This window comes from Amblyomma mixtum, chromosome 10 (assembly GCF_055824585.1).
Source record: "Amblyomma mixtum isolate Tamu chromosome 10, ASM5582458v1, whole genome shotgun sequence".
Taxonomy (NCBI): Eukaryota; Metazoa; Arthropoda; class Arachnida; order Ixodida; family Ixodidae; genus Amblyomma; species Amblyomma mixtum.
Genome location: NC_143021.1, coordinates 128,233,640 through 128,305,493, shown reverse-complemented (window position 1 = coordinate 128,305,493; position 71,854 = coordinate 128,233,640). Strand labels below are relative to the sequence as shown.

At 47.3% G+C, this 71,854-nt stretch overlaps 1 protein-coding gene, 2 long non-coding RNA genes and 2 pseudogenes across 4 annotated transcripts; 4 read left to right on the top strand and 1 right to left on the bottom strand.

Annotated features, from left to right (window-relative positions):
- The first annotated feature begins 13,576 nt into the window (after positions 1-13,576).
- LOC149326917 (uncharacterized) lies at positions 13,577-15,303 on the top strand (annotated as a pseudogene).
- Positions 15,304-25,776: 10,473 nt separating this feature from the next.
- On the top strand, positions 25,777-32,458 carry LOC149326916 (retinaldehyde-binding protein 1-like; annotated as a pseudogene).
- Positions 32,459-35,888: 3,430 nt separating this feature from the next.
- Positions 35,889-38,037, top strand: LOC149326915 (uncharacterized). The gene is made up of 2 exons (XM_089564724.1): positions 35,889-37,057; positions 38,028-38,037. Exons 1-2 carry the CDS (start codon positions 35,889-35,891, stop codon positions 38,035-38,037), a joined length of 1,179 nt encoding a protein of 392 aa, XP_089420850.1.
- Positions 38,038-40,857: 2,820 nt separating this feature from the next.
- Positions 40,858-47,859, bottom strand: LOC149326914 (uncharacterized). Of its 2 annotated transcripts, XR_016286036.1 has the most exons (4): positions 47,796-47,859; positions 46,442-46,549; positions 43,167-43,214; positions 40,858-40,899 (listed from the first exon to the last, which is right to left on the bottom strand). It is a non-coding gene; the product is annotated as an uncharacterized LOC149326914 (long non-coding RNA). The 2 variants fall into 2 exon arrangements; XR_016286035.1 differs by lacking the exon at positions 40,858-40,899 and having other exon boundaries at positions 42,530-43,214.
- Positions 47,860-63,237: 15,378 nt separating this feature from the next.
- LOC149326913 (uncharacterized) lies at positions 63,238-71,379 on the top strand. The gene is made up of 3 exons (XR_016286459.1): positions 63,238-63,580; positions 64,665-64,738; positions 71,255-71,379. It is a non-coding gene; the product is annotated as an uncharacterized LOC149326913 (long non-coding RNA).
- The last annotated feature ends 475 nt before the right edge of the window (positions 71,380-71,854 follow it).

Here is a 71,854-nt window from a genome sequence, read left to right as displayed (position 1 = left end):
GAACAAACTGGATGCCTCGATTACTCATGCGCCGACCTTAACAACGTTCGCTACAAGGCTCGAGGCCGGTATTGCCGCAGAGTAACGCTCTCAGTGATGCACATGGGCCTCTGGGTATTGATAATCCGTTTCACTTCCGTTCCTTCTTGTCGTCTTAATCAGTGCATCACCCCTTGCGTAGTCATAGTTTGTCTTCCTGGGTTCGATTGTCCGCTATCATTCAGCATTATTATTGTTTCCATCATATACGTATCTTGTATTGAGCGCCAAGGTTTTTTTTCTTTCATTTTTTGTTTTCGCTTCTACGTGCATGTTGTTCACTGTTAGCCGTGTTTGATCACTTCATATGGTAACCTTGTCTGGAGCTGATTGTACATAGTTTGTCCGCAGGTAGACACTGTTCTACTAGATTTATCTTTGCATGTGTTCTTGCCGCATTTTGAAATTTCCTTGTGTTGTGTGATGTAGTTCTTGCCTCAGTGTAACTGTTGTGTATGCCCACCTGCTAGGGCCCCGTAAAGGGGCCTGCAGTATTGAAAATAAATAAATAATAAATAAATTTCGAAGGCCGGTGACATATAGGTTGGCACGCTCCCTGTTGCGTTATCATAGGAAAAAGTAACGTTTCTCGAAGATTTTGTGAATTACAGGAATGTTTTTTTCTTGCTGCCGCTTTCTAATGGTTCGATTGTTTTCGTATTTATCCTTTTACCCTTGACACTGCTTTTGGTATCAACGTTTTACTTTGCATTACCTATGGTCCTGGTTTTGGAATGTCATCCACTGTTTTGTTGTGCGCCGTGGCCTGCTTCTCTGTCTGCTATTGCCAGATAAAATTAGCGTGAACCGCCAAGTAGGAGCGCGACGACGAACTAGAAAAGGCGTTCTAGGTGCCGCCTCTCGAGCTTTCCGCGCATGCGCAAAATTTCGCCATCTGGCCACGCTGCAGCTCACAGAAGCGTGGGCCCCGCAATGCCGTGTTTTCTTTATGCATGACACATGCTACACGTCAAATATGATGGCGTTATCCACCTTGCCCCTTGATCCCCTCGAGCGCTGTTCGCTGGCAACATTCATCGGCAATATAGTCAAGTTTCTCTTTTACGTACACCGTTTCATCCGAACAATTGGAGTTTTGGAATATGATTGGTCGCGCGATTCGGCTGCGGCGCGAAGTACGCTGCTGACGAAACGAAATCAGAGCAGCAGAAGCTCTGGCAGTAGTAGAGAGGGCTACTCTAGCGCGCAGGCCTATTCAAGTTATCGTGCAACAAGGCAGGTCGGGGGTGTGTACTGCTACACAAGTTCCTCATTAGCGACCAGCTAGTGTGCAGCCGATCCAACTCACTGCTTTTTGTGGGGTGTCTCGGTGATTTTTTTTTTTCAGGCTGGGATCACGCACCTGACATTAGACAGTAAGGCAAAAAAAAATTATCGGCGGTTTCAACAGTTTGCAGAGAGCAAGAAACTGTACTCTCTTGTGTTATTTTAATAATATCACTCGAGCTACGACTGTTTGCTCAGTAGAGCAGTGCGCTTTCATGGAACGAGTCGGCAAACTCCAGGACAGTGGCAGCATGCCCACGAAGCACACGACTGGGTCACCGTCATCTCCATGTATGTTCCTTAAGCTCCGCACAGCCAGCGGTTGTTTTCTGCAGTTATCGCATTGTTTGGAATGTTCAGAGCGATCCACGTGACGTTAACTGCATGCAGCATGCTCAGCGTTTGCAGCGAATCTCGCAGTAAACATATTGCTTGTTCCTTTATTAGAGAGGCTGATAGTATCTGATGCTGCTCGTTTCAGAGCGCTCTGTGCGCTAAGAGGCACGCAGCACATTCGACCGGCTGAAACCAGACACCGTTACATCATTCGGCTGGCTCTTTCCAAGCGCTCGCCTCTGCTGAGGGCACCTCGGGGCGTTCCGAATTTCCTCTCATAGCGTTTGGATACCCTGGAAATTCAGCTCAACAAAGGGATGAGTACGAAGGAAGAAGACACAGACGAGCCGCACTCACCCACCTCAGGACAATCGTGGAAAGCAGAAGGGCGAACCAAGAACGAAAGAGAGACACAAGAACGCAGGACAAGGGCTGAACTACGAAAAGAATTTTAATTTTCAAACGGGCCATAATATATACAATCCAAAACGCCGAGAGCCCAGTGGCATGAGCAACCATGAAAGTGCAAGCAGCGCCGACGCAACACTCAAATTTATCACTGAAGGCCAGTTACCAGTAAAATCTCACTGTCGTGCAGCCAAACGCTGAAGGGAGGAACGAAGTTAATAAGCACAGAATGCGTCTTTAATTCACAGCAAAATTAGAGTCAACACGGCGAAGCGAAAGCAGAGTCAAGTGAAAACGCTACAGGAGAACAAAACAAAATACAGGCAACAACAACAACCTTTGTCTGTGGATAAAAAGAATTCCAAAATGCCATCAAATCCAGGAGGTCATGGGAAATCATAAGGCGGATGCACCAGCGTTGTCGGCCGCTACAGTCGGTCTCTGCGCTTGCCTCGGCCCCTAGCAGCTGTAGTAGCAGGCTGAAGCCGACGACGAATCCAGAGGACCTGCCACCGGCTCTCATCGCATCTGCGCAATAGTTCCACAAGAATCAGCGAGAGGCGTTCCGCGTTTTGGCGACGGCATGAAGTCATGTTCAGGCTGGATGTGGACCACTGTGTACATTTCTGAATTTTTTTAAAATTCCACATCAACATGTTCTACAGTGTCCCTAAAGAGTTCGTTAATAATTAACATTAAAATAATGTAACCATTATATTAAACCATAATGTATATTTTCTAAACATTAATATTATTTCATAGCTGAAAGGTTCTTGGGAAGAAAACAATCTAAATTATGTCGTACACTTGCCTTCTTCAATTGACGAGGTGACAACTTCCAGCGCACGCATCCGCCGTAGAATTACACGTTGCATGGAATCACAGGTGGAGGCCTGCCACATCGCACAGGGCAAGAGAGCCGTCGCTGTAGACGTTGTCAATGTTGTCGTCATCCACGCATACCAGGAACCGTGGATCGTATCCTAGCACTGCGCGTAGAGCTGTCAGCAATCGCTGCTGAATGGTGACCGGCAGGTAGTCGGCGGCCAGCAAAGGCTGCCCCGGCCACAGAGCTACATACACTTCGCAGTACGTCTCTATCGGGCAGTCCGGCTCTTTGATCAACAAGCAGGCGGTGCACACAGCCCTGTGCACTGTCCAGCCGATAGTTGCTTCGCATCCGCCAGCTGCCAAGGCAGCCGCAATGCGCCTCAGCAGAGCGGGACACTCATCAAAAGTAGGCGCAGCCGTAAGGCGGAAGACCCGCCACGCAACTAAGCGCTGGCGCTGCACCATCCAGCTGCGCAGGCATGCTATCCTCCGGAGACGGAATTCGTCGCTCTCAGCAGCTTGGACAGCTTCGCATAACGCACCGTGAACATCGGAGGGCGGCAGTTCCCGAAGTCGCGGCAACCACGGCAAGTTCTCTTCGTCCAAGCGCAACAGTTGCTCTGCACGGAATCCACGCAGCCGAAGTTGCAGGTTTGACATCTGCATATCCGCCATTGAGGAGCCGAGTTGTGGTACTGATGCGGCGATGGTTAGTCGGCGTTCGTCGGCGTAAGGAAGTGCACACCCCTCTCGATAAGTTAACAAACGCAATCACTTCCCCGGCACAGCTGTTTCCATTGCCCACAAGAAGATGTGCGGCTTAAAATTGCACTTCTGAGTGCTGCTGCTGATACATCTCGTTCTATTCAGGCCGTATTTATAGGTGGTTTGATCTAATTACTGGCGTCACGCCCTCTGCCGGGCGCAATGTACTCAAGGCGTCACTCAGAGGCACTCTATCATTCTAGGCTTTGTCATCCGGCATAGATTTTATGAAAGATGCGGAAGTATTTATCTCAGAAGAAGCACTGTCAAGCGCTCCCAAAATGAAAAAAAAAATGCGTAGAAAAAATATATAAGATAATATGAAACCAGGTGCCGCATTTTCCAGAATCATATGCGTTAAGGTCTTACCAGCGCTTCTATAACAAGTTACTGCCTGGTTGTCTTCATAACTCTTCGTTCTTTAACGCTCGCTGGCTAAGTACCCGCCCTTTCATGGGATTATTTTTCAGGCGGGGGGGGGGGGGAGGGGGGGGGGGCAAAAATAATCTTGTCGAGTGGTCTAGCTGAGAGAAACAAACGGCACGTGTTCACGACGGCAGCTGGAGGACAATGCCATTCTTCAAAACGGGAGCCTTACTGGCTTTATCGATTGACGCACACGTCTTAGTCTCTTAAGCAAGTCATTCTGGTAGCTGTTTTCGGGGAAGGTGAGATAAAGGTATAGAGAATCCGCGTGGAACATGCGGCACTGGAGTTGTTTTATTTGGCGACTAAAACTGGCGATCTCAGCCGCTTACTCGGCTACAAACGCTCGAGCACACTCTTAACGATTTGAGGCCCGCGTTCGGCAGATAGCATTTATTGCCTAGCTTCTCACGGCGCAGCTCAGATACCTCACCGAGTGCAACGAAATCTGCTTGCTTCTCTCGCTGGCTGTTTTTCACGGCGCTGAAATGGACGCGTCTCACTTCGGCGCGGGTTCCCCAGGTATATACTGGTAGCGTGCGTTTTATAGAAGCCCATATGTTCGAAACGTGCAAGCTTGGGGGTGGAAGACAGCAATCTGTGGCACGAATGCGAAAGCGTGGTCATCAATATCGTGACGAAGCAGGAGAATGGCAGCCATAGAGGTAGACGGAAACCTTTGAGCGGCCGAGTTCCTTCCCAAAAACCTAGCCCAGCCCAACCGCTTCTAATGCGACTGTGTCCTGTTAGTCGTCGTCTTGAATCAGCGCGAAGGTAGAGGTGGTGAGGCGAATGGCAGTAGTCGCTCCTCCGTAAAAAGAAAGCATCCTGTTGATGAGAAGCAAAGTATTTACAAATAAAGAGAAAAGCAAAAAAAAAAACAACAAATGTCGACAGGAAAACCACAGAGGAAAGTTGCAAAATACCGTCGATAAGGACGGGAAACAAAAGTTAAGAATAGCATGCAGAGAATGAGAGCGCAGTTTAATATACGGAGTGAAGAGCACTGCAGTCACGCGAGAGCTGCGATTTTAAACCACCCGAAGGAATAAAATATCAGTTCGTAGTCGCCGACGGGCGCACTTCCATCAGGAAGGACTTTATAATTCACGTTGCCGACGTGGCGGAAGACTTTGTACGGTCCTTAAAGGGAAGCTGAAACACTTTTTTGAGAATTAGAGATTATTCAAGAATTTGAATCTATCAAGCTTCTAGATAAAGCATGAAAAGTAATATTGCACTGGCATTTTAATTGACGTCATAATCGTCGATTAAAACCACGACGATGTTTAGGCTTCTCCTCACTACGTCGGAGGAGTGCGAGGAAACTCGGCAGTGACGTCATTGTTGCCGAAATTTCAGATGTCAGCTGCTTACGCCTGCATGCTGCTGTGTGTCGTCAGATGGCACCAAACAATGCATCGTGAGCTTCACCTTCTGTGGCGTCGGTTTCCTTCTGTGGAATAACCGTTTCTTCGCTGGAAACGTAGTGCCGTCATACGTGACGTCATTATCGGGGCCTCTGCCCGTCGCAGTGCACTTCTGAGAAGCCTGAACACCGACGACGACTTTATTCGGCGATTACGCCACCATTTCAAGTGCTAGAGCAAAACGATTTCGTAGGCTTTACCTGCACATTTTGCACATTCGGCAACCATAAAATCATCGAATTCTAAAACCGCTTCAGTTGCCCTTTAATAGCGGAGAAACTGTAATTCGGACAACCATTTTTGGCTTACAGGGGCCCACACCCACACGCCCTCACCTGTTTTTAGGGCACTTACCTAGGGCGGAGGTTGTAATTTCGGGAGCCCGTGTTTTCCTTTGTCTTGGTGCGCAAGCAAGCGAACTGACGGGCTTAATGGCTTTTTCGGCGAAGCTGCCCGCGTGTAGTGTGTGATGTCGTCACCAGCGCACAGAAGCATCGGATCGACGTCACGCGCTCTTCTGTAAAAGTACGGAACTGGATAAAGCGGGTTGTTCTCTCAATCACTTTGTTATAAGCAAAGGTAACGTAAGGAAGCATCTGGTGCAGCCATGCCCTTGGCGAGAGATGCTGTAACTCGCGAGCAAAATTTGCAAGGAGCAAACTGCCACAACAGTCTTGTAGTTGGACGAGCTAGCGAGTGACGGCTACTCCCTTCTCGAGTAGCAGGTGTACGTTGCTAGCAGCGTTGCCCTCGTAGCCGTGGAAACAATCATTCCTCACCAGAACGAGGACACTGGACCGGGGTGTCACAGTTGCATCGTTGTCAACAAGTCGCAGAGCATTATCATCAGCCTTACTACGCCCACTGTTGGGCAAAGACCTCTCCCATGTCTCTCCCATTAACCCTGTCCTTTCCCAGTTGCGGCCACCGTATCCCCGCAAACTTAATCTCATCCGTCCACCTAACTTCCTGCCGCCCCCTGCTACGTTTGCCTTCTCTTGCAATCCACTCCGTTACCCTTGAGGACCAGCGGTTATCTTGCCTTCGCACTACATGCCCTGCCCAAGCCCATTTTTTCCTATTGATTTCAATTAGGATGTCATTAACCCGCGTTTGTTCCCTCACCCACTCCGCCCGCTTCTGATCTATTAACGTTACACCTATCATTTTTCTTTCCACAGCTGGCTTCGTTGTCCTTAACTTAAGTTGAACCCTCTTTGTTAGCCTGTATGTTTCTGCCCCGTAGGTGAGTACCGGTAAAATACAGCTGTTGTATACTTTTCTCTTGAGGTATATTGGTAAACTGCCATTCATGATCTGAGAGAACCTGCCCTATAGGTTCCGCCTCAGTCTTATTCTTCTGATTACTTTCCTGTCATGCTCGCGACCAGCGGTCACTACCTGCCCTAAGTAGACACATTCTCTTAATACTTCCAGCGCCTCCCTACCAAATGCGAACTGCTATTCTCTTGCTAGGCGGTTGAACATTAGTTTGGTTTCCTGCATGTTAATTTTTAGCTGCACTGTTCTTCTCTGCCTGTCTAACTCATTTTTCATGCTTCTCTGCTCATGTCCTGGGTGACTTAGCAAGGCATAACCCATATACAAATCGCAAATTGCTTAGGAATGCTCCATTAACTCTTATCCTCAACTGTTCCCGTTTCAGGCCCCGAAATACCTGCTGTAACAAGGCGGCGAATAGCATTCGCGATACCTTTCTGATTAGAATCTTATTGCTAAATTTATGGAGGACTACAGTTTTAAGTATCTGCAATCGTTATATTTACCAATATTTTCAGATAACTCTTCTTCTATAGCCTGATTCCGCAATACCTGCATGACAGCTGGGGTTTCCACTGAGTCAAACACTTTTTCGCAATCAATGAAGGCTATATTTAGGGGTTGGATATATTTTGCGCATTTTTCTATCGCCCGATTGACAGCGTGAATATGGTCTAATGGCGAGTACCCTTTACGAAAGCCTGCCTGATAATTTTGTTGATTGGAGTCTAAGGTTGTCCTGACTCTATTAAGCGATTAGCTTAATAAATACCTTGCAAGCAACGGACAGTAAGCTGATCGGCCTGTAATTCTTGAAGTCTTTGACGTCTCCTTTGTTATGAATTAAGATAATGTTAGCGTTCTTCCAAGCTCGTGGTACGCTCGAGGTCACAAGGCATTGCGTATACAGGGGGCTACTTTTTCTCGCGCAATCTTTCCTCCGTCGTTCAACAAATCTGCTGTTACCTGATCCTCACCAGCTGCTTTCCCCCTTTCCATTGCTCCTAAGGCTTTCTTTACTTCACCCTTCGTTACAGGCGCGATGTCCCATTGCTGTGCTTGACTGCCTCTCTCAGTTACGTTCTGATTATATCCGTTACTGTATAGATTTTTGTAGAACTCTTCGGCTACTTTAACTATCTTATCCATGTTGCAAATGACATTCTCCATTGCCATCTTTGTCTCTTAGCGCATACATCTGGTTTTTGCCTATGCCTATTTTTGTCTTGACTGCTTTTAAGCTACCTCCGTTCTTGAGAGCATGCTCGATTTTATACATTTTAAACTTCCTTATGTCAGCAAGCATGCGCTTATTTATTAAATTATTTGGCGTTTTTTAATGAGATCTTTAGTTTCTTGCGGTAGCTTCCTGGTATTCTGTCGAATCATCCTATAACATTCTTCTGCGGCGCACTCCGTAACGATACCACTGAAACGTGAACCATCTGGTCAGTGCGCGCCAAGGCCCGTTTCATCGAGGACATGATCCGCCCTTCGTGCAGGCCAACGACAGCGCCGTTCCATTGCTGAAAGTCGCGACCGCAGATGAAGTCCCTGGAACACTCACCGAGCACTACAAGTTCGCCGACGTACTCAAAACCACGGATATCGACACGAGCTATGCACGTGCCGGCGGGGATTGTCAGGCGACCCCGAGCAGTGCGAATGCTAGGCCCCGAATACTGCGTCAAAATTTCTTCAGTTACAGAGCAAGGGCAAAGCACATGACGCAATAATCGGCACCTGTATCCATCAAAGCGGTCCCGTCGACTCCGTCAATTGTGACACACAAATCGGAGGTAGCTCGTTGGATGCTGTCGCTACTCGCTGCCTGAGAAACATCGTCGCATGGTAGTGGCGTAGGAGGATCTTCCCAAATCCTCGAATCCAGAGGCCGCTGGAATCAGTTTTGTCTGGCATGGACTGGGAGAACGCCGCCCGGAGTAGCTTGCAGCTTGACAGGGGCTTGGGGAGCGCTTGCACCTCAGCGACGGGGATGGAGCCCCTCGGTTGCCTGAAGTGACGTGGTTCTGGCGTGACGAGAGATGAGATGCTATCCCATGTGGTCGTTCCCCGCCCTGTGGGCACTGGTCGTCCGGCGCGAAACCACGCAGGCCCACGCGGCGGTATGGGGATGCCCTGTACAGGTGGCCCGCCTCGCCGCAGTGATAGCAGTGGGGCCGACGATCCAGGGCGCACCACACATCACTCTCTCGCGGTTGCTGGTAGGCTGGCATATCGTGACCGCGAAAGAAGCTGGGTGGGATCACTACTGGCATCGCGGCGGTGGCATCGTACCCAAAGGCCTCACGTCGCATGGACGCATACGTGGGTCTTGCATCAAGCCTGCGACCAACCTCAGAAATTTTGTGCTGTTGTGCTGCCAGGCGTAGTTCGTCCCGAATGACTCCACACAGTGGGGGGAAAGATGGCGTATCGGACGGCATCCGGAACGCCTGACCGAACGGACCGAACTGACCGAAGGCCCCCTCAACATTGCTCCACGTTCATATGGCATTATGATTTCACAGCGCAAGCGATGCCTGCCGGCGGTCAAGGACACGCAGCCGACACGTTACGCGAGCGACGCGGTCAGGAAAAGCGCAACTTGCAAAGTTGCGCTGCTGAGTTCATTATGCCGAATGGCCGCGGCAATTGCATCAATTTAGCGCGTGCCTTTCCTGAACATTTGCAAAGAATTTGCAAGGTCATCGTGCATTAACATTATTGCATTATTGGAAATTATTCCAATAATCCGGGTTCAATATATCTGGGTTCAACTCTCAACAGCATGTCCTGAATGATCGTATCCATATAATGCAGCGACCCATTCTTGCATCTCATTCTGACCATATAAGAGATATGAGCGCCGAAACAACAATAGGTTTTCTTTTCTTCAAGCTTTTGCGAGCGCACATTTCTAGCGAATCGCGAACTCACGAGGAGTGCTCAGCATCAACATACTTTTCAGATCGGGTTCGTTAAGTATGCTGCGTTCCTCAGGGCCTCTTGTGTTCGGATTAATTTCTAAAGTAAAAAGCACCCACAGGCCCAGCTGTTTCTCAAAATTCCCGAAAGGATGTCGCAACTCGCAGCCGTGATGTGATTCGCCATGACATTTGTGTGTCTCCTCGCACAGGGTTGGGCGGTGGACGCGCCAGCGCTCTAAAAACCACACCAGTAAAACCGCTGAGCCAGCGCTGGATGGGCGGCTGTGTGCAACAGAGCAGTGAAAAACGGATTTTTTGATCAATTTTTTGGCCTCTGGTATGTCTCTTTCTATACTACGCACGGAAAACAGCAGGCTACATTGCATTCGGACGCTCAGCACGGTGTTTGCCTCTTCCAGTCGGAACTGCAGAGGCTGATTTTCTTCCTAGTCATTTTTAGCCAGCATTCTGCACGCTTCAGTTAATGAGCAGTTCCTGGCTTTGTTTCTCCAGTTGCGGCGCTCATCATTCACTCGAAAAGTCACTGTATGATGCCGCCGGTATGCAGCTCCGGTCCGAGAAAGCGCTGGCTGAGAACAGCGAGCATGCAGTCACATGCCGCCGGCTGTCGAGACGTTGGACACGTTTGCGAGAAGACAGCAGAATAATTACAGTGCGGTGGTCCACGAGTCAGCCATAGGCGAAAACTGACTGGAGTTGGAGTGAAAAACAAGAATTGAAAAAAAAAAAATTAAATACAAGAGATTTGACTTGTAACAGAAATACAAAACTGAATTGTTCAGCGTTCTGGGTGAAATGGGACAAGAGATGGAAAGGAGGGGGGACGGTATTAAATGAGTGCCGCAAGTGTCACTCCTGTTATTCCCCGTCGCTGTCCTCCTCTGCACAGAACGCTGAATGTTTCGAAGATGACGCACCGTCAAGCCTCGGACGTTGCTGGCCTGAGCGATTTATGCGATATTCATCAAGAAAAATCATTTCTCCAAAGTATTTGTGTGTTTTGTCCGGCTAAATCTAAGCATATCCTACGCTTTTTCTCTTCGCCGTAATCAAAACGCAGGTTAGCTTTTTGGCGTGCACAAGCAAGCAGCTGCAGTTTAAATTTTCGATATTAACGACACACTAACGAATGTGGCATTTTGATGTTACGACATACATCTGTCTCTCCACCTGTCAGCTAATATTATTGCACTGATATTATTGTTACTAGTTTCAAAAGGCAGTTGGTGTTTTTGCAGGACAGTACATACGCCTAAATGAACGAAAAATGATCAATGAGTGGCCCTGGCAAAAAGCTTCCCCTTTCGCCTGTTTCCTAATAAAATTATTGAAGTAGTACAGTTGCTAGCAGCGTTTTTAAGATCATTATGAAAAACTCAGGCGCTAACAAAAACGACACAGAGGGGACAGAGCGTTTTGAAATGATACCTTTGCAGCACTTTCTGGCGACTGTCTTTGGTTTCAAAGAAAATTCTCTAATGACGACGAAGGGACGCAACACAAGGAAACGCGTTACTTGATCCGCGTTGTTAACCGTCGTGCCAAAGAGAGTGGGCCCACCGATGTACAGGCAGGACAATTAGGTTAAAGCGGCGTCCATCTTTCAGGGAGCCAGAAGCATCTCATCCGCGCTCGGGTGCACCTACATCGCTATCAAAGTTGGCGCCTGCTTTGACGGCCGCAGCAGCCGGTTTCCAAACAGTTCTGACCTGGCAACTCCGCGTTCCGCGGCGGCCATGGCGGCGGCCGTCGGCGCTCCTCCTCCTCTGAGAAATTACGCCGCTGGCTGCCGAGAGATGGCGACAGCGACGTTGGGGCACCCGCAGCAGCCCGGATAGCCACCTGTCACGTGCTGTTGCTCTGTCGATGTTATGTGGGCTTTTTTGCAGTGTGCAAGGTGTTCCTTGCGCTTTTCTGTGTTTTTGGATGCCGCAGGAATACAGCATTGCACGAAGTGATAAGTGCCAGCTTTGATTTATCCCTCCGGCGATCGCTGCGTAGTGTTGAGCTGCAATGGGGCTTGTGAAATATAGCGACGGCACAAAAAACTGCGTTTACCACGCGTCAATACTACAACAGTAATATGAGATGTGCACGCGTGCTTTCTGGACTGCAAATGCTCCTTTTTGTATTACTTTCAATAAAAAAAACCACTACCGCCAATACTAATTGTTTCCCTGCCTAGCTCGTCTGCGTAGTACGTTGGATGTGCTCCTGCGCAGTTTTTTTCGTTACAACACACACTAATTGTGGAATTTTGTGATAAAATAGAAACAGAAGCTTCACCTATTGGAATGATGGCTACTTTAAAGAGAGCTAAACCGAATGATACAAAGCCTATATTAGTTTCCATTGTTGTCAACTCAATCGTTGTGTCCCTCTCTTGCATCGGAAACCGCAAAACTCCTAATCAGCCGCATTGAGGCCTGTGAAAAATAACGACAGCACCAGAAACTGTTTATTACGCGTCATTAAGGCAATAATATTAAATGTGCGCGTGTATTTTTGGTCTGCGGTGCTAATTTCTTCCTTGGTTAGCTTGTCTGTGTGGTATGTTGCATGTGCTCCAGGCAAGTATTTTTTTTTGCAGTGTGTAGGATAATTGTGCAATTCTTTGATAACATAAAAACACAAGCTTTACCTATCGTGACCCTTACTTTGGAGTGAGCAAAACCGAAAGATACAACGCGTGTGTTTGTTTTCCTTGTTTTTCAAGTTAGAAAAAAAATTGTTTGCACGACGCGCTGAATCATTGAATGCAACCGCTGATACCGAAATTGTTCTCCTTACGGATCCCAATGGCATACTGCTGCGCACCATTGTGCCGGTTGGACAGTAAAAAGAAGGGAGCCCGGCGTTTCTTTTCATGAGATCCCCGTCGAGCTGCGCAGCGTGAGCAATGGCTGGAAGCAATTCGAAGAGATGACAGGGTACCTAATTGCACTTCCAACAATTCAAGGGCATGCAGCCAACATTTCAAAATCTCTGACTTCGCAGAGGGCAAAAGGCGCCGTCTGAAAAAGGGAGTTGTACCATCAGTGTTCAGTGACTACCCGTCGTTCTTGCAACTTCGAGTATTGAAGGAGAGGCACAGTGTAAGCGGAAGAAAAAGAGCAGCTTTTCAGGCCCACCATAGCCAAGATGAGCCAGCGAAAAAACTCATGAAGCATGACAAAAGCACAAACGTGGAAATGCCGGCGTCTGATGCTGACAGTGAGGTCTCTGAAGCCGCTCCAACTACAGGTGTCAACTATTTTGAAGTGACGCAACACCAATCAAGAGCCATGTGTACAAAGCAAGAACAAGAACTCGTCCGCGCCGACAAAACAACGCAAGCTGACATCAGATCTTCCAACTGGCTGGCAGTGGAAAGAATAAAGTGGAAGAGAAAGGAGAGTGACCTAAAAAAGCAAACAGAGAGGCTTTGCACCACGCTAGATAAATATAAAATGGAGCTGAAAAGGCTTAAAGAAGACAGTAATTTTGGGGATATAACATTTATCCGGGAACAAGCGGAAGAAAAAAAACATTGCTAAAGTTTTCCTGCTCAACCAAGTTGTCAATTTCAAGAGAAAAATGCCAACATAGTCGGAAGATGTAGTGCGACACTGCATTGTACTTGGGCATCTTTCTACAAAGGCCTATGAGCATGCCCGAAAGGAAAAGTTGTTGAAGCTTCCAAGCAGGAACACACTACAAAACTTCATTGGAAGTACCTCCGTAGAGACAGGATTAAGTGGCTTGGTACAAGCCCGGCTGAAATCAGAGCTTGAAAAGCTTGAATCTCAGCAGTCCAGAGTATGTTCTCTCATCGTCGACGAGATGCGAATAAAGCCAAGGTTACAGCACAACAAGCAGCAAGATAGCTTCGTAGGCCATGTGGACATGGATGTGGCCACCGATCTTGACAGTCTGCCGGTACTGGCAAATTCCTTGCTTTGTTTTGTAATTAACGGCCTGTCTACTTCATACAGAATACCAGCATCGTACTTTTTTACGAAAGGACTGAATGGCGCACAGCTGTCCAAATTGATGCGATATGTTCTCACTAAGGTCGAAGAGGCAGGTTTCAAGGTCGTGCACCTTGTGAGCGACAACCATAAAGTAAACGTGAGTGCCATGAAGGACCTCTGCGGCGGATTCCCTACGTACAGGATACAGCATCCGTGTAATCCCAATCGGCTGCTTTTTTTAACTTTGATTTTGCCACGTCTTAAACATCCGCTCTCAGTTCCTTGCACGTGACCTTGGAAAGAAAGGAGAGGTTTCGTCATCTCACTTGAAGAAACTCTACGAGATGCAGAAAGATTGGATTGTAAAACCTGTGAGGAGTCTAACCAGTAAACATGTTTTTCCGAGCAGTATTGAAAAAAATGAATGCCAAACGAGGTTTCGAAGTTTTTTCACCAGGCGTTACATCTGCTCTGGAGGTTTTGAAAGAGCACGCAGGACAGAGCTGCATACATCATTTGCCTATGCGGGACCAACAATACTGTTTATGAAGAACATCCATCGGTGGTTCCTACTGCACGACACCAGCAACAAGTACCAACATATTAAGCAAAATTTCCCTGACGTCAGGCAATTGGACGACAAAAATGATTCTAGGCTGGAATGGCTGGAATTACATTTCCGCTATATATCGACCAACTGAAGAAAGATGCAACTTATCCTCGTGCCTTTTTCACAGCCGAAACGTACGAGGCCCCCCTACTCACAACTTATTCGACTGCTTGCTGTATTCGCTATCTGTTAGCTGAGGAAAAGTTCTGTTTTGTACTAACGCGGAAATTCAGCAGTGACCCAATTGAAGCACTGTTTGGAACCCTGAGACGGTCACTGGGATGCAACGACCAACTTGACGGGCGGTCCGTACTCTCAGGACTAGAAAAAGTCTTGAAGACGGGAATTGCCGCGACATCTGAATACAGCAACGTGCTATATCACGAGAGCCACCACAGCACTGTACTTAGGACTGCAGGGCTATGTGCACTTGGGAGGAGCGATGAGCTTCCAGAGGCTGCTTTGGAAATCTTGGGATGCTTAGACGTGCAGCATGTCCCTGATACTCTACCTACACTGAAGCTGTCGGCCACGTTCTATGTAGGTGGCTACATCGCTCGTGTGATAAGTGAACAAATGTAATGTGACCAGTGCTGCTTACTCACAACCAAGCCACCCACTTGGAACCCACTCGAGCCGTTCACGCGAGAACAGGACCGTGGTGGCCTGCTTTACCCATCTGACGAATTACTCTATGTCTTAGACACACTGCGGCTGTTTGTCGAGACAAGCTTAAATGAAAACCCACGACTTCAAAATCCATTGAAAAACCTGGCCGATGCAGCTGTTTCAGCCATCTGTAAATCAAGGTTGCTGAAGTGCGCTGTCAGTGACAGCAGCACCGAGAACATTTTTCTCTACTTGTGCCAAGTGGATTCATCAGACCACTGCTGGTGAACTACGCCTCCTCGATAACAGACAAGAATGATTTGTATAAGCCGCTGTTTCGGCAGAAGCAACTCTCACGAAAAGTCATGAAGCTGTAAAAGTAGCTGCTCTTGTAGCACAGCTGCTGTTGTGAAATGTGTAAATAAATGTTGATGCCTTTCTTCTTAAATTTTGCTTTAGCGCAGCGTAGACTAGCATTGTAACTGTTCCATAACCATTTACGCTAGCGGAGCAGTCATGCAGTTTTTCGAGCCATGCCCACGTATCTTGGAACTGCCTCACATAACATGTCATAGCGTTGGTGTTACTAACAACTAACGTAATCACTATTTATGCTTAGAGAATGTCAGCTTTACGAACAAATATAACGAGTTTCTACGATTCATGCTTAGTAGCCGTTATCCCGCGAGCGATTAACAGCGCTCCCATCCTCGCGCCGGCATTCGCACCAGTGCGCCTCGACACCTACGTCAGTGGCGCCCTCACGGGCGGGAGCGGCAGCGCCGCGCAACTTTACACGACGGCGCCGCTGTATAGTTTGCGCAGCGCGTTGACAGCGACAGAAAGTATAAAGGAGGCTATGCTCTTTCTCGGCCATCCGGAGTGCCCCGAGCCGCTGTGGTGATTGTACTTCTGTCCACGTGGACCCGATCAAGCAGCAACCGTGAACAGTCTACAAGGTCGACAACCTCCAGACGGCGGCGGTGCAGTGTGGTGCTTGTGATGCCTCCCCCCCCCCCTCCTAGCTTAAGTGGATTAGTGCAGCGGACTTTGAGCCGAGGTGACCACGGCAGCGGCGGCGAAGGCCGGAGATGCGCAGGGGTCTTTGACAGGGGCAACCACAGCGGAAGCGGAGGCGACGTGGCGGCGCAAGTCAGGCCGAGTGTCGTCGAAGGACGGAGGGGTGCTACGCACAGTCACGCTGGCTGTTAATTGAAGACGGCTGTGTCCTCTACAAAGGTCTCGTGTTCTGGACATCCGGCGGGGAAGCAGGTTCGTTCACCTGCTGGTAGACTGCGGGAGATTCCGTACCAGCCGTGTTGGATTAGTCAGCATCTCCCCCTTCCCATCCACCGAGCTACGAGAGAGCGGGTGTCACAAAATTCGGCGCATTTTAGGAACAAACAAAGAAAAACCGCCGCGCGCACGGCGTCTCGCCGGCGCGAGCCCGACGGGGGAGAGGGAAAGGCCCCGCCGAGCGCGTGCCTCTCTCTCCACCGCCGCGGCGTGCGCCGAGGAAATGAGTCATCCCCGCCGATTATTCTCGAACATGCGAGTCGGTTCTACAGCTGACGGGGGGAAAGGGCGTAGCCTTGCGTGCACTAAGACACGTCCCCCTCGCCCGTCGGCGTCGGCGCCACTCAAGAACACGCTCGAAACTTCGAGATGCGACCCCCGACCTCTGGCCAATGGGGACGCGCGGCCGGTGAGAAGAGGAAAGGGAGACAGCACTGCCAATGCTGCGTGTATGTGCGCGCCTACTCGGGCGCAAACAACAAACAGACAGGAGAGCGAGCCTATAAAGAAGGACGTTGACCGCTATCAGTCAGTCCGGACCGCCGTTTAAGCTTCATCGAAGCGCGCCCGTTCGACTCCCGGGAAAACACCACTCGGCCAGCATTTGACCAACGAGGCAACGGTCGCCAGTCTGCGGGAAGGCATCGTCATGGAACTCTGGTGGTCGGACTGCCGCAGTGCCCGGTGAACAAATTGTGTTTTGTTTGTTACCTCTCTCTCTTGTGTTAGTGCATTTTAGGTGCAATATTGCATATATATTGTATTCTCTCTCGAGTTTAATTTTGCACGAGTTGCATTGCGCTGTTAATCACTTTGTATTTGTTTGTACTAGTGATTGTGAAATCCTCTGTATCGTCTCTTTGCTATATAAACCTTGTTTTGTTTTGTGAACCTTTGGCTCCGACCCATTGACTGGCTTGCGACCAGCGAAAGCTGGGCACCGAACGCCCAAAAACCTCTTGTCACTTGGTAGCTGGTCTCCGCTGAGCTTGCCACGCTGAGTCGAGGGCATCTCCTTTGAGTCCGAGACCGCTACCCCCACACGCTCTAAGGGTGTCTGGGAGCTTCCCACGTAAAAGTGCGCGAAGTCTGGGTGACAATATATTCTGGCGTCCGCGACAGGACGTTTGGTGTTTGCAAGCACAGGGAACGGAGAAAGAGTCGGAAGGAGTTTACGAAGAGGTCGGAAACGAGTGTTAGCAGCAGAGCGATATTGTGAGGTGCCGCGCAGAGGCGGTTGGATACGGTTCCCCGAGTTGAACTATGCTCGAGGCTTGAACAGCTGAGATTCCAAAATGGATCTAAGAGATATCGTGAAGTTGGGTCGTCAGCTGGGCCTGGAAGAATCCGAGATTGCGGATTGGGTGAACCAGGAAATAGAAGGAAGAGAGAGAGAACGAAAAGGGAACGAGAAGAGGCAAAGAGAGGTGGCTAGAGAAGCCGCCGAGAGAGAAAGAGAAATGGCGCGAACAGCCACTAAGAAAGCGCGAGAAGAAGCGCAGAGAGAAAGGAAAAGTGCCCGAAGAGAGGCAGAGAAATTTGAATGGAAACAAGAAGGAGAGGTTCATCTAGAGAACGAGATTCTCATGAGAGATGAAGTGAGGAATAAGAGCGAGCTTCCGCTCAGAGCTCTGAGCAAAAGAAGGGGCAAGCGTGGTAGATTGCCAGAGCCCCCGCCTAAATGCTACCGGTGCAAGAAGATAGGCCACAACGCCTCGGATTGCCGTAGCAACTTAGTGAGCAAGAGAAGGCTTGTTTGTTTCAAGTGTGGAGATAAGGGGCACAAAGCAGCGGCGTGCCCAAGTCTCGAAAAGCCAGTCCCACAGGTACCGCAACCCTGTGGCTCTTCGTACGACGGCGAGGAGGAAGACTTTAGGGCCGACTGCGTAGAACAGGCATACTGGGAGAAACCTCCAGTGTTTTGCACAGTTACTTGCGTCAGACCAGGGTCTCTAACTGAGGGAATGCCGGTTCTTCCCGGCAAAATTCGTGAAAAGTCGGTTTCAGTTCTCAGAAGCACAGGAAGCACCGGAGTCTTCATCAAAAGGGAATTGGTCTCCGATGAAGAACTTACTGGAGAAATGAGCCCTGTGTATTTCTTGGATGGTTCCGCACAGCTGTTACATGAAGCCAGAGTGCACGTGAACACTCCGTACTTCACCGGAGAAGTGACAGCGTTGTGCATGGAGCGCCTACTCTATGACGTCATCCTGGGTAACATCAAGGGCGCGAGATCGCTGAACGACCCAGAAATTTGGGCCACCGATGTGGCTGACGACACCGTCGCTCCCCATACGGAAGAAAGGTCGGCATGCGATAGGTCTACAGTAGAGACGGCGGCGCAAGCACAAGCGGAGGTTGAGGAAGCGGAGTGTCATTTGTTAGCCTCTGCTGAAAACATGTGCAGCAATAACGAGACTGATTCGTTGGCGACCACACAAGAGGTTGTGACTAGCTCCACAGATCAAAGCCTGGTTATGGAACAGCCCGTTCCTACAAGTGAGATTGAAGAGAACGAAGACAACACAGGAGAGTCAATTCCTCAGGAAAGTCAAAGTGTCGCTACTACCGAGGTAGTAGGCACTGAGAAGGTCTACCTGACGCTTCAGTCAGGGTGCACCTTAAGGAAGTCGCCTGATGACGACGATGAAGCAGTTCGGACCTCCATCGAGAATTCCGAGTGCAACGCGTCTGAGTCTTGCAGTGCAGACCGCCAGACAGAGGGGTTAAGGGACACTGAGTGTGAAAGCTCAGACGTTGTAATAGCTCAGGAGAGCGCACTCAGCGAATACACGGAAACCGTTCCGAGTGAACCCTCGAGCAGCGAGGAGGGCCTTCCCGATGAGGAAGGCGAGGAAATTTGTGCTTGCGAGGAAGGCCAGCAAATTTTTGCCTCTGACGAAGGAGGATGTGCAGTGGAAGGAAAAGAACAGACTGGGGAAAGGTCTGTATACGACTGCACGGAAAGTGACCAACTGAAGCAAGGAATTGGGAAAGGAGAATTCAGAAGTGAGGAGAATGATTCTCCAATGACTCCTGAGCCGAGTTCTGAGCATTACGCTCGAAGAGTAGTAAGGAATAAGAAAAGGAATGAGGACTTGAAAGAAGAAAGTGCAGTCCTCGATGAACAAAAAGGAGCTGAACCAGTGGATTCATCGCGAGAGAACAACTCGGATGACGCCATTGACAGTGAACCGGATGTGCCCCGCAGAAGAGCTTGGAAGGAAGTAAAAAGAAAGAGAAAAGAGTCGGACACCACCCAAGCAGGTGAAACCGAAAAGCAGAAGCCCTGGAGAAAATTCAGGAAGAAAATGAACAGAGGCAGAACCAAGCTGAAGACAGCCGAGCCGAATGCAAGCGAGCTGCACGAGCACCGCAGCAAGGTCAGAAAGAAGTTCAGAGAAACGAGCCCAGAGTTCAGCAACGACACCGTCTGGAGGCGAAAGCGCAAAGAAACGGGCGCACGCCAAGAAGGAAAGCACGAGAAGTGGAGCCGTCATGAGCGAACTGGCGTAAAATTTGTTCGCAACAGACGCGCTAGCCACAGGGAAAGAGCAAGAGCTCGAAGCATGAACCGATGCACAGAGAGCGGCACGAATAGGAAGCTGGGCCACAACAGCGTTCGCAAGAGAAGCCTCAGCATGAGGCGGAAGAAGACTAGAACGCACGACAGGAAGAAAAGTCAGAGTCGCGTGCGTAAGAGAATTGAAAGTGCGACTGAAAGATTGAAGGAAGCAATCCTGCTCCGAGCCCGCTGTGTCAGCCAAACTTGGAAGTATAGGCGAAAGTGTGTCTTGTACTTGCGTGCTCCATGTTTGTAGCCTTGTCTTAATGTATTGCCCGTATCGCGGCGTGCTTTGAAGTGCATTGGGAACACTGCATTTTGTTGTGTATGTGAAAACCATCATGGTATTGATGTGTATATTCTCACATCTAGTTTGTGAGCGCATGCATGTGCGCGTGAATTGTACCGCCGAAACGCGGCGTGTTTTGAAGTGTTGTGAAGTTTTGGAGTGCACTCTGTCTATTGCACTGTGTTATGTATGTGAAAGCATCAAGGTATTGATGTATGTTGGCATTCACCACTGACTTTGTGAGCGCATGCATGTGCGCGCGAATTTTGTGGTTTGTGAATATTGTTACACAATATTCTTAAATGAAGGGGCAGTGTCACAAAATTCGGCGCATTTTAGGAACAAACAAAGAAAAACCGCCGCGCGCACGGCGTCTCGCCGGCGCGAGCCCGACGGGGGAGAGGGAAAGGCCCCGCCGAGCGCGTGCCTCTCTCTCCACCGCCGCGGCGTGCGCCGAGGAAATGAGTCATCCCCGCCGATTATTCTCGAACATGCGAGTCGGTTCTACAGCTGACGGGGGGAAAGGGCGTAGCCTTGCGTGCACTAAGACACGTCCCCCTCGCCCGTCGGCGTCGGCGCCACTCAAGAACACGCTCGAAACTTCGAGATGCGACCCCCGACCTCTGGCCAATGGGGACGCGCGGCCGGTGAGAAGAGGAAAGGGAGACAGCACTGCCAATGCTGCGTGTATGTGCGCGCCTACTCGGGCGCAAACAACAAACAGACAGGAGAGCGAGCCTATAAAGAAGGACGTTGACCGCTATCAGTCAGTCCGGACCGCCGTTTAAGCTTCATCGAAGCGCGCCCGTTCGACTCCCGGGAAAACACCACTCGGCCAGCATCGGACCAACGAGGCAACGGTCGCCAGTCTGCGGGACGGCATCGTCATGGAACTCTGGTCGTCGGACTGCCGCAGTGCCCGGTGAACAAATTGTGTTTTGTTTGTTACCTCTCTCTCTTGTGTTAGTGCACTTTAGCTGCAATATTGCATATATATTGTATTCTCTCTCGAGTTTAATTTTGCACGAGTTGCATTGCGCTGTTAATCACTTTGTATTTGTTTGTACTAGTGATTGTGAAATCCTCTGTATCGTGTCTTTGCTATATAAACCTTGTTTTGTTTTGTGAACCTTTGGCTCCGACCCATTCTCTGGCTTGCGACCAGCGAAAGCTGGGCACCGAACGCCCAAAAACCTCTTGTCACTTGGTAGCTGGTCTCCGCTGAGCTTGCCACGCTGAGTCGAGGGCATCTCCTTTGAGTCCGAGACCGCTACCCCCACACGCTCTAAGGGTGTCTGGGAGCTTCCCACGTAAAAGTGCGCGAAGTCTGGGTGACAGCGGGACAGCCCGCACCGCCCCTGCCGTGGGTGGAAACACCAGCGTCCACTTCGGTCCATCCGATTTGAAAGTGCTCTTCGAACTTTATTCCCCAGCCAGGGATCTGGGGAATCCGAACCCTATTTAACTCTGCTGTGAGTGTGGCCGAGAGAAGCCTGCTAACTCCTCTCCACTCCGGTTGACGAAGAAGTTGCCTTCCACTGAGAGTCATTCTCAGTCACCCTTTGTAAATAATGTAAATAAGTGTATAAAGTTTTCGTTGCCTTCCTCTCATCCCAGTCTCCCATCCTCTTCGTCCCATCCCCGGTCCGGCCATGCTACCCGTGTCGCAACAACTGTTTGGCAGTGGTGAGATCGTCTGAGCGGTGTCCTGGCTCCGGTTTTGGTGAGTGCATTGCCTTCTGTGCTTGAGTATTGCCAGGCTTAGCATTTGTGCTGCTCTTCCTGGTAGTTTACGTTGATTGTAGTGGACTGTTCGGATTTGAACCTTGCTTTGCACTAACATCCTTGAGAGACTAGCAATGACATTATTAGCGAGCACATAAGGGCAGTCATGGACTGGTGAAAGCTGCGTAAGATGGACCTGGTTTCCTTATCTGGGGAATTAGGGATTCATTTTGGGAAAACTTTGAAGAAATTGCAGGTTGTCAGTGCGATAGAGGACCAAGGTTTTCAGGATGAGGATATAGTGGAGCACTGTGAGGAAATCACAAGAAAAGAGGAATTGGAGGAACGAAGAAGAAAAGAGAAATTGGAGTTAGAGGAACAAAAGAGGAAAGATGAGGTGGAGCTAGAAAAGAAGCGACTAGAGGTGATGCCAGCTGAAGCTCAGGCAGAAGCAGCAAAAGCAGGCAGGACTTCTGTTGTAAGCAGTCAGTCATCGAAGCCGCCCAAAATGAAAGACCTTATGTCGCCTTTCAAAATGGGCGAAGATATCGTGCTGTTGATTGTGAACTTTGAGCGCACTTGCGAAAACCAAAAATTTCCTTGCACCACTTGGCCTCAACACCTCTTGACGGTTCTGCCATGTGAGGCTGCCGACGTGCTTGCTCGGCTGACAAAGCCGGAGGCGCATGATTACGATAAAGTGAAGGTCACCTTGCTGAAAAGGTACCGCCTGTCAGCCGACGCCTTCCGTCGACGGTTCATAACCACGGGGAAGCGGCCTTCTGAGTCATTCCCAGATTTTGCGTACTCTCTTAAGGCAAATCTGATCGAATGGCTCAAGGCCGCGGAGGTTTATGAGGAACGTGGCAAAGTTGTAGAAGACATCTGTTTAGAACACTTTTACAGCTGTCTAAATGAGGAAACGCGGCTCTGGGTGCAAGACAGGCCCGAAAAGAAAAGCTTAGAGAGCGCCGCCGAGCTCGCAGAAGAGTTCCAGGTCAGGCGCGAAACAGGAAAGGAAAGCTTGAGGGCAGTAACAAAGCCCTAAAGGGAATTCAGGCAGCGCCCACTGCGGAACGAGAATGGAGCGGCCCCGCCGAGGGTAGAGAAAGTGGCAGATGAGAGGGACCGCGAAAAAGATTCTGTCGGTAGAAATGACGCTGGACAAAATAAAAAGAGAAGGATCGTGCTAAAGCCTTCGGGGCGAGGAGACCGGCAGTATGTTTCCGCTGTAACGACCCAGGGCATATCGCGAGTGGCTATCGAAGGACTAGGCTGGTTTTTTCGCTCACTACTCTCGACGAGGAAAATATGCGCCTACTTGAGCCGTACATGCGTGAAATGATCGTGAATGGGCGACGGTGTCGCGTCCTGCGCGACTCCGCCGCCACAATGGATGTAATGCACCCTTCGCTCGTTTTACCGAACGATTTCACTGGGGAAAGCGCGTGGATCCGGCAGGTGGCCCAGGAGGACAGTGTCTGTCTGCCGGTCGCGCGCTTCACCATTGAAGGCCCGTTTGGGGTGCTGCATACCGAAGCGGCGGGGTCAGCGACATTGCCGGAGCAGTGCCCCTACGTTTTCTCAAACCGCTCGGAAGACGAGCTAAATCAGAGGGGCTTGAGCTACGGCGACCACTCCGTGCACGAGCGGTCGCGTTCCAAAGACAGCGAGATCGCGGCCCAGTTGAGTCCAGAAAGTAAAGAACCGAGCTGAGACAAAATCGTTGAGGCGTCCGAGTTTTCAGAGAGGTTGTTACCTAGCACTGACAGCAGGGCTCAGGTAGTTTTGCTATGCGAGGAAAATTCCGCACGCGACGACACGTGACGGCACCGCAATAACAGAAGGCGCGCGCAACAGATCCACTGGGGCAGCTTCCGAAAGGCGGCGCCGTGCCACAAAGACCAAATTATGTGGTGTCGCAAAGCAAAAAGTACAGGTCAGGCTTTTGCAATTGAGGACCACGCGTAACTTCTTGGAGTTGCCACCGCGGCACTCAAGAGCTCACAGGAGTCCCGTGAAGAAAAGATCGACTAAGCGGGCCCATACAGGGCGTAAGCCAGTTGCTCCATTGTTGGACCACAGCAAGGATTGTCATGTGACATGTGACGCCTGCTGCTTGCTAAAGAAGGGAGCGCGCGGCAACCAGACCAAAGGGCGCCTCCGAGCGCGCGCGGGTCAGATGAAGACGACACATGCAGGGAACCGGGAGAGGGAGAAGCGCTCCTCCCGTTTAAATCTTTTTCAGCGCTGCCCGGGCTTTGCATGCCAGTCGCAAAGAGACGGAACTAATCAGCCCCGCAGCTTTTGGGAGACAGCGGGTAGACCGGCCGCCCGACTGCGCAGGCCGCCCGACCGCGCCGGGCGCGGCTCAAGTAGCGGTATTCCAGGAATACATGCGTCTTGTATTTACTGTTTTTTTTACTCCGGTAGAAAATCACAAACGATGTTTTGAGCTTTTATTTCTTGCTGAAATGATGTGGCTCAAAAGACGGTTGTTAATTCTCTGCCTAAAGGAGTTTTTTTTTCAATGACAGCATTTGAGCGTTTTCTGTAAACTATAGTTGTAATGTGTGTAGGTTATGTTGTTTGATATGTATAGATTAGCGCTTGAGAATACATGAATAGTATCTCTACTATCCTCTCAGCTAATCTATCGGGGCCGTACATCTTTGGATCGCAAAGGCAGCTGTAATTTCTTCCAGCACAAAACCTGATTCAAAATTGAAAAATGCGATGGCATTTAATCGCCCGCATAGGTCACGTCCGCAGCTCACCCAATCACACCGCCTGAGGGGGGGGAGCCAAAAGGGGAGTTAATCGAGCAGCACAGCCTGAGGCCTTGTTCAATGTTTTGCCTGGCACAACTCGGGAGAAGGGTGGTGCTCTTGTCTTGACGGGGTGGGGGCATTGTGCAGATTTGACCACTAATGCTCTACCTGAGACCCTTCGCCTGCAGACACCGACCCTTGGATCACCCAGGAAACAGAGCACCTGCCTAGCTGATGCGGCCTCTTCAGAGGACAGCGAGGAGCTGAAACCCCTTTCGAGGCCTCTACCTGGCGGCGGACGAGCTGTTGTAATTGTATTTCTGGCCACGTGGGCCCGATCAAGCAGCAACCGTGAACAGTAGACAAGGTCGACAACCTCGCGATGGCGGCGGTGCAGAGTGGTGCTTGTGATGCCCCCCCTCCTAGCTTAAGTGGATTAGTGCAGCGGACTTTGAGCGGAGGTGACCACGGCAGCGGCGGCAAAGGCCGGAGATGCGCAGGGGCCTTTGACAGGGGCAACCACAGCGGAAGCGGAGGCGACGTGGCGGCGCCAGTCAGGCCGAGTGTCGTCGAAGGACGGAGGGGTGCCACGCACACTCACGCTGGCTGTTAATTGAAGACGGCTGTGTCCTGTACAAAGTTCTCGTGTTCTGGACATCCGGCGGGGAAGCAGGTTCGTTCACCTGCTGGTAGACTGCGGGAGATTCCGTACCAGCCGTGTTGATTTAGCATCTCCCCCTTCCCATCCACCGAGCTACGAGAGAGCGGGACAGCCCGCACCGCCCCTGCCGTGGGTGGAAACACCAGCGTCCACTTCGGTCCATCCGATTTGAAAGTGCTCTTCGAACTTTATTCCCCAGCCAGGGATCTGGGGAATCCGAACCCTATTGAACTCTGCTGTGAGTGTGGCCGAGAGTAGCCTGCTAACTCCTGTCGACTCCGGTTGCCGAAGAAGTTGCCTTCTACTGAGAGTCATTCTCAGTCACCCTTTGTAAATAATGTAAATAAGTGTATAAAGTTTTCGTTGCCTTCGTCTTAACCCAGTCTCCCATCCTCCTCGTTCCATCACCGGTCTTCGGCCATGCTACCCGGGTCGCAACACCGCGCAGACACTTTCTCCGCTGAGAGTGTCTGCATCCTTTGCAGTGTTGCGAGACGCTTCGGCTGTGCGGTTCCCTCGAAGTAGACTGTGCTACTTTCGTTGGCACTGGTATCCGAGATGGCTGGTGTGTACATGAAGAAGTCAACGGACGATGTGTTCGATACGTCCGAGGATGCCCTCCCTGTCAGGCTCCAACAGGTCGCCGAAGATCAGCTTGGAGATACTCCAGCGCGGAGAAAGGAATCCCTCGCTAAACTATTGCAGCTTTTATCAGGTGAGGTGGAAATTCGACTCCCTAAAAATGAGTGAACGAGAGTGACGCTGTTTTACAGGCCGCTTTACAAAGTGCTAGAGGAAGCACAGCGAAGGGTGGGTAATCTTACATTTCATTTTCTTTTTTAAACGTTATCTCACGCAAGCAACCTAAGCTGTCACTAGAAGAACTTTTAGAGGGAAGCTTGGGTACTTCACCGGTTATTTGCTGCCAACAGCAGTCAAGCTCGCATTGTTTCTGTGGCTCATATGAGGTTTATGTTCCGGCCAAGATTTTAAGTCGTGAATTAATCAACCTGGGTCCACCGAGAGAAGACTGAAGTAAGTACAACTCAATACTTTCATTCACCTCTTCTAAGTTGCGCAACGTTTCCGCGTTCATTATTATAAAGACCTTTCTTAGAAAGGCGCTACATTTTGTAGCACTAACCGTCTAAGACCGTCAGGCTAAGGAGTGTTAACCTATTGTGACATCTGGCCACATGCGACTCATGTCCAACTGGCGACTTTTTTTTTTTGAAGTTGCTAAACGCGTGCAGTTTCAGAAGCTTCTGGCCGCTGTTAAACGTGAATGCTAATAACTTTCTGATCATCGCATTGGTCTGTACGCACTCCGTGTCTGTACAAGCGGTCAGAAATCAACATGGAGCTCCCAGGCGAGGAGTCTTTCAGAAAAAAAATACAGATCGTAGAGTTAGGGTAGAAGATCGGAAGTTGTTCTGGGGATACCCCTGAAAAATGTTCACCCGATGCCTATCGCAGAGGAGGGGTATCTCAACTCTCGGAAGGATGCGGAATTTCTTCTACGCTTTCTACGCGTGTGGAATTACAACGTTGAAGCAGCCCTACGCTCCGGTAAAAACTACTGCAAGATCCGGAACACCAGCGGTCCGTACTTTCTGGACTTTCAGCCCTCCAAAGTGTCTCAGGCTACGCGCAAACTCATGATGGTTCTGCAAGAAAAGGACGTCCATGGACGCCGTATCTTCCTGTTCAAACCCGGTGGGTGATGTTTCCGAAGCAACCTGCCATCATATTGCAGAGAATTGTTCGAGCATATATCCAGATCATTTTTAAATAGGCAGACGGCTTCGTGGTTTCCACCTAGTGAAAGCGTTGGCAACCCAGTGGCCAGCTATTACAGTGCCAAAATCTCGGAAACAAAACAAAAAGTGAGACTTTGTCGTCTGATACTGCGATCTTCAAGTGCGCTAGCGTTTGTACGCAACAGTAAAAGAAATTATAGAGTAAACAAAAAGTTCTAGACAAGTTACGCCTATCTTGTCACATGTGCATCCAAAGTACATTTCCCGCATGACGTGGATGTATACGTACACAGGTCCGTGGGCGCACCTGGAGAGAAGGTCTTCCGCAACAGTGCTATCTAATATGCAATTTAATTGTAAATCCAAGAGCACACGAGTCTTTAGCTCTACGCGTCACCTGAGTAGCGGCAGCCACTCTGAAGACTACGGTGCTAAAAGATGAATCTTTTATGTATGCCGTTTCTGGTGTCCCGTTAAAAACAGGGATGTGTTTAGGATTCCAGCTGTTTTAGTTATTACGCTCAGTGCTTGATGTAGCATTCATAGAGAAATTGTTCTCGTCTAAAGCGTATATTCCACGCCTACTAAAGAGAGTTTTGTGATATTTCTTGAGCCGGTGAAGCAAGTAATTATTTCATACGGCCGAAACACAGGCCGTTGACCCATGCAGGTGCCACACGGAACTATTCAGACACCTGAGGCGAAAGACTGCCATTTCAGTCGGAGTCATCGCAACTGTGCACGAGAAGCTTATGCTGGCGTCACGTCCAGAGAGCGGTCGATTCTTCTTTCGCAACCTCCAATTCGTAGTTATTTTTCAAATAAAACTTTATGAGCTGAGTCATGCACTCGAGCAGTGGGTCCAGGTCTGCCTCAAGCGCATAATGAATCCTGAAATCACGAATAATTTAAAGAAAATCCTGGTGACACAGTAAAAATATCTGAATACACAATAAATATTTGACAACTGAGAATTGACGCGCAGACTCCGTTCGAAACAGTTGCATTTTCTTCCTTTTCTCAGGTTCTTGGAATCTCGTTGAATCTTCATACGTCGATGTTCACTGGGCCATCATGCTGTGCATGGAACACTTGGCTATGGATCCAACGACTCAAACGTTGGGCATGGTTATCCTGTTTGACTACGGAGGCTTCACACTCGACAAAGTGCTCGCCATTAATCTGGACTTGATCATGCGGAGCTTCGAATATTTACAGGTAAGTAGAGGCGTCGAGATCCCGCGACGAATTCAACTTTTAGTAGATAGAAACAACCGAAGAGAGCACCCACCCTTTTTGATTGTCTGAAAAATTACCTTGACATCGTTTACCTCATTGTTATAGGTAGATATACGCAAAGTAATGAAAGGAAAAGTAATCCTTCCGTGCGTCCCGGCCGGCAATCCACGATCTGGTGAAAGCGCTTCATACGATGGAACGGTTACGCTGGCGACGCAGCAGTGATTTACGATATCGTGTGCTAGATCTAGATATGGACTGCACTCTATGGCCGCGAATCTTTGCTATTCTATTTGTTGATCAAAGTTTTTTTTTCTAGTTCTCTTTTTGTAGTATTTTTTTTTTCGCCACACAGAGAAAGTTTATTCCACTATAGACCCGCCGCGGTGACTCCGTGGTTACGGCGCTCCGCTACTGACTCAAAAGACGTGGGTTCGATCCTGGCCGTGGCGGTTAAATTTTGATCGAGGCGAAATTCTAGAGGCCCGTGTACTCTGCGATATCAGAGCGCGTTAATGAACCTCGGGTGGTTGAAATTTCCGGAGCCCTTCTCTATGGCGTCTCTCATAGCCTGAGTCGTTTTGGGATGTTAAACATCCACAAACCATATGCTACTATAGGTCCTAGTCGACAAGACTAGGAGCTATATTTCGCAACAAATACAGTCGCTTCCAACTTGGAAAGGGTTACTAACTGGCATTCTGATATAAGCAAAATCAGCAAGTTTGAGCATCGGTAGTGAAACGAACAGCGGCAAGGAAAAAACCCGAAGCAACAATTTCTGGAACAGTGAGGGAAGCAAAGCATTACTGGTCAAAATCTCGAGAAACCTAATAGACTCCACCTTAGATTGCTTTAGCGAGCGCTGCAATTTTCCTACTGAATGACTGTGTTTTATATGATCAAAACGAGTCTATTTCAAAAAGCGTAGTTAAAAACTATATACAGGCAAAAGGAAGCCTACGTGCACCACAGAGAGAGGAATATTTTGTTGCATTTCTGAAAAATAATTGGCATATTATAGGGCTAATTTCATGTTAGCCCTAGAGCACAATCAACATATCGCATTCCTTTTAACGCATACAATTCCTTCCTATAGATTATGTAACCCAGTGCTCATTCTAAAGTATTCACAGAGAGTGATGTTTCCAGCAGGAACGCTTCCGGAACATGACCTTGCATGCTAGCAGTACGCGCGCACTCGCAGGCATGCTTTTTATTGACACCAAACACATATTGTATCAGCCGAACCCCTCTAAAAATTTCATTGCTTCTATCCAGATCAGAATCGCTCCCTCGGTAGAATACAAATCTTAATAGATGGTAGGAGAAGTTAACCATACAACTGTATCGCAGTTTTTGGTTGTTCATTAGACTACGGCAATGGCAACTGGAAGTAAGGTTTCCATCAAAAAAGAAAGCGCTATCTTTGTTACGTTATCGTTTTCGACAGCTTCAGTTATTAACAAAAGTAATTTATTTCTCATCCGAAAACTTTAGATTTCTGCTGCTGGCGCGTTTTTCTTTTATGCTTGATTCTTGTATCGACTTCTTTATCAGCGCCATTTTAAAGTTTAAATATCAATTCGTTTTTTTCTTGTAAGAACCTCTTGGAATTTGGTAGGTTTTGATTTAGATCCAATCCTGAATACCGTTTTGAACACAACTGCAGCTCTCAACCTGTCGGTAATAAAACAATGCAGGTCTCCATAACCAGAATAAATCGCGAGCAGCTGTCACAGAATATTTTAATTCTTTGTGAATGCCACAAATTTTCTCTGAACTTTGTCGAAGCCACTTAGAGTCTTTGCCGTACTGACGTGACGTCTGTTTAACGTTTCAATGTCTTCCCGAACCATATCTGTGTAGCGTCAAACCTTGCTCAACCAGCCGTGCTTTGTTTCCTTCCAGGACTGCTTGCCAATGCGGCTGAAGGCCATGCACCACCTGATGCAGAGCATAGGCTTCGACGTGTTCTTCACACTCGTCCGGCTTTTCCTCGAGACGAAGCTGGTGGCGAGGGTGAGCTGCTCATAATCATGATATGCGAAACATGCTTAAGCTTCTCTTCTAAACTGATATTCATTATGAAAAAAATTAAACAAACCCAGGTTTCGATGAATCAAAGAGCAATAAATTTCAGTTTATCCTCTGATTAGTCATGCGGTATTGTACACGAGCTTTGTCCTGAAAAACAGCCGACTAGATTTATTCCATCTGAAATCCGTCACTCGGCTTGCAGCACACTTGGCCCTCTACATGCTCTGCTCCACTACGCATGTCGGAGTCGTCAATCCCGTTAGAGTTTGCCCGAAGGATGAAGCAAGGCGATGCATCACGGCCTGAAACTGGCAACGCTTGCTCAAATAAAAACTTCGCATGCTTTCAAATAACATCCTGCAGAGCATCGCGATCAGCGGATATTTTAATCAGTAGTTTGCGGCGCGGAGGGTCTTTAGGGTGTTGTGGAAATGAAGCAACATCAGGCTCAGCTGCAACAAACGGAATGTGTCTGTAGTTTTTGCTCCTCCTACGTTATGAATGGGGGGCGTGTGATGTGGTCCTGCCACCACACAAAGCTCTTCTGTTGCGTCTCTTGACACAATGGCCCCCTAATCACCACTGTAACGGTAGTTTCGGCTGACGTACCCAACCTCCTTACTGCCCCAGGCAATGCGCGGAAATAACCTTAGGCGGAGACACTACCTTAATCTGAGGCGAGCGTTTGGAACAAGCATCGAAGTACCCGCGCACCCAGCCTGCTACGCAATGAGCCAAGTCGTGATGCAAAAAAAAAAACTTCCTTCAGAAACTACGCGTCTAGAACATTGGAACTTTAGGCTAGAAACATTTTTTATCAGAAGAAGCTCTTGATGTGTGTAGCTTCTGTGTATTGGCGCCTCGTCAATTTGTTCTTTTCAACGTCTGACTTCTAGCAATTCCTATCGTGCTAGAGAAGACATCGCAGCAAGCGCCCGCGTCATGTTGCGGAGTGAAGAAGCCCTTTTCCTACGCTTTTGGCCCGCCTTTTCTGCTAATGCTGGTACTGCATGTGCACGCTATCTGACTGTACAGAAGCTCGGCGTACGGGTGATAACCTGGAGAGGGACAAAAGAAAACTAAGGCTGCGGTTTTGTGTAGTTCGCAAGTATAATTCTGCAATGACAAACTGTGTGCGGAAGTTCTTAGTTTACTGCTTCATGGCATTTGTTTCCTGAATGAACTAGTGTCTAAATGTTCTCGTTTATACATTCGTTGCCGTTTTTTAGAGCCGTGAGGTGAGGTGTAGCCCGCTGCGATGCATCGACTGGACAAACACCCTTCTTTGTTTTTTGTATTCCGCTGTCCGTTCCTCTACGGCGTTGCTGCCTTGCTTCGTTCGCAGCCACGGTGCCGAAAAAAAATTGAGCATAACTAATGGTGAATGTTTAGTGTTAGTTCTAATTACTAAATACCAAAATATTGGACTAATTTTTGTGTAACCTGCCGCTGTGTATAAGTTGGACAAACTCATTTTGTGCTAGCACAACAATTAGTCATTGGCATGTATTAAGATACCAGTGGAATAAAGTGAGTAGTAGTGACCCTTACGAGTCGTTTTTAGAGTCGTCACGGGGTGTCGGTAGCTCACCAGCTTCATGACATACCTACATCGCGCATAGCTGTTCAACTTAGAACACGAGCCATATCAGTTCATTCATGGCTTAACGAAGAAGGGCGCGGGAGTGTACTTGCATAGGACGTTTCAATTAGTTCTTATACAGAGCTGTGGGAGAAGCGACCGTCCTCTGTTCGATCCTGAATGATGGTAGACCCTTTAGGACACACAGTTCTGTGTCCAACACATGCTGACAAGTTAGCCAGGTCCTGAAGTATCGATAAATGAAAAATAACAAATTTTGTTCCAAGGAACCTGTTGCAGTTGAGGCTTTTCAAATTGTTTGTCCGGCCGTTCTGTTTCGCCGTCGTGATCGCAGTTTCGCCTCTTGGTGAAAAACGTACGAGGATATGCACAAGGAGATTCCGGCAAAGATACTTCCAGAAGAATACGGAGGCCACGCTCCACCCGTCGACTGTGAGGGCTTCTGGAGCGACCAGCCAACGACGTGGAGGCCAACGACGACGAGTACAGTGAAAACAACAGCTACGGATATGTCAGGACAGACAATGGAGACTTCGCCACCGATGCCGAAATCGAAAAGGAGCTCACTTTTCGGCAACTATGAATAAAAACTAAAGCCTTTCCTTTAGTTTAAAAAAGAACAAAGCGAAATTTACTAAATCGTGCGAGCTGTATTTACACTGCTGACAAGGTTCCGTGTTTGCGCAATGCCATTTTTTCCTTCTGCATAGGTCCGGATTTCAGGGCTGGCCTTTGTCCTTAATTGTGGATGCAGCACTGCTACAGCATAACTGTACTGTCCCAGCGCATCTTGTCGTTGAATGGCTGTGGTTGTGATTGCCACAGTGTTTAAACACTGCATGCTTAATTAAAAAAACAGCCCCTTTACTTTAATCTTAAATGTTTTCATTTTATGCTTAATCAACGTTTTAACAAGAAATTCTTATGAATCAGGCAAACAGCGCGCAACCAAAAATTATTCTGAGTTGCTAGTGTTCCGTGTCTAAGATTCGGAGGTAATTATTTATGGTCATAGAGGCGAACATAGTGAGCAACACAGTGAAAGCCTCGAGAGAACCTGCACCTGGATGCAAAGCAGCGTTTGTAATGACTATCAAAAGCTTACTCGTCCCGGTCTATCCCGACCGACGCTGCTAAAGAGTGCGGACTTTTTGAACTATAGAGCCCAAGGCAGTCTCTAAACTCATACACTTGGTAATAAAATCATTTGCCTAACTATTACCGCCACTTCCGCTCAAAATGAGCGTGCGTTGTAACAGGCATTCGAAATGTGTATTCACCTTACTGTTACTGCCGTGCAGTGGAAAATGTTTTCTTCAAAGAACGAGGAGCATGACACCCTAAACACGAATACACCTACACGGGTATAAAATTCGTGTGAGCTGTCCTCATACGCACTCTTTATAACAGGGAGTGCACTAAGGAGCGCACTCCTTTTTTTACTCCTTTCTGCAAGACTCTACACTCAATCTTGAGAGGCGTGCATGCAGATAAGCCTAGTTACACATGTTAACGCTGATATAATCGTAATACGCTACCTCTTTTGGCGACTTGCACTGTTTGTCGCAATCAAACGATGCATTGCACACACTTTTACGAGCTCGATTCAAGCATGAATGACTTAAAAGAATGCAGGGCTGGCGTTTGGCGACTGAGCCGAGATTTGTTTGGTGCGCGTACCGTTCACCGAAAAAAAAAAGACCTTCCGCCATTCCACTTCTTACATTATAATTCTTTCAAGCCGACATTTCGTCCGTATGCTCCTTCAGAACGCCTACAGAGAAAGGCGCTCCTTGACAAAAGCACACATTTCAAACAAAGAACAACCACGTGCACGTGTAGCAGGCTTTCCTACACCAGGTCCAGAAGCGATTGAGCACATCTTGCCAAATAACTAAAGAGGGCATGCAGAGGAGGAAAACCAAAGTAGGCGCACACGGATTAATTGATTGATTGGTTGATTGATTGATTGATTGATTGATTGAAATCATCTTCATTTACAGAATATACGTAGAACACGTGGGTGGGCCGTCTAGTCCGGTAGTGCACTGGCTGTTGCTGCTGCGCTGGCCCTCCCCGCCAGCCAGTGCTGACGGTCAGGACCATCGCTGAGCAGAATAGCCTCCCACTGCTCCTCTGAGGGATTTGGAATGGGGTCAAGTATGTGATTAAATTGGCATACCCACACCATGTGGTAGAGGTTAGCTACCTCTCCACTGTGTGGGCACTGCGGAGAGTATAGTGTATGGTACCATTGGTGCAACTTAGCTGGCTTTGGGTATGTGTTGGTTTGTAGTCTTCTTAGGGTGTTGTCTTCTAATTTATTGAGGGATTTATGTGGTGTTTTATGCTCTTTCCTTCCTGGCAGTTCTTTATGGCGTGAGATTTCCAGCATACACTGCTAAAGCTAATATGTCGCAGCACCCTTCATGGTCATCAGGGAGAGACGCCCTGTATAGAAGAGCTCGGGCATGCCTGTGAGCGGCTTCGTTTCCTCCTGGTAGTTCCAGGTGACCGGGAAACCAGACGACTGAGGCTTGCCTGGGTGGATGCTCAAGCAGCACTGACAGCCCTGACCTGTGAATCAATCCATCATTGGAGTTGCGACAGGTGTTCTGGGAATCAGTGAGCACAACGGCGTTGGGCTTAAATCCTACAGTTAATGCAATGCCTGCCTCTTCTGCGTGAGTGGGGTTGGATGTTTTCATCGAGGCGCAGTTCATTATTGACCCTGAAGGCGTTGAGACCACAATAGTCATCACTCTACTCTTTGGTCCTGCTGCGTCCACGTAAAGGGTGTTAGGTTGCTCGTCCCATTTCTTCTGCAGGGCTTCCCCTCTTGCTTTTCTCCTTTCGATGTTATGTGCGGGATATTCTGCGGAATGTAGTACAGGTTGATGCGTCTCCTCACATCGCGTGGTCCCCTTACCTTTGGTTTATGGTATAGGGCAGATTAATATGGATCTTTTCGAGCAATTCTCTGGCGGGTTTTTGTGAGTGCAAGCCTATTGAGTTTTGAGAGTCATTGTTCTTCGCGCATCTCTTTGAGGGTATTATATACTCCCGGAGCCATGAACTTTGCCGTTGGCGTCAAGTTCGGTAGCCCCAGTGCCATCTTGTAGGCTTTCCTGATCAGTGTCTCCAACTTTTCAATTTCCAACCTGGAGAGGTTAAGGAATGCCGTCCTGTACAGTATCCGAGAGATCACAAAAGCTTGCACAAAGCGGATGGTGCCCCTTTCCTTCATGTCATGGTGCTTATTTCGGATACGATGTATAATCCGGAGGATTTTCTCGGCGAATGTTGTTAGCTTCTCCATAGTGGTGTTGTTCTGTCGCCTCTGCGGGATATACTGCCCTAGGATCTTGATCACCGTGGGTTTCTGTACTGGGTGGTTGTCTATATACACTTCTATAAAACGGAGAGTTGAGCTAGTTGGTACGTACTGCTGGGAACAAAAGACAGCGTTGAGACGAGGGACAAAGGAAGAAAAAGACAAAAGGACTGGTCCTGTTGTCTTCTTTTTGTCTCTCGATTCAGCGCTGTTTTTTTCCCAGCAGTTTATATACACCGTGATCTTCAGCGCTAGCGGTGTCATCGGCTTCTTCAGGATCAGCAACTCGGACTTTTCCGGCACACGATGGAGGCCTCTCTCCCTGGCGTACTGGCACACCGTGTCAGCGGCTGCTTGAAGGCGCTCCTCGATCTCGGCGTCACTCCCCGAGTTTCACCAGACAGTGATATCATACGCATACAATATGTGTTTGATGCCCGGGATTTCGGAGAGAAGGCCTGGTTGTAAGACAGGCCTTCGGCTCCCGAACCTTGGGCGGCTGGCGTGAGGAAGAAGAGGACGAAGACAACGGCGCCGATGCTCGAGCGTGTGCGCTGATCGCTGCCTCTGGACTGAGCTGAGACGTACCGCTAGCCGTTCGCGACGCAGCGCCTTCGTAGACGTCCTACACTACACTTGGTGGAGGTGCTGTCTGTTCTCACCATTGAGATTCGCCACCATGCCCAGGCTTCCAGGCTCTACCACGGTGCCCGACCCCCCGGCCCAACCTGCCCAGCCTGCTGGCCCTGCTGTCATCTGTTCTGGTGCCGTCCGTGAGCGCGACCCCACGATCTTCAGCGGCACGGATGACACCGATGTGGAGGATTGGTTGGCCTCCTATGAACGTGTAAGCGCGTATAACAAGTGGTACGACAGCGTCAAGCTTACCAACGTTATATTTTATTTAAGCGACGTTGCCAACCTGTGGTTCCGCAACCACGAAGCGGACATCTCCAGCTGGGCGGATCTGAAAACCAGCCTCACGGAGGTCTTCGGCCGTCCCGCTGTGCGTAAGCTTCGTGCCGAGCAACGCTTGCGCAGTCGGGCACAACAGAGCGGCGAAAACGTTACCAGCTACATCGAAGATGTAGTCGATCTCTGCAAACGCATCAACGCTTCCATGAGCGAGGCAGACAAGGTCCGAAATATTCTGAAAGGGATTGATGATGACGCCTTTCAGATGCTCGTCGCGAAGAATCCCCAGTCTGTCTCCGACGTGATAAGCCATTGCCAAAGCTTCGATGAGCTGCGCAAACAGCGCCTTTCGACCCGCCGAGCCGGCTTTCAAGAGGCAAATATTTCCAGCTTGGCTCTTCCCCGGGACGGTGCTCTGGACCAACAGTCGCTCCTCCAGCACATTCAGCAGTACGTCCGTGAAGAAGTCGCCCGCCAGCTGTGCTTGTCGACCAGCCCACCTACTCCTGCGCCGCCGCTCACTCCCAACATCCAGCGAGTCATACAGGAGCAGGTCGCCGAGGTACTGCCCTCTCCTCCTCCACCTCCTCAGCAGCCACTGATCACGGCTCCATTAACTTACGCGGATGCTGTGGCGCGACCGCGGCCTTCGCCTGCTGCTCCTGCCTACGGGCCTCCCCATCACCTGTTGGAGCCCCAGCGACCTGCACCAACCGCTTATCGTCCGGTTGCCCGCCCAAGACCACAGCCGCAGCCTCTCAACCCCTGGCGTACGCAAGACAACCGCCCTATTTGCTACGCCTGCGGAGTCGCTGGCCACGTGGCTCGCTTGTGCCGCAGTCGCGACTATCGACCGTATATTTATAGGCGTGAGCCGACTTACGATCTATCCCCGACCTCCTCGCCTGTGTCACATGAGCCGCCTCCCGATCCGTCTTCGTCTAGCTACCGTTGCCGCTCTCACCGCTCGCCGTCCCCTGGCCGACGTTCCCGCTCTCCGATGCTCCGCCGCCCACCCGCTCCGCAAGCGGAAAACTAACGGCCGCAGTTCCGGAGGCAAGAACTGCGCCGCCAGCGACTCGCTCAAGCCCTGTATCCGTGCCAGCCAACATTATCACCGTGTTCGTTGAGGGAGTCGCCGTCGAAGCACTTGTTGACACGGGCGCAGCCGTTTCTGTTCTTAGCCACACACTATGTCGCAGACTCAAAAAAGTGACGACGCCTCTTCCCGCCGTTTCTCTCCGAACCGCCAGCGCTCAGGACATTCGACCATTAGCCGCCTGCACCGCCCGCCTGCTTATCGAGAACGTCCCCTACATAATAGGGTTCATCGTCCTCGCCCGCTCATATCACGACGTCATCCTTGGTTGGGACTTCCTTTCCACTCATCATGCTGTAATTGACTGCGCCCGTGCTCAACTTGAGTTATCGCCCTTCAGTGACGCTCCCTTGGACGTGCCCGACGCTGCTGCCGCTACTTTGATCGTCTCACAGGACACTGACGTTCCGCCCTTTTCTTCAGTGCTCGTGCCTCTTTCTTGTGCTGCTCTCTCCGACGCAACTGTCGCATATACGCCCTCTTTACGATGCGCTGACCAGAAATCTGTTTTGCTGCCTCATGCCGTGCTGACAGTTATTCGTGGCTCCAGCGCTATTTATGTATCTAACCCGTTCTCCTGCCCTACCACTTTGCTCCGTGGCCAATCACTTCGTAGTGTTGCCGTGCTAGATCCCGCCTCAGCGTACCCCCTCGTCGATAGCTCGGCCGACTTTCACGTCAGCGCCATTACGCCTGTTTCCATCGCCAATCCGTCTCCTCTCGATGTTTTTCACCGCTCCGTCGACGCCGCCCTGACGCCTACCCAAAGGGCCCAACTTGTCGCCGTCCTGCACCGTTTTGCAGCTTCGTTTGACTACCAGCAAACATCATTGGGCCCCGCAACCACCGTTACCCACTCTATTGACACTGGCACACATGCCCCTTTGCGCCAACGTCCGTACCGCGTGTCAGCCGCTGAGCGCCGCATCATTGACGAACAGGTTACCGACATGCTCAAGCGCCACTTGATACAGCCGTCGCAAAGCCCGTGGGCATCGCCGGTGGTCCTTGTCAAGAAAAAAGACGGTTCCATCCGGTTCTGCGTTGACTACCGTCGTCTGAACAAGATTACACGCAAGGATGTTTACCCTCTCCCTCGTATCGACGACGCCCTCGACTGCCTGCAGGGCGCTGAGTTCTTCTCTTCATTGGACTTGCGCTCTGGTTACTGGCAGGTGCCGATGGCAGAGACCGATCGCCCAAAAACTGCATTCGTCACACCCGACGGGCTCTATGAATTTAATGTCATGCCCTTCGGCCTCTGCAATGCCCCCGCCACATTCGAGCGCATGATGGACAACCTACTCCGCGGGCTTAAGTGGCACATGTGCCTTTGTTACTTAGATGACGTTGTGATATTTTCGCCGGATTTTTCGTCTCACCTACAGCGCCTTGAGACCGTTCTTCGCTGCCTGGCCGACGCTGCCCTACTGAAAAATCCGGTATGAATTTTAAACCGGAACCGCATACCGGGTTATTGTACAGGATTTGCGATACCGGATTACCGGAATATCCGGTATAAAACAGGACAGTCCTGTACAATACAGGACTCTCCTGTTTTGTACAGGTAATCCGGTATCGCAAATCCTGTACAATAACCCGGTATGCGGTTTTGGTTTAAAATTCATACCGGCATACAGGACAGTCCTGTATTCTACAGGCTTGGCCCGTATTATACAGGAGGGCCCTGTATCATAGGACAAAGGCAGGAATAAAATGCTTCAAATATATCCCACTTGGACTAAATCTGCCCAAAAAACTGGGGACATAAGAGTACATGCCACATGCTGCAATATACAGAGCCTCAGAAACTGGTAATATGCGATTATCAGCGACTCGTATTGCAGTCGATGTGCAATTGTGTTATTTGCTCCCAGCTTTTACCAAGTATTGGTAGCTTGGTGAGTATTATAATGCATCAAAAACTGCAAAAGATGTTTATTTTTTTCGCATGTCTTGAACCAGCTCACTGAGGTAATAATTTAACTCTTTGCGACGATCTACCGGCGCTGGGGTCCCTACAGGGTGCTGGCCAATGAAGTAGTCAAAAGCACCTGCTGAAAAGTAAATATGATTGATAGTACATAATGCCCCCAGCTTATCATTTAGTTGGGCACTGACATGCAACATAATGCATTGAGCACTGTGACATGCAACTTACGGTCATTATTACTTTATTCACTGCGCAAATGCATAGAATCGCTTCAATTACCTAAATATACTGAGCATTCTTTAGCCAAAACACTACGCACACTAAATATAGTCGAAACGTTGAATCAAGATGCAAGAATATATCTCGTTAGTGTATGTATGCTCTCTGCAAAATTCGATGATATTCATAGGCATATTTATTTAACCATGACATGAACGCCCGCCCTGAACTTGAAAATTTGTATCTTTCAACCACACAAGAACACTGCCTGGTACATAAGAGAAAAAGATATATTTACTGATACCAGCAGTCTAGGGCAAACATCGCGTCCCATGAATTTTAGAACCGCACCTTGTCCATATTTTAGCACCGTGATAAATTATTAGACTTCAACGATTGCTTCGATGCGCAGACAAAACGCACAGTACCTTAGAATCTCTCACAGTCAGTATGTCGACGTCGTCGCGGCGAACAGCACGCTCCCACGTAATCCTACGGGAGTCTTTTGGGAACGAAAACACACGCACTTTTGGCCCGTTGTCATAGTTTCCTCTACAGTTGGGCACGCAGCAGCGACCTATTGCTTCAACAGCAGGTGCACGACACGCAAAGATTTAGGTATCACGATGACAAGCAATTTCCTAGCCAGCACTCACGAACGCAACAGCAATAAAACGCAGCAGCGCACGCTGACATGTCCGGCTACGCGACTACGGAAGGGTGCAGAACTGGTTGAGGGAAGAAAGGAGACGTCTCAGTGTCGGAGGAATGCGGAGGGGTCAGCGGTCAAAGTGGCTGACGTCAGAGCGGGGGGAAAGGAAAGCGCGCAGGCCTTGAGAATTCTCAGACCCAGGAAAAGCAGAGAACCCTATTGAAAATATTGAGCGTGAATTCTGCGTGCCTATCTTTGCGTGTTTATTGCCACGCAAAATGCGACGATTGAACGAGGTCGCAGAACGCGAGACATATTTCACATAATTTGCGCAAGCTGAGCAAGCTCGCAAACGCGAGACATCTCTCACATAAGTGCGCAAGCCGCGTAAGGCTCGTACAGCAGGAGACATCCTCGCGTAATATGCGCAAGCCGGGTGAGGCTTCCAGAATGTCCGAGTGCCAAGGGTGAGTCCCAGAATGTTCAAGAGCCGAGTCTGGCTCACAGAGCACTAGACAGTGTCTAATGGAGTTACCATCATGATGCCGATAATACCTTGCATGGCTGCAAGGCTCCTACATCACTGCTCAACACGGTACGCTAATGTACTGCATTAAGGCCTCCTCATCTGTCTGTCACTGCCTCATTCAGCATGCATGTTGTGAGATAACAAGCTTTGCAGAAACGGTGCTTCGTGGGATGGTTCTCATGTGTGTAGCATGCTTGCAAAAGGACATAGATAAGGTCACCTTAACTGGCTTTATTAATGCCACATCCCTCATGATGGGTGCCACACAGTGGCTAAACAATTTCTTCAGTTTCTCCAAGTCCAGCAGGTTGGCGTCTTGATACAGATTCTCACTATGCAGCACCTGCAAAAAGGTAGGAGTATATGCAAAAAAATTCAGTTAATCTGTTTTCTGGAAATTCCAGAAAAGGGCACAAGTACTTCTTCCATTAATGAACTAATGATGATTTCGAAAAGTTTCAGGTTTGAAATACAGACACTGGAAAACCCGACTCAAGCACGCAGACTGCTCAGCATCAAACCTGCACAAAATCTAATAACCGTGTCACACAGGCATTTTGAAGGCTTTCAAATGGCTATTAACTCAGTGGCACTTGAATACAGCTAAATGGGCATTTCCAATAGCCACTGAGTCCCTAGAACAGTGTGGACATCTATTAAGATTTTGAAGGCTTTTCAGTGGTAGAAATTTGCACTCAGACATGGAGCACTCGCAACTATACATGAAGGAATAAAATCAAAGCAATTTAATCGCTCAAAGAATACTCAACATGAAATGTACAACTTATTTCACTAAAAAAAAAGAAGGCTGGCCACAAAACACTGCAGCAAGCATATTATTACTGTTGCCAATAGCACAAAAACAATGAATACCACCTTTTCAAAACTGTGTGAGCGCTACAACAGCTTCCCAGCAAAATTATCAACTGTGACAGTGGCGCCACAGCAGCTTGGTGCCAGATGATGAAATATCTCTACGGCGATCAAGTATTCTGTGTAGCAGTGCCATAACTCCCGAGTTGAAGTGCAAATCTCGAAGCTCAATCTCCCACCTCAACTGTTATCTTTAAATACATATTTAAATTCATTGGAGCGTGCTGCAGAAGTAAGTGGTCAGATCATTCGAGAGGATACCTGCAAGCTATCTCAGGAGACGAAAGATCTGATGAAGAAACGCCAAAGCATGAGGACGTCTAACTTGAGAGATAGAATAGAACTAGGAGATCTATCGAAGTTATTTATAAGTGCAAGGTAGCCAACATAAGAAAGTTTAACATGGAGAAACCTAGCATGCTCTAAAGCATGGAGGTAGCTTAAATCAGTGAAGAGAAAACTAATCACAGGTAAAAACCAGATGTATGCGCTAAAAGACAAAGAGGGCAATGTCATAAGCAATATGGATAAGATAGTTAAAGTAGCCGAAGAGTTCTGCACAAATCTCTACAGTAGTGAATGTAATCAGAATGTTACGGAGAGAGGCAGTAGAGCATAGCAATGGGACATCCCGCCAGTAACGAGGGAGGAAGTAAAGAAAGCCTCAGGAGCAATGCAAAGGGGCAAAGCAGCTGGTGAGGATCAGGTAACAGCAGATTTGTTGAAGGACGGAGGAGAGATTGTGCTAGAGAAACTAGCCACCCTGTACACGCTTGCCTCGTGACCACGAGCGTATCAGGAGCTTGGAAGAATGCGAACATTATTTTAATTCATAAGAAAGAAGATGTCAAGGACTTGAAGATTTACAGACCGATCAGCTTACTATCGATTGCCTACAAGGTATTTACTAAGGTAATCACTAATAGAGTCAGGACAACCTTCGAATTCAATCAACCAAATGATCAGGCAGGCTTTCGTAAAGGATACTCAACAAGAGACCACATTCATGCAATCAATCAGGTGATAGAGAAATGGGCAGAATATAACCAACCCCAATATATAGCCTTCATTGACTACCAGACAGCCATTGACTCGGTGGAACCACAGCTGCCATGCAGGCATTGTGGAATCAGGGTGTAGAAGAGTGTTATGTGAAAATATTGGAAGATATTTATAACGACTGCACAGCTACCATAGTTCTCCATAAGGTCAGCAATAAAATTCCTCTATATTCCGAGTTTTCTAAAACCACCATCATTTTTTGGCACCGTGACCATATCATACAAGAATGTGAGACCTACTGCATGCCTAAAGAAAATATGTGTGTAAGCCAAGCATCAGCCGTTGTATGCAATAAGAAGTCTAAGTGAAAAAGATTCGATGTAAATTAGAGAAAGCCTTGCCATTTTTGTACTTCTGCTTCTATGACTGCTTGCTGGATTTTTTTCTTTAGTTGGAAGCATTCTTCCATCCCTTATCTCTATACACTATTCCTCTGCCAAATGACTGAGTAACCCAAATAGCAATTCCTAAGTAGGGAGGGGGCCTTCCACAGTGACCACACAGGGGCCTTCAAGTTCTTGCAGCAATCAAAACATCCCTTTGTAACACTGGCCTTGAATGCACCACTATACTTTTGTGGCAGGCCAAATACTTATACAATTTATGTTTTAAAACCACACAGAAATCCACAACTGCCATTATGAAAACAACCTAGGAATGTAACCATAAGCGTACCTGGCCAGCATGATCAGCATGGAAAGGCGCCCAGCTTGTGTGCAGCTCCTAAAATGAAAGCAAATTCACATGATTAATTGCAATTTCCACAGAGACATTCTTGAAAAATCATGTTTTTGCACCACTCAGCCTCAAGCCTGCCTTCTTGCTCCTGCAGCAATGAGGCAAATCTGAGCACAGCTTGGGGTGAGCTGGTGGTATCACATTACGCACCTGACACTACATGCATCAATCCATTTGTATGATTGAATTTCAGAATGGCGAAAAAGACACACACACAGGAAAAAATGGTGGGTGGATGAGATTAAGAAGTTTGTGGGGATACAGTGGCCGCAAGTGGCAAAGGACAGGGTTAATTGGAGAGACATGGGAGAGGCCTTTGCCCTACAGTGGGTGTAGTCAGGCTGCTGCTGCTGCTGATGATGATGATGATGATGATGATGACAGCCTGAGCACACCTACAAAGTAAAACTGTGATCTCGACCCAGCAGCACTTTACTGTGTTGAAAGAGAACAGGTACAATTGAATTACTGCATTACCTTGTTATTATCATTAAAAAGTACAGGGCTCTAAGGACTTCCTAATTTACATCGAAACGAATGGGTTCCAGTGAACTTTCACGGATTACACTAACAGGCACTGAAAATCCAACACAGCTGCCCAAGAGAATATAGGCAGCCGCGCTAGCCTTCTTTTGTGCTATGCTACCTGATACCAGATTAAAATTCCAGAGCAATTTACTCATACTCTAGCACTGGGATACGTTATGCCCCAGACTGATGCAGCTGTGTACACAAATGCAGGTGCAATAGAAAACCCACATCACAAATTTGGCTAGTCTGGTCGGCCAAGCATGGGCCAGCTGATAGCACGAAGCAGCAGGTGCGACACATACCATCATCATCAGCCTGACTAGGCCCACTGCAGGGCAAAGGACTCACCCATGTCTCCACATTAACCCTGTCCTTTGCTAGGTGTGGCCACCATATCCCCGCAAACTTGTTAATCTCATCCGCCCATCTAACTTTCTGCCGCCCCCTGCTACGCTTGACTTCTCTTGGAATCCACTCCATTACCCTTAAGGACCAGCGGTTATGTTGTCTTCCCATTACAAGCCCCGCCCAGGCCCGTTTCTTCCTCTTAATTTCAAGTAGCATGTCATTAACCCGCGTTTGTTCCCTCACCCACTCCGCCCCCTTTTGGTCTCTTAATGTTAGACTTATCATTTTTCTTTCCATAGCTCACTTTGCTGTCCTTATCGTTTGGCACGTGTTTTTTTCTTTGTAATAAGGCATAAAGTATTATACACGGATTACCACATGGCATCGTCCTATGACCGCTAAATAATTTATAATCAAATTTCTTTCTCCTGCTGTATTTGTTTCGGTTTCAACAGCTGAATGATGGCTGTGACGTCAAAGCGAGGTTATTGGTCACGTGAGGCATGAAAAACTGCAATACAATTGGTACTTCTGGCTCTTAAGGAATGCTGGCGTCAGCGCTGTAGCGAATTAAAATGACGAAGCAGCGATTATAAGTGCAGTTTTCCCACGCCTCACATGACCTATAACCTCTCTTTGATGTCATAGCTATAGTCAAATTGTTCACCGAAACAGGATGGCAGAAAAAGTTGATTATAAATTATTTAGCGCTATCACGCGAATACCAGATGGTGATTCATGCATAGTAGTGTCTTCCGCACCATTATAGAGAAGAAAACATGCCATCAAGATTAGGTGTCTACACTCTTTTAAGCTGAACTCTCTTCATTAGCCTCCAAGTTTCTGTCCCAAAAGTGAGAAACATGCAAGCTAAAGAAAAGATTTCAGCTTAAGTACCAAAGTGGCTCTAATCACACATGAAGCGGAAAAACTCTCGACACTTGAACAGAGAACAAATAGGAATTCCAACAAAATTTTAGATTCTTGTAAGGCTATCAAGCATTTCTGAATATTGTAAACTGCACTTTCACACATACAGTACGCATGTATGCCAAGCTCACATTCAGTAGCTCTGTTTACCGGCTGTAATTATCACGGTCTGAGCTCAGTTACAGATTTAAAACCAGCCAAAAGATGCAACACAGGAAAAGAGAAGAAAACAGGTTGGACTATCAATTTAATTTTTTGTGAAGGAAAAGAAGGCTCGCATGAAGATGCGCCACACATGACCCACACCAGCGAAAGGCAGGACAACAAATAACTGTCACTGATATACAAGCACGTCATCTAAAAGAGAAAATTCTTTTGCGTTGAAGATTGACTAATGGCTTCGCTACTCATACAGCCGTTGCCTTGGAGATATGCATCAAATACCTTACAGATTTGTTTACCACTTCTATACACCACTGAAGTGTCACAGAAATCAGGCGTACACACTGATGGGTCATCTTATGATTTACACTCACGACATTGGCACTTTAGTGCCAGATTAGAAGCTGCCTTCCCCCTAACAAGTTAGTGCTCACTCAGGAACACATTAAAGACACCTGCACATATCCCTGAAGTAGTTTCTTGCACAAGCTAGCGGAATGTGATAAACCACTTCCTGCAAGTCCTGAACCTAGTTTTATGGCATACCATACTGCTATCCCGGTTTTAACAGCAGCGCAAAGGCCATCAACACAATGATTGGCGCAAAAATTACATTTAAAAATTTTCCCGCCACTCGATTTGAACTCATGAAGTCTACACAAAGGACTCCATGATAACCGTTCTGAGGTGAATGGCAGTTCAGCCTAGCCTCTGGAATCTGTGCCAAAAAAAACGGAGTCAGCGCATCGCAATTTACTTCCGAAATCAGCCGGTGGTGATGAAAATTGTATGTTTTGCTTTCTCTGGCTTATAAAGCTCCACTTTCAGAAAAAGTGTCGTCTTTGTGGTTAGGATGCGGAACTTCATCATCACAGGTCAACTTCAGCTTGCCATCAGTGTCCCTTTAATGCCTCAAAGTTGAACAATAGCTCCATTCATAGAGGAGGGCTGTGCATAAATTTCGACCACCAAAGATTCTTTAACATGCACTGACATTGCATAACACACGAGCAAATATGCATTTCGCCTTGTCGAAACGAAGCCACCACAATTCAATCCCGCGTCTTTGGGCTCAGTAGCCGAACACCAATGCAGTAGGCCACAGCAGCAGGTGAAAAACAAAAGAGAGTCCTTAATAGGCAACCTAACTTGCGAAAATCAACATAACGAGGGGTCACACAAGTAGCAGTGGACTAGGAAAATAAAAGCTACTTGAGTCGGAAGATGTCTTCAGTGCTTACCTCAAAAGCCTGCTTGCTTGCTGGGCATCCTAGCACCAAGTGAAAGGCTGGCACAGCCATACTGGAGAGCTTGGAAGAGGCATTGCTGGTAAAGCTATGTGGAGATTGCTGCAAGGTAAAAAGACACATTTAACAGCAGCACAGTGCAAAAAATGGACTAGAATCAAGCATGTAAGGCAAAATGCAAGGCACAAAAAGGAGCCGGTCGCAGAATGGAACACAACTGTTTAACCACATTTCGAAGTGGGCCAGGCAACAAGAAATTCATAACCACGGCAGTCATTCACAAGCTAGCCTCAGACGAGACATCACTTGCATATCGATATCCAGCATCGTTTCTACAATACATGCCACCATTCAAAAGAACAGACCACAGCAGAACGATATTTTCAGTAGAAGGCTGGTTTGCTTCAAATTCTGCATGCGTCCCTCAATTTGAAATCTGGCATGATTAGCACTGATTTCACATTCTCACAGGTATGATGAATTAATAGTGCCAATTGCAGAAAAACCACACTTTTTCCTTTAACATCAAATAAGGTATTGGAGAGGTACCTCAGCATATTTAAGTCAAAGTCAGATTTATTTGCGCCATTGGTTATAATCATGAAACAATCAAGTTTATTCTTCGTACCTATTAAAGGCTCAATTACCCTTAAATTTCACTGCAACTTCGGGATTTAGGGCAAATGGAGCTAGGGCACCTGTGTGCATTTTGCAGTTGTTTGTACCATTTCAGCTCCGAGCCAAAGTATGAAAAAGCGAATGCCAAAATAGAGGCGGAAAACTTCAGAGCAATTTGTTTTTATCTCACCGTTCTGCTATTCAAGGCTCGACTATAAGTACGAACGCAGCTGGATCATATGCAGCTTCGTACCTTAAATACACAATTTATAAAAGTACAAGTGAAATACAAGTGAAAGAGGAGGAAGCTCAATCCTAACGCATACAGCTGAATCGCAGTCTACGTAGTTAAACTGCTCGAGCGCTGTTACTTCAATTACTGCGTAACATGCGGCGAGAATGTAAAGCCCGAGCCGAAGATCTATTGGTGGGCACATATTCCATTCTCGGCGAGAGATGAATGGCAGTACGGCGGCAGTACGGCGCCGATATCGTGCACCCCGCGATCGGATCAGCTGTGCATATTTGCATGGCATACTGACCATGACCGTATGACCACTGACACTACACGCGCATTCATGCCCGTGCGCCGCCAGCAAACAACCTTTCAGCGCTGCGTGCTGCCGCGATAGGCACTGCGTCTTCGCGTCTCTGTACTAGCTGTGTTGACGTGGCCAGTTGTGCGCAAAGGCTTTGAAATAATGAACAGGTTCGAAGAAAATTAACTTACCCCCAAGATGCGAGATGTCACCCGGGTAGTGGTCTCCCACCAGCTGCTCCGCCATGGAGGAAATGAGCCCCACCGTCAGCATAGCGTTTCCAGTGAAGGCGCGCAAAGGACGACGCGCTATCCGTCGAGCCGCTGACGCTATCCGTCGAGCCCGCTGAGCCCGCTATAAACACAGGTTTACTCAGCACCTTACCACGTTTTCGTACATCGCACCAGCGAATTTCACTGCTGTCGGCACATCACATATCGGAAGAGTGACAAATGCTCATTCCCGCGATGGTTCATGCCCTCGGCACCACAAAGGACCACGACAAACGTAGTAACGCTGACCGCCATGCTGTCCCTCCCCAGACGCTGCGTTCGTTGGCTAGCGCTTCGGCCAGTTCCGGCTTCCTTCGGCCCGTTTAGAAAGCATCGCCTCCAGGCATTCCTTCAGGTCGCCTCTTTCGGGCTCTATGCTTTTGGGCAGTGCGATAGCAAAGGACTAAAACCGAATGAAACTTTCGTTACAAAAATAATTAAGTTCTTGTGCACATATTAGCATTAAAGACTTGAGAAATTTGTGACGCATGGACGCATTAATATGCGTGTCGGTACATTCGTGCGTGCGTGCGTGCGTGAGTGGGCATGGTCTAGCGCGTCAAATCCAAAGCCTATCCGACATGCTGCATGGTTTCTGAGATCACCGCCGTGAGCTTCGCTTGTTTTCTTGTGCTGCTGCTGGGCGGTCTTGCGCGCTGCTGTTACTGTGCTGGAATCGCAAAAGAAGAAGGATTACCGGTGTGTGCTGCCGGTGGGCGCGCTCTCATCCAAGAGTGGTAGCAGCTCCCAATTAAGCGATCCGTCGGGGCATATGTGTTATGGATGTCTGGTCGACAACGATAATGAGGTCAGCAGTGCGGTGCCGTCGTTTGATGAGTCGAACCTTTCGGCCTATTGCACTGCTAACTTCGTTGCAAAAATGCCTGGCTCATAAGCAGCGACAGTGGCCATTGTTTCTGTGGTGTGTTTCGATTACAAGACGGCGCCCTTCTACAGTGTGGCTTCCTTGGAAACTTATTCGGCGGTGTGCCTGCAACGCCTATCGCTGTCAGCTCAAACTGACCGCCTGCGAGCGCTGCCTTCTTTTGCGATGTGAACGGTGACGGGACACTTACTGCCTGTGGCCGGAGCTTATAGCAAAAGCGAAGAGTGTTTTGTGTGAAGGTTTGACGAAGTGCGTGTGTCAGTCTGGACCTTTAGCAAGTCATACGAGATGCGACATGCAAAAGTGGTCCACCAGTCGCTTCAGCAGAAAGGAGTGCGGATGTTTTTTTACGTTACTTCAATCGAGAACTGCCCATGCAAATATTTCAACTCGTCTCTTGCCTAAACAGCATAGTAAAGAAGCTAAAGCAACAAAACTGCTGTTTCCATGCTGTATATTGATTCCGCACTCGTGCTAGAGGTGGGAAATATGTAGCAGTTATTGGCGGAGTTACAGCCTATGAAGCACGTGCAGCTTCATGTAATTGCAGGTTAGGATATGCGCCTTACATGGTATTGACTTTGTAACCAGACATAGCCATCTCTCAACTAAAAGAAATGTTCTTGCTATAGGATTCTGCAGCATTATGTATGCTTCTGGACACTGAATACCGGGTGCGTCACCTCTCTTGAAAGCACTCAGATTTGTGTACTTATCAGTACGTTTGAGATGAGAAAATTTTATCAGCTTCTTTTCTTTATTTTATAATTAGCTACACAGCATGTCGCAAAAAAAAATGTTTTAAGGAAAAGTATTTCAGTTTAGAGTAGAACAGTTCAACAAAGTTGTTTTGGGCATTCTGGTAACTTCAAGATGGTATCTGATGGTTGCATACAGACGCGCAAGTCAAACCTCAAAGGGCATCAAACTTAACAGTACCCCTGAGCTTATCCTTTCGTGCTTTTTATGTGTGTGTAGATCACCTGGGGAAGTTCAGTATTGGATGTTGGATTTCATAGTTCTGCTACAACTTTTATCTTCCTTTCTACACATGAAACATGACTGAACTTGATTGCATTCCCCAAGCAAATACCTGACGCCTTACAAGCGTTCCTTACTGTGCACAGTTGTCCCAGTGCATTATATCCACTCATGTGCAGCACACTGTTGTGTTGCTCTTGGTCTCCGAATGTGCTCTCAGCAATATGATGGAATCATAGTCCATCCAGATGGTCTTTGTGGTAGTGCAAATTTCAAAACAGACTGAAGAAGAATGAAGAGTGTGATACTTCGTCATGCATCATGCAATGCTGGTGCTAATCAGGCAACATGTGTGGTATATATACTTCGCACATTTGAGATTCATTGGATTTGGTCTGGAGCCATACTGGGAATTAATTAATCGATCTGTGATTTGTCACTGAAATTGAAAGAGGGCACTAATTTCTGAACTTTTGACACCAACTGTGAATTCAAAACTGTCTTTTCGTGTAGGCTTACATGGCCTTTTTACGTGTATGTAAATTTATGCTAATGACTTTGGAAATTGCTTTGGAAATGGTTTTGGAAATTGCCTCGTAACATTCCTGCTACAGCTCACAATTCGCTTTCTGCACGTCATGTTTGATTAAACCTGATTATATCCCCAAGCTTGTTTGTAGCACCTAACAAACACTGTTGCCCTTTCAGAGTTATTCCATTGATTGACTCCTTTCGAGTGCAAGCAACAAATGGTTGTGTTGCTTCTGATTTCGAAATATGGCTGTCTGCATGACGGGCAACAACATAAGTGCTCTGGATGGCTTTCATCATGCATCTATAAGATATCTGTAACTTTCAGAATTGGTTAAAGGAAGAACTGAAGGATGCTGTAAGAGTCATTAGCAGCTTGTTTTTTACATTATTTTACAATGAACTTGCAATGTTGACAAGTTCTTGCTCAGTGTGCATGTTGTCATGTACAGGTCCCTGCAGTATCGAAGGGAACCATTTTGCACTAAAAGATAATTTTTTGGTTATTTGTTTCCTGAAGTTGAAAATGATTAATGGGTACTTACGCCAAGACGAAAATTATAAAACAGCAAAACGTGAGCTTATTGCTCATTATTGAGAAGTAATCATTAACTGAATGCTCGAACTTTGTTTGCTTTCACCCTAAATGGGCCTTTACAGTCTCGACAAGTTGCTACTAAGCAAGCAAACGCACACATGGCCACACGCAGCCTCACTGAGCTTGCTCAGTATGCACATAAGCACGCACAGCTTCGGCAAGCCCCTCTCAGCACGCAGATGTCCACGTACAGAGAGTTCTCCACGAGAGTCCACGATTTTTTACACGCAAAGAGTGTGCGTGAACGTCTATCAGCTCACAGTACGCGCATATGTACACACAGGACGCACAGAATGCGTACAGGTAACGCACAATTTCTGCGCATTCGTGTGCAAAATGAACGTGATTGTACAAAAATCACTGTTCTCGTGCAAACTCACGCAGAGTTTTTTCAATAGGGAAGGCAGTGATGAGAGAAAAAAAAAGCTTTAAAAAAAATTGCGAAGAGACGGGTTACTCGTGTAAGGTTTCTACAGGTGGTTTTTATTTTTATTTTGTTCTCTCGAGCGCTGTATCTTTTAGCTAGCACGAAGCGTCGCCCTTAAGGGAACACCCAAGCTGCCGGCTCCGTTGAATTAACCTTTTCTTCGTCGATAGAAATGTTCTGGGCGATTTGTGATTAGTATTTTATTTATTTTATTTTATTTCTTTATTACATACTGTTGGCCTCTCTTTGAGGCCGTAACAGGATTGGGTGCACATATGCATGAAAAAGTACACAATAAAAGACTGCAGAGAAGGAACTTTTCACTCTCATAGAAAGAAACATGGTAAATGACACATGGTGACAATGTTAACCGTTTTGAAAGTGGTTTGCTACCTTCGACACGAATGCTTCAGGAGTGAGCTGGCTGACAATTTCAGAAGGCAACATATTCCACTCACGGATTACATGCGGGAAGTATGAAAATTTGAATGCATCACTGTGGTATCTATATTCAGATAGATGTTTTTCATGTTTTGTTCTTGTGACACGTGTATTAGGCGTAAGCAGGTATCTAGTTTTATCAAGTTTTGTGTCGTTATTCAAGAGGAGGAACAAGAACTTAAGCCGCAACAGTCTAGCTCGTGTGTGAATTGTAGACAGGCCGGCTTTTTGTAAAAGCAGTGAGGGAGAGTCATGGCGACTGTATTTGTTATAAATGAAGCGGACAGCTTTTCGCTGAACACTTTCTAATCTATCAATATATTGTTTAGTGTGGGGCAACCAGGAAATAATACCGTATTCTATAACTGAGCGGACAAGTGAAATGTAGGCTAACAGTTTTGTTTCAGGTCAAGCAAGTCGAAGGGAACGTTTTATGGTATAAAGCGCGGAATGTGCCTTTGTGGCAATGTGTGTCACGTGGTTGTTCCATCGTAGATCGGAGCTAATAATCACACCAAGATACTTGAATTGCTCTACTTTTGTAAGGGACTTCTGTTCAATTCCATAAGTGAAGTTTAATGGTTGTTTCTTTCTTGTGACGGTCATGCACACGGTTTTCTCCAGGTTGAGGGCCATCTGCCAGTTGTCGCACCATTCCGATATGTACAGCAGAGATTTGTTTAGCAGTATTTGGTCGGCAGAGCTATTGATTTCTTTGTACATCACACAATCATCCGCAAACATACGTACTGTTGCATCAATATTCTTGCACAGATCATTAATAAAGAGAAGGAAAAGAATTGGGGCGAGCACTGACCCTTGTGGCACGCCAGATAATACTGCTGCTAAATCCGACTGGCTGTTTTCAAAACAGACAAACTGTCTGTTTTGAATGTCTTCCTGATGGAGTGAAGGGTGGGGCCGCTCGCGGTGGCGCTTGGACAAGTTGCGTTATCAATGGACTATGACTTGATGAAGAAGAAGTGCAAAGAATTCCTGCACGAAAACCAAGAATTTTATTTCTTCACCGATGCGTCGCTACAGACTGCCGCTAGCGAACATTAAGAAAGCTGCTGCAATCAACGCGACAGTAACAAACCTTTTGGAGCCTCTGGCGCAGTCACCGGTGGCTCGCCATGTTTATCAGCCAGTCGTGAAGTTCTGCACTGTGAAACCCAGAGTAATCTGCGCAGGACTTACGAAGACTGCTGGCGGATGTATACTAGACGTTTGCCCGCACACAGCAGCCCTGGCTTTGTCAGGGTGCTGCACGGGAAGCCAATATGGCGGTTGCGCGCCATTCACCTTCATGCAGCCCCCGCCTTTCATACACAAACTGCATGTTTTGCCACGCTTGGCCCTTTTCTTTTCCTAACCCTTTCAACAAAATCGTGTATGTGTTGATTATCGCACTTATGCGCACGCTTACCCCCCTCCCCCCCCTTCCCCTTAAAAATATCTGCTGGCGTACAACAGTCAATCTGCAGACCAAGCACCAAAACCGCAGCACATATCGCTCTGAATACAGGCTGGTATGTCCGGTTTGAGCTCCGTACCGGACTAGTCTGTCCGGTTTGAGCTTCGAACCGGGAATGGACTGTCCGGTATGAGCTCCGTACCGGAGCGGTCTGTCCGGTTTGGGATCTGTACCGGATCGGTATGAACCGGTATAGCGATCAAACCGGACGGGTCTCGCCGGTATGAGAGTGATACCGGACCGGCATGAAACCGATATGTTCCGGTAAAATCCGGTTTGCCGCGATACCGGATTTTTCAATAGGGTGGCCTTCAACTCAATTTAAAGAAGTGCCGCTTCGGAGCTCGGCAGCTCACCATTCTCGGACATGTCGTGTCCAAGGATGGCGTTCTCCCGGACCCGGCAAAGTTGCGAGCTGTAGCAGAATTTCCGAAACCGACTTCTGTAAAAGACCTCCGCAGCTTCGTGGGCCTCTGCTCCTATTTCCGCCGCTTTGTCCGCAACTTCGCCACTATCATCGACCCTCTGACCAAGCTCCTTTCCGGCCACGACCTTTCGGCCTGGTCGCCAGCCTGTGATGAAGCCTTTACGACACTCCGTCGCCTCTTGACCACTCCGCCAATTCTGCGCCATTTCGACCCTCGTTCTCCGACGGAACTCCACACCGATGCCAGCGGCGTCGGCCTCGGTGCAGTCCTCGCGCTGCGCAAGCCTGGCTTTGACGAATATGTTGTCGCTTACGCTAGCCGGACACTCACAAAAGCTGAAGCGAACTATTCTGTCACTGAGAAGGAGTGTTTAGCCATCCTGTGGGCGATAGTCAAATTCCGCCCTTACTTGTACGGGCGCCCTTTTGACGTTGTCACCGATCACCACGCCCTCTGCTGGTTGTCGTCTTTGAAAGATCCCTCTGGTTGACTGGCGCGCTGGGCTCTGCGGCTTCAAGAGTACGACATCCGCGTGGTCGATCGTTCCGGCCGTAAACATGCGGATGCTGATGCCCTCTCACGTTCCCCTCTGCCGTCTGAGGCAGCGTCTTCTATCTGCGCCCTGTATTCTTTGACGTTTGAGCCCGCTGATATGGCTACCGAGCAACGCAAAAACCCATGGATCGCTTGCCTCTTGGATTTCTTATCTGGCCAATCGCCTCGACCTCCTTCCCGTGCTCTGCGTCGTCAGTCCCACCATTTCGCCATCAGAGACGAGCTTCTTTACCGTCGGAACTACCTTCCGGATGGTCGCAAGTGGCTGCTTGTCATTCCGACCCATCTGCGCTCCTTCATTTGCTCTTCCTACCACGATGATCCCCAGTGTGCTCATGCCGGCTTCTTGAAGACCTTCACCCGCCTACGACATCGGTACTACTGGCGTGGGATGTACCGTTATGTGCGCAAGTTCGTTCAGTCGTGCCCCGCATGCCAGCGCCGAAAAAACCCACCTCGCCAACCTGCCGCTCCTTTGCAACCGCTGCCTTGCCCAGCGCAGCCCTTCGAGCGTGTTGGCATCAACCTCGACGGCGCTCTTCCCAGTACATCAGCCGGCAACCGCTGGATCATCGTCGCCATCGATCATCTTACCCGGTACGCCGAAACATCACCTTTGCCATCTGGTACAGCCCACGCCATTGCATCCTTCATCCTCCATCGCATCGTTCTTCGCCATGGTGCTCCCAAAGAGTTGCTGAGTGATAGAGGTCCAGCCTTTCTGTCTGAAGTTGTCGAAACTCTCCTTCGGAAATGCAACATCGTTCACCGCACCACCTCTGCCTACCATCCGCAGACAAATGGCCTGGTTGAGCGTTTTAACCGCACTCTTGGCGACATGCTGGCCATGTATGTGGCTTCCGATCACTGCAACGGGGATCGCGTTCTACGTTTCGTCACCTATGCTTATAACTCCGCTACTCAAGCCACCACCGGATTCTCTCCATACTTTCTCCTCTACGGCCGTGAGCCTTCTTGCACAGTGGACACCATTCTCCCTTACCGCCCTGATGCTTCTGAATTTACGACTCTTTCTCAAGCAGCCACTTATGCCGAAGAATGCCACCAGCTTGCCCGGTCTTTCACTTCACACTCCCAGCAGCAGCAGAAAAGCACCCGTGATCCCTCTGCACTACTTCCCACTTATCTTCCTGAATCTTTGGTCTGGCTCTGGGTTCCTTCCTCAAGTCCCGGCCTTTCCTCCAAACTTCTCAGCAAGTACCAGGGCCCCTACCGCATTCTTAAGCAGACATCCCCCGTCAATTACCTCATCGAACCCCTTACACCGTCTACTGATCATCGTCGCCGAGGCCGTGAATACTACGATCCCGCCGTCGTCACATCTCCCTAGGCCGCCAGGATGGCGCCTTTTCGCCCGGGGGAAGTTGTAAGACAGGCCTTCGGCTCCCGAACCTTGGGCGGCTGGCGTGAGGAAGAAGAGGACGAAGACAACGGCGCCGATGCTCGAGCGTGTGCGCTGATCGCTGCCGCTGGGACTGATCGCTGCCTCTGGACTGAGCTGAGACGTACCGCTAGCCGTTCGCGACGCAGCGCCTTCGTAGACGTCCTACACTACATGGTAGATATTTCGTAGCCAAATTGAACAAGACGGGTAACAGTACCGCCCCTTCCGGAGTTCCTCTCGGGCCTAGAGTGATGGGATCTGATTTTATTCCACCGAAGTTTATAGTGGCTTGCCTGGCTGATAAGCAGTTTTTGATATAGTTGTAGGTTCTTGCGCCCAAGTTGGTATTTGCGAGCCCTTGCAGAATATTTTTATGCAGAACATTATCGAACGCTGCATTCAAATCAAGTGCCAGTATGGCCCTTGTCTGTGATTTAGGAGGTGTCTCAAGGAGGTCTTTGTGCAGGTACAACAGGGCGTCCTGTGTCGATAGGTGAGGGCGATAGCCCTATGGAGCGTTAGGTAGGAGGTTGTTTTCTTCTCAGTATCTATTCAGTTTCGTGTTGATGGCCCTCTCTATGAGCTTCCCCAAACACGAGGTCAGTGATATCTGTCTTAGATTATCCAGTTTAAGGGGTTTGTTCGGCTTCGGAATAAACCGAACCTCGGCCATCTTACAGGATATTGGCAACTTTCGTGTAGCCCAATGCTGCTCGTTGATGCATTCCACCAGCGACATGATGGTATCATCGCTGAGGTTAAATAAGAGCTTCGCTGTTATTTGATCTGGACCTGGAGCTGCATTTTTTCTCATAGCCGCGATTTCTGCTTTGAGTTCTTCTTTTCTGAGTGGGATGTCCAGCTTGGGATTCGGAAGCGCAGAATACTCCGGCTGTTGTACGACTTGGTCAATGCACGGGTACCTCACCTTGAGCTTTTCCATAAATTCTGTGTCCGTAGCCGCGGTTGTGTGTACGATCTTCGTGAGCCTGTCTTTAGTGGCCGACTTGCTGCTGCTGGGGTCGATTAGCACACGCAGGAGCTCCCAGGACTTTGACACACCTAGCTTCCCCTGAAAACCATCGCAGAGCGAATTCCAGTTCTGTCTGGCCAAGGATATGGCGTAGGATTCTGCCTTTTAGCTTATCTCCCCTATTTTTTTCTTGAGTTTGCGATTAATCCACTGTCTTCGTCATCTCTTTGTCAATGAGTGCCCCGCTTCCCATAAACGTAGAAGGTGCGGATCGATCGCGGGGCAATCTTCTGTTGTGCAGACCTCTTTCGTAAAGGCTTTCAAAGTGTGCACCTCATCCTTAACCCAATCATCTAGCTGCAAGCGCAAAATAGGTATGGCAAGACTTACGAACTGTGACAGGTGAAGAAAGGCCCATGCGTCTGCTGCAAACCCTATCACAGGGGCACACGGAAAAACCGTAAGGCAGCTCATGGTATCTGTGTGTGTCATCGTTTACATAGCAAGGTATGGCACAGGAACGTGAGCATTGGCAAGTACAGTATATGAATGCGCTTCTCTCGCGCAATGACTTCCTTGTTTTCTTAAAAGAAATGCATTGAAAAAAACCAAACAAGTAATTTTTGTACCGATGTGTCAATAGACAGAGCCCATAAGCTACTTTAGCTATGAGTGTTCCTGCTGAAATTGTTTTCAAATGAAACTTAAAATAAAGGTTTAAACTCATTTTCTTCTATAGCCCGAATCCGTGGTTACACAATTCAACTTCAGCATTTTATGTGGACAAACTACACGTGCTGCAATCTCAATTGAATGATAGCGCGCTTTGCTCCTCAACATCAAAAACTGTCTTAAAGCCGAAGGGGATCTTCAAATCTCATCGATACAAAAGTACAAATAGAAGGTGGTAACTGTTTTTATTTATTTATTTATTTATTATTCCTCAAAGGTCCCTTTCGGGACATTACATGAGGGGACACTGTTGCAAGATACCTCCACATAAGTATATGATCGTCGTATTTAGGCCAAAGGTTTGGGGACACGCCATATAAGTACTGGTCTGAGATGTAATAGACGTTAGCAGTTTATTTATTTGCACTGTATTACATTTGCTACATCGGTAATGAACCATACAGGAATATGTTCCAACCGGGAACATCCTCTTAAAGAGCGAGCAAGGATGATTTCGTATGTTAAGCAGCAAACTAGAAATATGAGAACGAAAAAACAACACACGCTTACCAGATATTAAACAGGAACTGCCGAAATTCCAGAGCAAAAATGCATAGGCACGTTCTAGCCTTAGAAGCAAACATCTGAAGCTTGAAAATAATCAAAAATACAACAAAATCCATAAGCTACAAATTTTAATTTCATTCTCTCGCCGTGAGTTAAGACTAAATCAGGCACTTCGCGCCTTCCATCGAGTAATCGCCCGGTAATCGCGTTTACTGCTAATCGCATTTCCTGGATTGGCTCTGCGACCTGGATCACGGTCAGGACATTAGTTTTTCTTCACCTCTCGGCGCCAGCCGCCAGTGTAAGATTTCGTGGTCAAAAGTGTTATATCCGGTTTTCCGCGCTTACAGGTATGCCGAAGACTTTTTTGCCATCGTCATGTCCGATGCTCGACGGCCACAGAAAGAGGACAAAATTAAACTATATGAACACCTTTTCTTAGAAAAGCACATGCCTCTTGTGGGCATTGAAATGAAAAGCGTGTAGAGCAAGCAGATGTATTCGTAATTGTTATATTTAAGCGTAGAAAAACACGTTGAAGCTTTTGTGGTCACAACGTTTCTTTAAGAAATATGGAAAGAAGTTTGCTGAAATTCTCTTTTTCGAAGAACATTCTGATGCTACAAAATACGCTGTGAAAGCAAAAATATTTATCGGGGACAGGTTACGTAACGCATACAACTGATATCATGATGGAATAATGGCACCGCAGTTCTTCTTTTGGCATGTGCAGCTTGCATGACTGTTGTGTAGAGCGCTCGAGCAATCTGCACCATGCATTAAAATTCCAGTCGGAAAGCAGCCCGCAGTTTACGGTGAAGTGCTCGCGCCCATGTTGTTTGCAGGTATGAAGTATGAAGTTATGCCCTATGTTCACAGGGTCTCGCACGGCCTCAAGAGGGTCGCCGGAAAATTCGGCGTTGACGTCATTTTTTCTGCACCTTGCAAGTTGTCGCGTTTGTGCAATTTGGCGAGAAAAGATAAGCAAAAGAAGGTTGAGTGTGGCATTAACCACAGGAATAAGTTCGTAAAGTGTACATGCAATGCAATTTATCAGATTCGCCTGAGTTGTGGTAGGTTCTACATAGGGCAAACTGGCCGCTGCGTCAACATTAGATTATTAGAGCACGCAAATTCCTTAGAAGAATCAAGGGGGCAGCATCTGCCTAAGCATTGTCACACTTGCAAGCATGATGACAAAGATTGTAATCCGCTTTTCGATAGGACTAAGATTATCGGACGCTCGAGGGATAAGAAAGAACGAGAAATTATCGAGGCCTTGGAAATCGCGAGGTTAGGGCCTGATAAGTGTATTAGCGATGCTTCAGTACACCTGTACCGCAAGGAGTTCGAGTTCCTTGATTCCACGAGATGAGTGTCGCTTCTGTTTTTTGTTTTTGTGGTTGGTGCGCATGCGTTTTGCTGCTGAAGGAAAGAGGAATTGGTGGAATAAATCAGTTGTCAGTCTGCGTTTGTCCCGTGTGGTTCTCTTTCTCTTGTCCCGTCCTTTTGCGCAGTTACTTTTTGTTCTAATAATTGTTTGCAGGTTTATGTGTTTGCACTGTCTCTAAGCTAGAAGCGGAGACGAGGTGTAATTTCCACGCTGGGTGGTGCAGTGCTTGATAGCTTTACACAAGGCTTACGCACAGTGTACTAGGCACTATTAAGCGTGTGCTGACAGTAATTTTTTATATAATTTCGAATCGAATGCGGCAAAAGTTACGTGCTGCTCATGCTGCTTTAAGTAATTATATTGAACATCTTGCAGGCATCAGCAAAATGCAACCAGAATCATTGAAATCTGAACAGTACGTAACTGCTTAAAGCAACATTTCGGAAATGAGCTGACCAAAGCAAGCGCTTTAGAAGGCGATGAAAAAGCGGGACAACTTGAACATGGATGCTTTTTTTAGTGTTGAACCTTTTTTATTAAAGCAGCTACAAAGCCTCAGCAAAAACAGTTTCAAGCCTTCATGTAGATATTTTACTTAGGAGACCGCTTTGCCTTAAGCGTCGGGAGGGAGCTGGACAGAGAACAGTAGATAGGACTCGAATCATAAAATAGGGAAATTTGAACCGGAAGAAAAGACCTATTACAGAAGTTCCGAAATATAGCATAAAACTGTTGTGAGAAGTCCTGAATTTCCTAGCATGCCTAATTAAATCGGAGATTTTTGATACAGAATTAAGATTCTAAATTTTGAGTTGATTGTACCATTGCTCATTGCAATAAGTTAAAGATGCGAACGTTTTCTCCCCGCTAATGCGTACGTGTCAACGCGGAATACGGCTGTGGGTCGGAAAATCTGCACCATTTAAACGCATCATAACCTTGCACTCTTTCCTACCGTTCAACTACGACTGTTAATACTCGATGAAGCAATCACAGCCGAACGTTGCCAGTGTTGTACTTGTACAGTTAAGAACAATTTTTTTCTGCTGTTTCATAACAGCTAACTTTATAAGCCACGAGTTCAGGGTTTTAGAGCATCTGCTTGCCCGCTTAGCACGGATCTGAAAGCACTCCTGATATAGAACGACCAGACTCAAGTGCGTGACAAAGAATTTTTTCATGAAAACTAATTGAAGTGCGTTTCATGGCACTGAGAATGTGGAGCGGATGGCGTAAAATTTTATTAGTTCCCCACCACTACGCATTGAAGAGACTCTCAAATGGCTGTCGATGTGCCCTTTGGGAAAAGAATCTCAATTCAAGAAAAAACATCGGTCATTGATTTCCTGAGGTTTTCCAGGTGCTCGCATGAGCAAATGAAATAAGCAATTTCGGCACCATAAAAGTGGCCGTCATTTTATCTATTCTTTTACTTTTTCTCGGTAGCCTAGAATGTCTGTAACACCGGTTCTATAGCAGGTATTCGGAGGTAATACCTTAAACCTTAATAAATGAGTACTCATTAAAACCCACTATTAGTTTTCATAGCTTGGTCCATATTACGGACACAACTGCGCATGCTCGGCTGGCCGCATCGACACAACACACAGTTGAAAGATGGTTTATTGGAGCTTAACCCCTGTTGAAAATTCCAGCAAAAGTCGCGTTGGAGAAAACGGTGGGCCGAATGGAAGTGTTGGTTTCCAAGTTGGAGAAAACGGTGGGCTGATTGGAAGTGTTGGTTTCCATGTTGGGTGCTGGTGGCGCGAATGGGAGAGATGCTGGATGCACTAATGGCGACTTTGGGCCACCCTGGATTGAGTGGAAATTGTGGTGGCTGCACTGGCACTTTCAGTATACAATATTGGGCTGAATGGAAACCACGCTGGACACTTCAGTGGACACGATGGGACGGGATGGGCTTGGTGGTATCCATCGTGATTATCTCGGTGGGCCTGGCAGGCAACACTGAACTATGTGGAAACCACGGTGGGAGCCTATGGATGTGTGCAGTCGCGAGCAAAAAATATTAGCACAGATCACTGGCGATCAGAATTAGTACATCTCACCACGCGGCGCTGCGGTACGCAGAACTGCCTAACGGGCCGTTTCCATGTTTGCAGCCTAGGGGGGGGGGGGGGGGACGGCAGGAAGTAAGCTTTATCAAGCGTGCACCGCCCGAGCGTTGAAGTGCCGACCCTACGTGACTGTGCTTGCGGAATTTATTTTGGCTCGGTTATCATGAGCAAAGATGGCTTCTTTTTATTACTGTTTTTTTATGTCCGCGATGGTTTGTCAAAAGGAACTCGCGGGAACAATAGATGATAGCGCTGCTTTTAGTCAGCAATTTTGCTGTCCGTGGCAGTCCGCAGTAATTTTACTGTCCGTGGCAGACCCCCTTAATACTGTAGAATGGGAACGGCCCGGCACTCCCGTTATCAGCCTCTCCGCCACCCGCAGTGCCAGGCGTTGTCATTCCGGCACTCTGGTGTTCCGTCATGTGTGCTAATCTTTTTTACCCACGACTGTACCTACTTGTTTGGCATGGCACAAACCATGGCTGCATTTGAATGGCCGATGCTGGGCAGCAGATACTGCATGCATGTGCCTATACGGTTGACAAAATGAAACTCATCAATGCACTAACAATCTCAGTGGGTCAAATCCATCAAACGTACAGTCTTTGTCAAAAGTAACCAGGCTGCATGGTTTGCTTCTAGCTCGTACAGTGGATCCCTCACAGCTTCCCTAAAGCTGGAATGGTAGCTAAAGGTAAGGACTGAGGGTCTTATTACCTTCCAACACGTTTTGATCCTTAGGAATAACACAAGGGCTCCACTATACAAGCTAGAAGCAAACCATACAGCCTGGTTACTTTTGACAAAGACTGTACACTTGGCACTTTATGCTGTTAGAATAAAAACTGCAAGACAAATTTCTCTTTTTTACACGTGCATTTGTTGACTTGACAGTTTCAGAAAATTTTTTTAAAAAGTAACGACTTATATACTTGGGCTTAGATTATCATTAGCAAAATATTTGAGAAAAAGTTTAACTTCATTGTTCACAAAATAATAAATTGCAGGTTTGCAGAGCCCTGCATGCCTGAATCCGAACACTCAATTTCATTCAGAAAATTTTATTGAGCGTGCATTTCAAGACATTACTAATTCAATTAACAAATTGTTAACCACATAGCTGGCCACACAGCTTCTTTGTAGAAGGGTTACGAATACAAATATATACACAGAATATTTCGACAAGGCTGCACTCTTATACATGCACCTTGGTACACAATTACCAGTACAACACTGTTTTTCAAAATAGAAATGCAGATATATATATAAACACAATATGAGGATATAAATTACACAGCATATTTCATACTAAGAATTGATTTGGTTTTCACGTTGGATGAGAGAACTCCACTATAAAAAATGCACACCTTCACTGTAGTCTCAAGAAAGCATATACCATGGAGGTTGTTCTCTCGACGCGCGTTTCAACGCTGCCGCCTCTCACGTCGTGCTGCCGATCAAACAGCGTCACCATGTTTTTACGACAACCTACTCTCTACGACTGCTACGTTGGGTACTTTGTTAGCCTTGCTGATCTCCCATCAATATAAAAAAAAAACTTCCCCATACAAACAGAAATCGGCATGTAATTTCGTGAATGAGCAAAGCAGCAAGCGATACTGCCGTGAGAACTCATGCATTTTTCAACCGCAGCGCAAGCAACAGGTCGTTAATTCGCGCGTTTCTACCAGTGGTAATTGCTCGCAACCGCTGCAATTTCTGTGGATGCCGATACGGCTGAATACACAATAAAAATACCAAAAATAAAATAAAAAGTAGGATACAAGCTTTTTCACAACGAAACCGAAACAGAAACTGGTTGTCACCGCCAGGTGGCTGCCGGTAGCTGTTTTTCTGCATAACCCTCATGGCAGTTCGGGTGCTGCGTCGCGTGCGTCGCGCTTTGGCGCTTGCTACAATTCGCTACTTGGATTGTGAGCCATCGTGAACTGTGTTGTGGTTTGCGTGTGTTTCTTCTTGCACAAGGGTGCACAATCGCGCAGTGCTGTCGACGTAGCCTATTCGAGGCAAAGTGTCATTTTTCTGGTCTCTCTAACTTTTCAGTCTGTGCGCTTCTTTGTGTAGTCCAGGATGGGTGTCCAGGCACAAAGACGCGCGGGCAGTGTCGCGGTGGAAATGTTCCAAATAAGGCCTGGAATATTTTCTTCTGTGTGACTACGTGGTAGAGAGTGCCGGCTACGTAGCACTCGTGCTGAACTCTCACTGGTTGGTGTAGTGCCCGTGACACGAAGGCAAACAGCGTTCTGCACGACTACGCAATCATCTGAAAAGGTAAGCAGTACTTGTGCATTATCCGAAGCATATAATGCTGGAACGGTGACCTGTCGTACTGCTGCAGTATTCGTGTTCAATGCTATAAAAAGCGTTTTTGAGGCGCTTTTGTTGTCGCCGCGGTGAGTTGCTCTGCCAAGAATTGCCGCTGTCGGTACTTGTTTTGGCAAAGGGGATGCGACCGTGCGTGTGCTAGCTTTGCATGATTTTGGTATGCGCATGTTTGCGCGTTTTGTTTCTTGTTGAGCACAGATTTCTCCTCGTATACGCCTCGTTCTATGCGTTTCTGCCCATGCTTGTTCACACCACCGCGCACGTTTCAAGGACCGGCACTTTGGCTGTGCGTAAAATGTATGATTGTCTTTCAAGATAGCGTTAGCACTTTGAGGGGGATGGAAACACCTTTTTGGCCGCGGTTTTTGCTTGGCCCTAGACTGTTGAACCTTAGGTCGTGGGGTCGATCCTGATGGCAGTAGCCGCATTTCGATTTAGGTGAAATGAAAAAAAGAATGCCCCTGTGCTGTGCGATGTCAGCTCACGTTAAGAAATTCTAGGTGGTCTAAATTAATCCGGAACCCTCCTATACGATCAGTGCCCATTTTCCGCATCTGAATTCAAACCCCACTATAAAGAAAGCACTGTCTCATGTTGCAGTTACCAACAAAAGTTAATTTCCGGCCGTCAGGATCTAATTTTTAGATCAGTATGTGAAGATATTTTTTTTTATGATACCGATAGCGTTTCTGGCTACCCAGAGTATAGGATCTTGCATTTCGATCACTCTGCTGTTTGAAAATTGGGTTTCTGAGGAAAACAAGTGACGCAATAATTGTCTCAGTTATTACGATGTTTATCTACGCTTTCGAACGCAGATTTGTTTTGCTCATAGCAAGATTCCTTTACTAGTGCTAGGGGAACTGATGCATTTTAAACAGGGTAGTTTTCCTTTGTATTGAGGCGTATACTTGGGCAAGTATATTTTTCCTGATCTTTTTACATTCATGTGATATTCACTGTTGGACCGAGTTCGCATGCTTGTTTTTGTACTCCTGTCATAGTGATAATGGGAAGTTGGTATCCGCAGGAGGCACGTCTGTCTTCCAGTCCGAGTCAATGGCATGGATTTTGTGGCCACCAGATGAAGTCAAAAGCTGTGTTGTAAGTTGTTACTGCATTGTGCTTTGTTTTTTTGGTTGCCATGAAATGTTCTCTTACTTTCATTGCTCTTTTCCTTAATGCTACTGCTTGGACCAGTTTGGATAGCTCTGACCTGATATGTTTACATGTTTATATGAGTAATATTAGTTGGCTGTCAGAATGGGCCGGTTGCAGGCCATTTGAAGTTTTACATGCAATATTGCTCGTGTTTTAACCGTTGCATTCTATGCATGAAGTGCGAAATGTCTGCATGTTTTTGGCTGCATTATGTGATACTATTTGACTACGAATATTAACATTATGATGCATGTGTGTTAACTTAAATATGTGTTTTTATGCCACTCATCGCAGGTCACAGATGTAAAAGAAAAAGTGCACACATGAGAACTGGTTTCATTACTGCTGCCTTGTTTTTGCTAAGCATGGAGAGCTTAGCTAATTGGTTCTGGGTAGAATTATGAGACATCATTCCAGTGTACAAAAACACATGAACGAAGAGAGTAGACTCCATAGACCCCAGACTTCAACTGAGGTTGATTCCACAACATGAGCTTTTTACATGCAAAGGGGTACTAGTGACCCCTGTGGCTGAAAAGTGTTTCCTCGACCAGGTAACAATTATTCAAGGTTGCAAAAACAAAAACATAGGCGTAAGGTTAGCTTGTCACTCAAGTTGAATGCATTGGCATGACTAAACATTGCCTACCTCGCTGACCCAACACACATTTGCATTGAGATAATCTATTTCTTTTTCTGCCTGCCTGCTCCAGTCGCCTTACTTCGGCATTGACGCTCTCACGACTCTGTGACAGCATCAATGCGCAAGTAAGGAGACTGGAGCAGGCAGTTTTCACAGGAGAAATTGTAGCCTTAGTGGTAGAAAGCCAGGTTCGAGAGATGAAGTGTGCTGGGCAGTGCAAGCCGGAAGACAACGCACATTCGCAACAGTGACCTGTCATTGTGCCCTATTGCCATCAGGTGTCACACCGCCTCAAGAAGGCCAGTGACAAACACGATGTACATGTCGTATTTTCAGCTTGGGAAAGCTGGGATGCATGTGCCACCTGATAAATGACGTTACGAAAAAGCCTGCCTACAAAACTAAGCACACCAAACCCCTCGTTAAACATGAGGTTGACATGGTGTACAGCATCCTCCTTGCCTGTGGCAAACATTACATTAGACAGACGAGGCTTGCATCAATGAACGCTTGCTTGAACATTGCAGGACAGCTGATTCATTAAGTGGCAGAGGTCATTTAGCTGAGCACATTCGCCTTTGCTCGCACAAGCGAGCATGCAAGGCGTTTTTGAAAGAAACACATGCCTTGTGCAAGTTTAGCACTTGAAAGGGCTGGGACATTTTTTAAGCCTTTTGTATCTCTGCTGAAAAAGAGAATTACGTCAGCAGCCCTTCTGCAGCGCTCCAGAAAAAGAAATAGATTATCTGGAGGCAAATATGTTTGTTGGGTCAGCCAGGTAGGTGATGCATAGGCGTGCCGATGGGTTGAATGTGAGTGGCAAGATACCTTTACCGCTATGTTTTTTTGTGTTTTGGTTTTTGCCATCCTGAAATAATTGTTATCTGGTGGCGGAAATACTTTTGAGCCCCAGGGATCACTGGTACCCCTTTGCACATAAAAAGCCTGTGTTGTGGAAGAAACCTCAGTTGAAATATGGTGTCCATGGAGTCTACTCTCTTCATCCGTGTGATTTTGAGTGCCGGAATGATGTCTCATAATTCTCCCTTGTTTTCAGTGAATAAGGAGGGCTTCTGGTGTCTCTTTTTTTGTATGTGATGGTTATAACAAAGTGGCTACCCATAAACTGTCATTTTGGGCTTAATTGAAGGATCCTTGGGAATTTGTGTGACAGCATATTCCATGGGCACTTTCTTGAGAAAAATAAGTTATTTGTTACCCATTTCACTGCATTAACCATTGCTTCTCATCATGTCTCGAAAGTCATTTATAGGCACAAGCTTTCGAGTACCTGAGGGCTGTGTGAGAAGCCTTCTGACATACTTTAAACTACTGAGGATATCTGAAGACAGATTTTACCAATAATTGTTAGCCAATCCAAACCTCTTGGTTCTATCCCTGACAACCTGAAGCTGACCTGTCAATAATTAAGGCTGGAAACCGTTCTGATCCCCAAACTGTTTTCCTATTTTATTGATGTGCATTTTGCATGAACTGTTAGAGCACAAAATGAGTCCGCATATTACTTGCCACCATAATTCAAACTAATATTTCTATACCAGTCATCACGGCTCCCATTCTCTTTACTCATGTGCAATCCAACTTTTTGAATTCACAACAGATTTTCACCCAAATTTAGATTCTTTATTTTAGGCAAGTGTCATCGACTTGAATTTCTACAAAGCTTTTCATGTTTGTCATTATAACCTTTTAGCTACACTCTCATACTTGAGCCTTCATTCTTTGATATTAGTGTACATTCATTGCTTCCTGTTCTACGGCTGGCCTTAAAAAACTATTGTACTTCTTGTCTTATGAAGCCCAGCATATCACTATGCAAAATCATAAGGCGTCCCTCATCCTGAGTCACTTTGGGATGTTAAACCCCCATAAACCAAACCAAGCACATTACTAAAGTACATTAATATTAGCCATTCAATAACAGTCTTTGTCTTTATGTCCCAACCTTGTCTTTATGACTGCATTATTCAGAAGGCTGCCCCAACTATCTCAGCTACTCTGACTGTATTGACTTTTGCAAGATGGATGAATGGGCTTGTTTGTAATTCATCGTGTCAAAACAGCGCAAAGAAGAGAAAGATGAGGAAGGAATGCGACGCTGCGAGTGCTGACTTTCAAGAAGGTTTATTGGAAAGCACATCAAAATATATACATTGTGGCCTAAAAAAAGAATGAAGAAAGGGCGCCTTGTAACATTCACTTTGGATCTGTCAAAAACAAAACGAAAGTTGAATATGAAGCATTTAAGAGCATGAACTCTTTCTTAGGGAGCGATAAAGAAGGTGTGTTAACACATTGATTGCGTTTTTTCTACAATTTCAGTGGCCTCGATCATCTCATGCACAAACTTTTCTGTGTCTGTCTAGCACAATGTAGCACAAGAAATTACGCCTCACAGCAATCAGGATGTGGCAAACGATCACAGTCGCGACAGTGAAACATCAGATTCCGCCTGCTAGCTTTGTTCACATCGTAACGGTGGTCTTTTGACCTCTCATTGGCACCTCTGCTAGTTTCTTGCTTAAGTTGATACATTAGCCAGATGGTTCAACTTTAGATTATTACATAGTTTCTTGGCTCTGGACATTGCTATTAACAAATCAGCTGCTGTGTGACACTTGAACTCAGAATTAACTGCCTCCGTTGCCTTGGACAGAAAGACGCCTTTAGACATGACCACAAAACCACCTTCTTTATCAGCAGTTGAATGCGATAGGGCCCACCGTCTTAAACCCGTTACAGTTCAGCCTGCGGGCAAGTTCCTGGCATGGTTCAAACCACGACACCCCATCAACCAACGCCCCCTGAAACACACCTGTCACGCTCAGGTCCAGGCACAGGAAGGCAAGACGTCAAAGTATGGCAAACAGCTCCAGAATAGTCCTCTTCGAAGGAACAATGGCAAATTTTGGCCTGTATATGCTTCAAGCAGCAGACGAGGCAGCAACTCAGTGTCGACATTGTGCACCTTGTTTTCAGACACTCGTGCCTTGGCTTCTCTGCTCCGGGCTAGTGAGCGCAAAGTGGCTGCAAAGTGGCATTCCAGATGGCTTTCACCTGGTCAACGGTGCGTGACACCGTCAACCAGCCACTCCCTGGCTTGTTTTCAGGCACAAGAGTTTGACAACAAGGTGCACACCTTCAGCTTTGAGTCGCTGCCTCGTCTGGTCCTTGAAGTGCTTATGGACCAAAATTTTCCGTTCCTCCGAAGAGAACTATTGTGGAGATGCTTGCCATGGTTTGACGAGTTGCCTTTTCCACGCCCAGACCTGAGTGTGACAGGTGTGTTTCGGGATGTTTTGATGCAGTGTCACGGTTTGAACCCTCTTTAGGAACTTGCCCACAGGCCGAACTGTGTCGTATTTAAGAGGGTGGGCCCTCTTGCTTTCAACTGCTGATAAACGGTGGTTTTGTGGTCGTATCGAAAGGCGCCTTTCAGTCCAAGGCCACAGATGCAGCGTATTCTGAATTTGAGTGCCACTTACTATCTGATTTGTTAAAAGCAAAGTCCAGTGCCAAGAAACATTAACAATCTAGAGTTTAACCATCAGGCTAATGCCATCAACTTCAGTAAGAAAAATTGTCCAGCTATCTTCTTTACCGCAAAGACCCATAAAGGTGACTGCTCCTTGAGGGTTGTAGTTTAAGAGAATGGAACCTGTCAGAAACAAATCGCCTTCTCTTTGCGACATAAAATTAAGTTGCTGAGCATTGATGACTCCTCTCGTGTAAGATCTGCAGAGAAAGTAACGCAGTTTCTACACAATAACTCTCGCACCAGTTTCATGGGGTGCTATGTTGACATCAAGGATTTATATTACGCCATCCCTCAATCAGGATCAATAATGTGTTGAAGAATTCATTAACCGAAATGGAGCAGTGGCATTCCTTATTGAAATCCTGTTTGATTGCCATGGAATCCAGTTTTGCCCAGCTCATATGTCGTTTGTCCTTTACTGGATATTCAGAACATTTGTCAGTGTCTTTAGCCGATTGCTTTAAGCAGAAGTTGAAACATTCCTTTTGTGCCCCCGTCGAGACTGTAACTCCCAAAAGGAAGTTTGTACGTACCTGTTCCCTACATCCACAATTGATCGCACCGGTTAAATAGACAGTCGAGTTGGTGTTGATATTGTTTTTCTAACCCTATGAAGTTTCAGTACCTGTATTCAACCGAGATTATCCATCAGAGTCTCTTCGTGCATTGCACAGAAGACATAGTGTGTTCGAACGCCTTGAAATGCGGCTATGTTTACATTGGGAAAACAGGCAAGTGTGTCACTGAGAGGTTTAAAAGACCACCACGACGATGTGAACAAAGCTTGCGGGAGAACTTTGATGATTCACTGTCGCAATTGCAATTGTTTGCCAGATCCTAAACGCTGTGAACCGGAATTCATGTTCTGCATTTTGCCTGACAGACACAGAAAAGTTTGTGCGTGAGATAATCGAGGCCGCTGAAATTTAAAAAAAAACCGCAATCACTGTGTTAGCACACCTTCTTTATCGCTTCCTAAGGAAGAGTTCATGCTCTTAAATGCTTCTTTGTCAGTTTTTGTTTTGTTTTACACTCATGCAATGTGGTTGACACAAGGTGCCCTTTGTTCGTTGTTTTTTTAGGCCACAGTGCATATATTTTGACGTGGTTTCCAATACGCATTGGCGATAGTCAGCACTCATGCCATCATATTTATTCCTTCGTTGTCCTTGTCTTGTCTGCATTGTTTTGTCACAACGTATTGACCTCCTTTCCCACCTCTAGGGTTAATGGTATGGAGAAACCTTAACCAGATGCAGCCCCACATACTTGGAGCATGTCACGATACATGCTGCTGGCACCACAAGGGCACTCGGGTTTATCAGGAGATGTCATGATCTGTGTGCTCTTGCCGTGCTGCGCAGTTTATGCATAAAAATTTTATTGATTCCAAACTGAAGTATTCCCTAGCTCTTTCAATTTTGCACCAAACTGTTTGATGCTACGCCACCAACTCCCTTTAATCCAACAGCGACACTTGGTACAGCATATGTGTAATCAGTCATCTCATTTGACCACCAGACATCACTGCATAAAAGGGGAAATCGCTCGTTTAGGTGTGTTCCATATACTCTACAATACTTTTCCACAACTTAATGTTAAATGTTGCTGCCCCGCTTCAGACCAGGATGCCATCACAACTAAATCAAGAAATTTTTCCTGTTCCCATTGAAGAATAAATTGGCTACCTCACCACATTTTCATTGCATGTGGTCCCTCAAAATTATGGAAATAAGTGATATCGCTTGGAGCATTGACACTGGTTTGTTTTACCTTTTGTTTGCTGCTATTTTTATTTTTTGCAACTGATGTATCAATGGATTGTATGCCTTTTTTCTTAGTGTATCGTCTGCGACATCTCAGCTGTGCTACTGCAGTCACCCTTCTGATGTTACCTTTATATTGTCCCTCTTATTAATACCCCACTAAAAGCCTTCAGAGGACAAAAAACGATGGCTTTTTTATTTTGCTCATTATGGCACACGTCAGGCTTATGTTTAGGGATATAGGAGAGGCCTTTGTCTTGCAGTGGTGCTAGTTATGCTGCTGATGATGGTACTTAATGACGAGCATATGATATATTGAATAAGAACCTCAAATTATTTTTCTTTTTGAGTGCGAATAGCTTCAGTGGTTCTTGATTTAGGCTCACTTTATTCCTGTGGCCACAATACGGAGTTTACTTTTTTAGCACTCTAATACTGGCAAGAATAAAAACTTGTGGATCCTAATTCTTTGATTTCAATCTTTTCTGCAGAGTGCATCGCCCAGTTTTCCCAAGCCCTCATGCACTGGTGGTACATCAACAAGGCTGTTTCATGGGGCCCAGCTGCATTGACAAGTAGCTAAAGAAGAGCAAGAGGAGCATGAACACAAAATAAAACTGGCTGTAGGAGCTTCATCTATTTTGAAATTTGCTGTCTCATTGCATCAGACATAACATTGCCCCATGGCCCCTGCCCCAACATCTCCCAATCATTCCAACATGCCCAGTCATTCCAACAGGCCCAGTCATTCCAACATGCCCAGTCATTCCAACATGCCCAGTCATTACAACATGCCCAGTCATTCCAACATATTTTCCATTACCATAATCCACCAAGGTTTCCAGTGTTGGTTTCCAATATTTACATCATTGCCTTTTTTTCCAATAGGGACGTCCCAAAGCAACTCAGGCTATGAGGGACGCCGTAGTGAAGGGCTCCGGAAATTTCGACCACCCGAGGTTATTTAACGTGCACTGACATCGCACAGCACACGGGCCTCTAGAATTTCTCCTCCATGGAAATTCAACCACCGCGGCCGGGATCGAACCCGCGTCTTTCGGGTCAGGAGCCGAGCACCATAACCACTGATC

Coding starts and splice junctions, on each gene's coding strand:
- LOC149326915 (XM_089564724.1), top strand. CDS start 35,889: ATGCCCAGGCTTCCAGGCTCTACCACGGTGCCCGACCCCCCGGCCCAA.